General features: G+C 41.7%; 1 long non-coding RNA gene across 1 annotated transcript; it reads right to left on the reverse strand.

Moving 5' to 3' along the window:
* Positions 1-27,047: 27,047 nt before the first annotated feature.
* Positions 27,048-40,013, reverse strand: LOC130708260 (uncharacterized). Its single transcript, XR_009008405.1, has 4 exons — positions 39,732-40,013; positions 30,957-31,353; positions 30,727-30,841; positions 27,048-29,149 (listed from the first exon to the last, which is right to left on the reverse strand). It is a non-coding gene; the product is annotated as an uncharacterized LOC130708260 (long non-coding RNA).
* Between the last annotated feature and the right edge of the window lie 32,076 nt (positions 40,014-72,089).

The raw sequence follows: 72,089 nt of genomic DNA on the forward strand, positions 1-72,089 counted from the left end.
GAGTTGTCATTATTTTTTTCCCTTCAAATCCAACACACACACACACGCCTCCTTTTTCCATACATTTGAGAGGAAATGGTAGTGGAGGCAATTTAAACCCCCCAAAAGGAAGTAGGATAAGGAAGATCAGTCACAACAGGAAGTAACAAAAATGCCACCAGAAAAACTGGCTCAAGTAAAAGAAAAAAAAAAAAAAAAGTCGTAGGTTACGTTGTAAAGATCAAGCTAGATTTAGTTCATGATTTGGGGTGTTGCCAGTCTGGTTCGACCCCCTAAATTAGGGGGTTTTCAGAGATGATTAGGTAACTCTGTTGACCTTGATTTGACCTCACAAATGGGAATTGTCGCCGGGCATTTTTGGATCTCTGTAGTTGGTAGGCTCCTGCCTGTTTAAATGTAGGTCTCTCCTCCTTTTCCCCGGCGGCCCTGGGGGGCGGGGAGCGAGCGCCAGGAGCTGGGGCCCCGCCCTCGCCCGCGCCCGGGAGCCGCCCTGCCTGCTCTCGGATGACTCCTCCCTTCCTGGCCTCGCAAACTTGCCACATTGTAGGTTGGCTTCCGGAGGGAATGTAAGAAAAGCACTGCCCTGCCGGCCGCTCAAAGAAGTTTCACAGTGTTCGGGTTTAGGTCCAACTTTCCTTCCAAATTTTTGTTAAGAAGAGACAAAATCTTGGATATTTTTCTAGGAGGAAAAAAAAAAAGAAACCCTAAAGGGAAACATAATAACTTGTCAGGACACATTGCGCTGTTTATTTTCTTGTTTTTCCTGTCTTATTCTTGAAACCTCCCTTCAAAAATCTTACCACCTTTCTTGCCTCTTCATTAATTTTGAGTTTTTAGGGTAAAGAAGGGAGAGGATTCGAAGCCTAAGGATTTTAAGGCAGCACCAGGCATACCTAAAACTTGCCGTTTGTTTGCAGAACCAGAGTTTCTCTTCTGGCTGAGATGAAGAGACTACTTTCTGCCTCCTTTCCCCACTCTTTTTAAATTAAACGATCCCTCAGCAAAATGCTTGGTGCAAGTGAGATTCAGACAGCGAGGAGACCCATGTCCATCCTTTAAGTGACTCCAGCCTAAGGACAGTGCCATAATGACAAACAAGTATTCTAAAGATTGTACTGCGTCTGTCTCATGGTAAGCTTTGTATGGTTTGCAGTGACCTCCAACTGTACCTTGGCCTCCAGTTGTACGTGCACGTTTGGAAACTGTACTGTCGGCATGATGATAATGATGTTTTCAAAGGATTTTCACGTTTGGGCTTCATAACCACCCTGGGAGCACCCTGGGTGAAGTGATGGAATTAGCTGGTGTTACAGTGAAGTGGTGAGGCGCATAGAGGAAAAGTAATTTGTCCAAGGCCACTCAACTGGTACCCTGTGAAGCCCAGACTAAGAGATCAAGGTCTTCCAAATCCTACTCGCGTTTAATGCCCATTCTGGCATTACTACCAACGGGTTCTACAGGCTCTTGTTTATGCAAAAAACAAACTGTCACCATTTTTAAACATAGGGTAACATAAGCATTTAAAGTAAGGTAACTTTTTGGGCTTCCCTGGTGGCGCAGTGGTTGAGAATCTGCCTGCTAATGCAGGGGACATGGGTTCGAGCCGTGGTCTGGAAAGACCCCACATGCTGCCGGGCACCTGGGCCCGTGAGCCACAACTACTGAGCCTGCGCGTCTGGAGCCTGTGCTCCGCAACAAGAGAGGCCATGATAGTGAGAGGCCCGCGCACCGCGATGAAGAGTGGCCCCCCGCTCGCCGCAACTAGAGGAAGCCCTCGCACAGAAACGATGACCCAACACAGCCAAAGAAATAAATAAATAAACAATAATTAAAGGTGCTAATAATTTAAAGTAAGGTAACTTTTTATAAATTACATAGGGTGTGTATCATTTGCAAAGGGACTCAGAGGCCCTTTTCAATAGATAGTACATTTTCTAAAATTAAAATTTCACTTTTAATAAATGGGGGAATTCATTTACATGATTGAAAAGTCACAGTTCTAAAGCCTAGTGCACCTGAGAAATCTTGCTGCCACCTCCTTCCCCTTCATCTCTTTTCTCCACTTCTCTCCTTCACTGGTAAGCATTTTTATTTTTTTTAATCCTACGTCTGTTTCTTTAGGAAAATACAGATAAGTACAAAAACGTATTCTTATTTATTTGCAGTCCCACAAAGAAGAGAGCATCTAGTGCATTTTGAATTGGTTTTCTGGACATGGTGGTGGGCTTTGCTAAACCATCTCACTCTTGCCTGGGAACCCTAGGGATCTGCAAACTCTAGTGTAACTGAGAAACCAGAGGTTTCAACTGGGTTGGGGAAACCTAGGTCCCTCCCTTAACCAGAGTCAGATGCGGGCCTCTGCAAACCTGGGATTCTATGCCAGACCCTTATGGGACAGCTAGCTGTTTCACAAGGAGAACTCTGTCTAGATGCCCAAGTAAAACCCAAATGATATGGTAGGGGCAATGTTTTAAGCAGTAATTGTCTGTCTCTGTTGCTTGAAGGATGGTTAGTGACGAGTCCCAGGAAGTAGCATAGTGTCTGACAGACAGAGGGGCCTTCTTCTATGCAATCTCTAAGTAGGATTCTTCTACCAAAGGAGCTTTCACATCCTTCCCATCGTCAGTGGGCACTGAAAGAACGCAGAAGATCAAAGATCAAAGCCAGGCCACTGCAAGGAGGAAAGTCAGGGGCTCTCTGAGAACAGGAACACCAGGCCAAGAACTGAGAAATGGAAGGGCCAGTGTAAGTCAGACCACCTGGACCACCACTGGTCTAGACTCAAGAAAGGAAGGGCACAGACCAAACCAGCAAATGTAGAGACTATCTAGGGGTTTAGAGCAGTTCCTCACGAGGAGGGACTGGAGATGCAACGGGTACCCTCCAGATTCTCTATGCCATTGACAAGACAGGTCCTGAGGAGATGGCTGAGGGGTGTGTCACAGGATCACCTGCTGTCCCTTGTGTTAGTTTACTAGGGCTGCCACAACAGAGTACACGTAAACTGCGTGACTTATATGACAGAGGTGTATTGTCCCACGATAATGGAGGCTAGAGATCAAGGATCAGGGTGTCTGCAGGGCTGGTTTCTTCTGAGGGCTGTGAGGGAGGAAACTGTTCCGGGCCTCTCTCCTGAGGTTGTAGATAGTCGTCTCTCCCTGTGTCTTCTCACATCATCTTTCCTCTGTGTGTCTATGTCCAAATGTCCCCTTCTTATAAGGACACCAGTCACACTAGATTAGAGCCCACCCTAAGGACCACATTTCAATTTGGTTACCTTTGGAAAGACCCCGTCTGCAAATTAGGCCACATTCTGAGGTACTGGGGGTTAGGACCCCGACATATTTTTATTTTTTTAAATGTTTAAAGAATTTATTTAAATTAAAACTTGCAGCTTACCATGGACATTAATAATAACACACTGTTAATACTTTTTACCCTTTTAACTGAAAATACCAAAAACCAAGATTTTCCAGGGTCGTTGTTGTAATTATTATTATTATCATTATTATTATTATTTTGTATGGCTCTTAATAAAGCTTTCTGAGGTTGAATGTGAGAAATTTGAAAAATCACATTCTACATTTTCTATTCTCATGGTATTTACACTTATAAAATTTACCATCTTAACCATTTATAAGTGTACAGCTCAATGGTATTAAATACATTCATATTGTTGTACACAAGCAACACCTTCCATCTCCAGAACTCTTCATTTTGTAAAACTCAAACTCTAGACCCATTAAACAATAATTCCCCATTCGCCCCTTCCCCCAGCCCCTGGCAATCACCATACTACTTTCTGTCACTGTGATTTTGAGTACTCTAAGTTCCTCACATAAGTGAAATCATACGGTATATGTCTTTTTGTGACTGGCTTATTTCACCTAGTATATTGTCCTCAAGAGTCACCCATGTTGTAGCATATTGCAGAATTTCCTTCCTTTTCAAGGCTGAATAATATTCCATTGTGTGTGTATATATCACATTTTACTTATCCATATATCCATTGGTGGACACTTGGGTTGCTTCCATGTTTTAACTATTGTTAAACATGGGTGGACAAATCTCTCTTCAATACTCTGCTTTAATTCTTTTGAATATATACCCAGAAGTAGGTCACTTCATAATTCTATTTTTAATTTTTTGAAGAACCACCATACTGTTTTCACAGCAGCTGCATCATTTTACATTCCCACCAGCAGTGCACAAGGGTTCCAGTTTTTCCACCAGCAGTGCACAAGGGTTCCAGTTTTTCCACATCCTTGCTTATTATTTTCTGTGTTTTTGATAGTAGCCATCTTGATGGGTGTGAGGTGGTATCTCATTGAGTTTTGATTTGCATTGTCCTGATGATCAGTGATGAGCACTTTTCATTCCTTTTCAGATTCACAAGTGTCCTTCCCATTTCTAGGAGTGCTGGCCTCACAACCCTATTCCGATATTGAGAACAAAGCCTCGCAGAGTCTGTGGAAGTGTTGTATTAATTAGGCATATTTTGGGAAGTAGGAGGTGGTTTAAAACCTCCTACTTTATAATTGGTTGCATATATATTTAATGTATACTAAAACTAACATGGTCTCATTTTGGAGAGTGGGTCCTGTCATTTTCAACAAATCCTTTCTTTGTCTTTATAAAGTCCAATGCAGAAAAAAAAAAAAAAATCTCTCCAACTACTATGCTATAAACTAAGCTCCTTCACCACTGTCTCCCCGCAATACACACACCTGACCACTGAAGTTGAGATCCTGATGCCCAAATTGTGCAAAATCACATGCTCCTTTTACTCAGAAGTCAGATTTTTCTTTACCTACCATTTGGAAGATATACTAAGCTAAAAGGTACATCACTCTCTAGAGCTGGGCTTTTAGTGATGTGGTTATTAATCCCTTTATTTTTGTTTCTGTTAAATCTGGCCTGACATCTTGCTGAGACGCTGTGACAAACACTTTGGACCCATGACTTGGCGGGACCAGGTGTGGCTTGGCCCGCCCCTTGTCAGGCAGGCGAAAGCCGCCAAGCTCGGTTCAAACATGCTCGCGGGATTCGGCACCTGGAAATCCCCACAAAGCTAATTCCGTTCCAGATCTTTCTCAACACCCAGAGGAGGGAACACAAGGACTGATTGTCCTTACAAGTTTCCCTGCTTGCAACTCCATGGTCTAGGGGTTTGTGAGGGCTGAGGGTAAGTAGACGTGTCTGTTTATCAGCGTAGGGTCTCAAGTCAGGAAGCAGATCTGATGCCCTAGAGCTCAGTGACCCAATGTTGCACCCTGCGATTCTGAGGGGTGACATTTAGAACAGAGTGACTGCCAGCCCGTGGGTGCCAATGGCAAACCCCTTTCCCAGGCTCAGACCAATGGCCTATTTTCCTTAGGACTTTGTGATTCTTGTTGCTTCCTGTCATCCTTGTTTTCCGCGTTTCTTGGGCTCCATCCAATGCTGAGTAATGATTCAGAGCCAGAAGCCCCGAGGCGTGAAGCTGCCACTCCAAAGAGGGGAGTAACTAACAGCTCCGGGCACGAAACGGTGGGCGCGTCACCTGGCACGCAGGCTCGTGGCCTCTAGGCGCCTATGGGAGGACGCGGGTGCAGCCAGGGTGGGGTGATTAGTTTTCTGTGGCAGGGCTGGGGAGAAGCGGGGGTGTTCCCAGCTGAAACTCCATCTCTGGTCTTCCTGGGAGAGGTCCCTTACTTCACCCACAAAATGTGGCACCCTGGAGGCTCTTGTTCCCCTTCCTTTCTCCTCCCCTGTTCCATCCCACGCCAGGTCCTTCTTTGGAAGTATTTTACTGCAACATTGCCTTGCAGAGAAGGAAGGAAAGATCTGAAATGGGGAAGGGGTAACGCAGGACTTCCCTTGCATGACCCCAGTCTGTGACATCCACCGGACTCTGCACTGGCCCCAATTCCCGGTGGGTGGACCACAGGGCTGGCATGGGAATTCAGTGGGACCGACAGAAGGCCTGAGTGAGACGCCAGCCTCGAGAGTGAGCTCTCGACATGCACTGTACAAGATGATGGCAAAGGTGAGGGTAGTGCCAACAGCCAGCGTTCACTGAGTGCCGTCTATGTGCCAGGTGATGCTCAATTTCATCCTCCTAACAATCCTAGGAGGTCAGTACTATTACAGTTCCCATTTTACCAGTAAGGAAACTGAGTCACAGAGAGGTCCCGGATCACACAGTTAACACAAGGCGGAGCTGGGATTTTAGACCTGGCAGTACAGCTCTGGAGTCGGCCCTGTCAGTCATAGCTGTATATCAACAAAAACATGGTATTATTTTCCCCACGTTACAAATGAGAAGACTGAGGTGCGGAGAAGTCCGATCACTTGCCCCGTCCACACTGCGGGGTGACGCACCGCCACCAGGCACCGCCCGTTCTGGTGCTGGCCCACTCCCCTGCCGGTCAGGGGAGGCTGAGGATGGGTGGAGTCAGGATGTAACTGCTTCCTTCTCCCCCTTCTCCACTCTGAGTTTCCACCTTCCTCCTAAAGCTTTGAGCTCAGGTGACAGGAAGCTACCAGAAAAAGAGCCAGATAGTGAGTGAGCAGGTAAGGAAATCAGAAACCTGCACCTGCCAATCCAGGAATCAGTCCAACACGCCTTATGGAACTGACACCTGGCCACCCAGCTAAAGTGTCCAGATGCCCCAGGCAAAGAGAAGTGAACATTAGAGGAAGTTAGAGTTTCCAGAAAGGCGAACATGGAGTAGTAGAGAAAATAAAGAGGGCCAAGTTGTGATGGAAACAGGCTGGAATCAGATACCCTAGATTTCTATGGTGGGAAGAACAATAGAGATTAATGAGTCCAACCTCCTGTATATTATTAATAATGAGAGCTAACATTGATTGGGCACTTAATATGTGCCAGGCATTGTGCTAAGTGCTTTCCTTGTGCCTGCAGCAATCCTTTGATGCAGGTGCTGTATTTTTCTTCATTGGGAAACTGAATCAAAGGTTAATTGGCCCAATAAAAGGTAGATCAAGGCAGTCTCCCTCTCTCCAAAGCCCACATTCTTTTGTACTCTTTAACATTTTATGATGGACCATTCCAAACATAACACAAAGTTAGAGAGAATGTTATAATGAACCCCCATAAATCCATTGACCAGTTGCAATAATCATCAACACAAGACAGATCTTGTTTCATCATCTATCCCCCATCCACTCTTCCACTACTCGATTATTTTGAATCTCATACATATTATTTCTGTATCATATCAGCCTGTTAGTGTCTGACCATACCTTAATAGCTATCCCCAAGAAAAAAAGGGCTTTCTTAACATAGCCATAATACTAGTGTTATATCTAAAGAAAATAACAATAATTTCTTAATATCATCAAATATCCAAACATTGTTTGGATATCTCAGACTGTCCCATAAATGTATTTTTACAGTTAGTTTATTTGAATTGGAATAAAAAGTAGTCCCCACATTAAAAATAGAACTACCATATGATCCAGCAACTTCACTCCTGGGTATATATCCGAAGAAAATGAAAACACTAACTCGAAAAGATACATGCACCCCAATGTTCATAGCAGCATTATTTACAATTGCCAAGATACAGAAGCAACCTAAGTGTTCATCAACAGATGAATGGATAAAGAAGAGGTGGTATACATATACAGTGGAATACTACTCAGCTATAAAAAAAGAATGAAATTTTGCCATTTGCAACAACATGGATGGACTCGGAGAATATTATGTTTAGTGAAATAAGTCAGAGAGAGAAGGTCAAATACTGTATGATACACTTATATGTGGAATCTAAAAACCAAAACAAGCTAGTGAATATAACAAAAAAGAAACATACTCGCAGATATAAAGAACAACCTAGCAGTTACCAGTGGGAAGAGGGAAGTGGGAAGGGGCAAAATAGGGGTAGGGGATTAAGAGGTACAAACTACTATGTATGAAATAAATAAGGTACAAGGATATATTGTACAAAACAGAGAGTATAGCCAATATTTTATATTAACTATAAACAACCTTTAAACATTGTGAATCACTGTGTTGCACACCTGAAACTTACAATACTGTAAGTCAACTATACCTCGGTTTTTTTAAAAAAGTCCCCACATTGCATTTGGTTGATACATAAGGTTCCCTCCCCACTGCCATTCATTTGTTGAAGAGATGGAGTCATCAGCCCTGTAAAATTTCTGACATTTTGGATTTTGCTGATTATATCCCTGTGTTATCATTTAACATGTTCCTCCATTCTCTGTATTTCCTGTAAACTGATAGATCTAGAGGTTTGATTAGATTCACATTTCATTGTTTGGCAAAGCCACTTCATAGGCAGTACATAGTCACGGCCCCATGCTCACGCCTACTTTTCTCCAGAAGACAAAAGGTCTAGCCCAAGCTCACAAAGCTTAGGAAAGCCAGAACCAGGACTGGAACTCGGTCTTCCAACTCCAGGCCTCTGTCCTTCCACCCGTCACAGGTCTTGAATCTAGAATTTTCTCTTGGAAAGGGAGGACACTTTGGCTGACATTTAATCTTCTACCTTCTTCTCTAAGAGAAGCCAAGAGAGGAGTGGTGGGAAAGTTCAAACCTTTCTTTGGCTTATGGTAATATTTAAATTTTAAACAGATGATGGGAGGGAGGGGTCTCCCCAGGGCTGGGTGAGGCTGTGCACCTTCAGTTTTTGCCGGAGAACTGGAGGCACTTAAGCCAGAGCTCTGGCACAGAAAGGAGCCAGAGCTCTTTTCAAATACTGAGAACCAATTTACCTGAGTGAGTGCTGACAGGAACATTTCATCTTTTTGACTTTTTCATTTTTCTTGACTGGAAAGAGGTGGGTGCACACTAGTAGCCCTGGAGGCCTCAGGAGACACACAGAATTCCGCTTGGGGGAATAGGAAAGGAAGAGCTCATGAAGGTAGCAACCATTCTGTGCATTGCAACAGTGAGCACTTTTTTTTCTATTCCTGCTACACCGAGCATACAAACGCCAGAACCAAGACTGCATGACCCAGATAAGCAAAACTCTTCCCATTGCAAGGGGAAGAAATCACCTTATACCAAAAATTGGACCAGGGGAGGGATGGGGGAGGAAAGATGGTCCGAACACACAATAACAGTGGGAGTTCACATGTAGGGAACACTTAAAACAGGCCAGGCACATTATATGTAGTATCTCATTTAATCCTCACAAGAGCCCTGCAAGGTAGAACGTAAATGATTTAATCTGAATCTGCAGGTGAGGAGGGATGTGAAATCACACAGATACTATCAGTGAAGGCAGAATTCAAATCTCTGTCTTTCTCATTTAGTGTCTGTGGCTTAACCAATTGGCTACAAGGTCAGCTAAATGAAGATGGCTGTTTGAGAGCGGGTAGCAATTTAGAAGGGAGCTTTTGTAGGGTTCAGGAGTGGCTCGGATAAGGCACACAGGGGTCCCCAGCCTTGGGGGACCAGTCATCTGACATTTTAACACAGGTCTCCAAAATCCATGAAGCAGATTTTACAGGTGGAGGGAAGGGAAGCCTCCACAAGGAGCTGATGTGGAGAAGCAACCGTTAGGCACTCTCTTTCTCCCTCTCTGTCAAGTTTAAGGCTCCTAACTGGGAAGGATTATCAGGGTCACACCTGGCACATGCAAAGCCTTAGTGTGAATTCAAAAGTGACACCTCTTGTGGGTGGATAAATTGCAAAAGCTGCCCCTCTGGGAGGCCCCTTTGGCAAGGGTGATATCTGTGTAGGGCCCACAGCTTGAGCCAGTGGTGGGTCAGATTTCAGCCCCCTTTGTGCCCTCAGCCAAGCCAGAGAGTAGGCAGCAGGCCGTGTAAGAGCTAAGCTGGTTTCCCACCCAACACGCTGTATACTTGTTAAGCCCAAGTCACCCTTGCTGAGCTGTTTCCATCTTTTGGTGGTTGGTTCACATGACTGTGGTCTCAAGTCAGCTCAGAAGAGAGCAGAGCCCAATTACTAGATTACTCACAGTGCTGCTTTTCTTTCTTTTTTCTTTTTTTTTTTTTTCACCACATTCAAGGCTGTGGCAGCCAAATTCCCCCCATCTCACTGGTTTGACCCAAGAGGCCAGGCTGATGGTAGTCTAGCCGGGCAGCCCAGAGATTGCGACCATACCAATCTTTCTTTTTTAATAGAGCTGATTAACTTAAATGGCTTATTTTTGTCATTGGATTTTGTAAAAGAACATGAAAAATATTTGGCATTTTATAAACATTTTTTAAACTATGCTAAAAGCTCAAGGTAAATATGAATCAGTACAAACCATCAGGAAATAAATTTGGTCGTAACTTAGATATGGTCATTCCACTTTTGGGAATTTATAGTCAAGAAATGCTAAACAGAAAACAAAAACTTCTACTTACAAAGATATTCACAGCTGTATTATTTAAAATACAGAACAAGTGGAAATCAGCAGTTCTTTATGAGAGAGCATATAAGTTGGTAAATTATGGCATGTATCACATAATAGTTTTACATAGTTTTTATAACTTGTCTTTGTTAGATGATATAAATGCCTATGTTGTTATATTATGGGAGAATATCAGGAAACTTATAAAGTGTGACCACAACTATGTCAGGCTTGCTTAAAAGAATTCAGAAAGACAATATGCTAAAAGCAGTCTTATTAGACCTAATGATAAAATAACTAACATTTCTTGAATTTTTACTATGTTCTGGGTATTGTTCTAGTGATTTATGTATATTAACTCAGTTTATCCTTGTAACAACACCTTGAGGTAAGTACAACTATTATGATCCCGTTTTACAGATGAAGGAACTGCAGCAGAGCATTAAGCAACCTGCCCAAGTCACATAGCAAACAAGGTCAAAGCTGCAAGAGAAATCCAGGAATCCTCAACAACCATGCCTCCTAGCCGTCGATCAGTTCATGGAAAAATAGAAAAAGGCTAATATGGAGAGATATCGTTAAAAATGTTACATAGAACAGAGTGATCCTGGAACATTTTGTCATAATGGAAAGCAAGGAAGCTATCAAACCCTAGAGGGCTATTGTTACGAGCACTCAAGAGCTAAATGGAAGAGGTTCCCCTCGCCTAAGGAAAATATATCTGAGAATCAATAACTGTGGTGGATTGAAATACATCAATATTTTTAAACCTGTAGGTTTAAAATTACTCAGGGAAAAAACCTCATTGGTCCCTTCAGAGGAACTAGGAAATAACTCATTATTTTGAAAACTGGTAAATAGAGGAAAAGGAGTCAAGCATTCATACTGTATAGAACCTAGGGTAACTAAATTGTTGATGGCAGCACATTTTTCCATATGGAAATAGTCCAGATAGTAAGTGAGGCACGAATAATAGATTAGCACAATTTTTAACCCCTGATAAAATAATGGATTAGGCAATGGATGCTAACGTTACAGAAAAAGACATAACCAGGCAGTTGTGCTTACTGATGGAGTTATCACATCACCATCTATGAAGTAGTCAAGCCAAAAAAACAAAACCTGAATCAGAATCAGACTGCACCTCTAGATGTGACTCCCAATTTATAAGAAATGCAGGAGACAGAGAAGTGTTTTAAATGACACAATGGGGAATGAAATGAGCAAAATCTAATTTTATAAGACATAAGAGCTTGTTTCTTCAACACGTAAATTGCAAGGAAAAAAAGGGGAGCGGGACCTTAGAGATTAAAGAGACTAATTGCAATGATCTCATTTGCATCCTATTTGGAGGAAAAATCCCTCAAAACATCTTTGAGACAATCAGAGAAATTCAAATACTGCTTGGATATTTGACTGAATTAAGGGATTACTGTTCATTTTTTTTGTGATGATGATATTGTAGTTATACTTTTAAAAAGGAGTCTTGTCCACACCATCTCCAGCATTTATTGTTTGTAGATTTTTTGATGATGGCCAAGAGGCACATGAAAAGCTGCTCAACATCACTAATTATTAGAGAAATGCAAATCAAAAATACAATGAGGTATCACTTCACACCCGTTAGAATGGGCATCATCAGAAAATCTACAAACAACAAATGCTGGAGAGGGTGTGGAGAAAAGGGAACCCTCTTGCACTGTTGGTGGGAATGTAAATTGATACAGCCACTATGGAGAACAGTATGGAGGCTTCTTTTTTTTAAAAAAAAGAGCTCCTGACTTATTTATTTATTTATTTACTTTATTTTTTTGGCTGTGTTGGGTCTTCGTTTCTATGCGAGGGCTTTCTCTAGTTGCGGCAAGTGGGGGCCACTCTTCATCGCGGTGCTCAGGCCTTTCACTGTCGCGGTCCCTCCCACTGCGGGGCACAGGCTCCAGACGCGCAGGCTCAGTAGCTGTGGCTCACGGGCCTAGTTGCTCCACGGCATGTGGGATCTTCCCAGACCAGGGCTTGAACCTGTGTCCCCTGCATTGGCAGGCAGATTCTCAACCACTGCACCACCAGGGAAGCCCTGGAGGTTTCTTAAAAAACTAAAAATAGAACTACCATATGACCCAGCAATCCCACTACTGGGCATATACCCTGAGAAAACCATAATTCAAAAGGAGTCATGTACCAAAATGTTCATTGCAGCTCTATTTACAATGGCCAGGACATGGAAGCAACCTAAGTGTCCATCGACAGATGAATGGATAAAGAAGATGGGGCACATATATACAATGGAATATTACTCAGCCATAAAAAGAAATGAAACTGAGTTATTTGTAGTGAGGTGGGTGGACCTAGAGTCTGTCATACAGAGTGAAGTAAGTCAGAAAGAGAAAAACAAATACTGTATGCTAACACATATATATGGAATCTAAAAAAAAAAAATGGTTCTGAAGAACCTAGGGGCAGGACAGGAATAAAGACACAGACGTAGAGAATGGACTTGAGGACACACGGAGGGGGAAGGGTAAGCTGGGACAAAGTGAGAGAGTGGCATGGACATATATACACTACCAAATGTAAAATAGATAGCTACTGGGAAGCAGCCAGATAGCACAGGGAGATCAGCTCGGTGCTTTGTGACCACCTAGAGGGGTGGGATAGGGAGGGTAGGAGGGAGATACAAGAGGGAGGGGATATGGGGATATATGTATACATATAGCTGATTCACTTTGTTATAAAGCAGAAACTAGCACAACATTGTAAGCAATTATACTCCAATGAAGATGTTTAAAAAAAAAAAAGGAGCCTTGTCTTTTAAAGATGCATTCTGAAATATTTGTGGATGAAAATATATGATTTCTAGAATTCCCTTTAATATATTTCAAGAGCAAGGGGGAAGTGAATGGGGGACGAATGCAATAAAGATTGGCCATGAGGGCTTCCCTAGTGGCGTGGTGGTTAAGAATCCACCTGCCAATACAGGGGACACGGGTTTGAGCCCTGGTCCAGGAAGATCCCACATGCCGCGGAACAACTAGGCCCGTGAGCCACAACTACTGAGCCTGCGCTCTAGAGCCCGCAAATGCGCCACAGCTACTGAAGCCTCCATGCCTAGAGCCCGTGCTCTGCAACAAGAGAAGCCACCACAATGAGAAGGCACCGCAATGAGAAGCCCGCGCACCACAACAAAGAGTAGCCCCCACTTGCCACAGCTAGAGAAAGCCCACGCACAGCAACGAGGACCCAACACAGCCAAAAATAAATAAATAAATAAATAAAATTAAAAGAAAAAAAAAGATTGGCCATGAATTGATTATTGTTGAAGCTGTGTGATGGGTACATAAGGGCTCATCATACTCTTCTTTCTGCTTTTATACAGGCTTTAATATTTTCATAATAAAACATTTTTAATGGTACAAACATATCTTAATTTTGATCTTACTTAAAACATTTAAATCTTTTGCTGTAGAATTGAGGGTTAGTATAAGGCGATGGATGAAGTCGTGGACTAAGGACCAGACTGCCTGCATTTGAATGTCAGCTCTATTGCTTACCAGCTGGGTAATCTAGAGTAAGGAACTTCATGTCACTCTATCTCAGGTTCCTTATTTGTAAAATGGGGTTAACAATGCCACCTACTTAATACTTCATTGAGTTATTATGACAATAAAATGAGTAGAATTTCTCCAGTGTCTAGAACAGTCCACGGCACATATTAAGCACTCTATGGATATATGATATTTATTGAGTCTCTTTTTTTTGTCTTTGGACATAAGAGTCCTGAAAAATGTCTCCACTCCTTTTGCATTTTATGATTCTGATTCTGATCTCACTTCCAATCACCAACTCCGATTCTGATACCAACTAATGATTCTGGTACCAATTCCAACATGTAGGGTTTTTCACCACATATACAAGCAATTAATTCTCGGACTCCAGCTGCGTGTCCTACTATTCAACTCAGTTCTGACACTATCTACCTGGAGAGAGCAACAGATCCCACAGGTTAAGGGCTCAGTCCCACAAGACTGCCCACACACCCCCAACTTCAGATGCCAGTCAGAGGTTCAGGCACATTTCTGACTCACCAGCTATAGACTGAAGATTCCAACGACCCCCTCCTTGGATTCAATTAATTTGCTAGAGGGCTCACAGAACTCAAGAGAAACACTTTACTTATAGATCACCAGTTTATTATAAAAAGATATAACTCAGGAACAGCCAGATGGAAGAGATGCATAGGGCAAGGTATGGGTAAAGGGCATAGGACTTCCATACCCTCCCCAGCTGTGCCATTCTCTCCAAGTATCCATGTGCTCACCAACAGGAAGCTCTCCAAACCCCCTCCTTTTGGGTTCTATGGAAGCTGCATTGTGCATAGGCATCATTGATTAGATCATTGGCTATTGGTGATTGAACTCAACTTCCAGCCCCTCTTCTCTTCCAGGAGGTTTGGGTGTGGGACTGAAAGTTTCAACCCTCGAATCACTTGGTCGGTTCTCCCAACCAGCCCCCACCCTTAGGTTACACAGGTGCTTTCCAAAAGTCACCTCATTAACATAACAAAAGACACCTTTAACATTCTCCTCACTTAGGAAATTCCAAGTGTTTTAGGAGCTCTGTGCCCAAAATGGAAGACCAAATATATATTTCTCCTTATTAATCACAGTATAACAATATTTACCCATCCAATCGCTCACCCTTAATGCCTCAGCTACAATTTTCCACTTTCTTTAAAGTGGAACAAGAATTTAAAGACAATAAGGGCAAATCCTGCTAGATTTTTTTAAAAATAAATTTATTTATTTTATTTTATTTATTTTTGGCTGCGTTGGGTCTTTGTTGCGGCACGCGCGCTTTCTCTAGTTGTGGCGAGCGGGGGCTACTCTTCGTTGCAGTACGCGGACTTCCATTGCAGTGGTTTCTCTCGTTGCAGAGCTCGGGCTCTAGGTGTTCGGGCTTCTAGTTGTGGCACGTGGGCTCAGTAGTTGTGGCTCACGGGCTACAGAGTGCAGGCTCAGTAGTTGTGGCGCACGGGCTTAGTTGCTCCGCGTCATGTGGGATCTTCCCGGACCAGGGTTCGAACCCGTGTCCCCTGCACTGGCAGGCGGATTCTTAACCACTGCACCACCAGGGAAGCCCCCTTGCTAGATTTTAATGATGTACTTTCAGTTTTTTATAGTTGCTTGTCCACACCTAATCTAACAGTTTTTTGTTTTTTGTTTTTTTGCGTGCATCACCTTTATAAGTCTTTTCAAAGCAACTTGATTTTCTTAAGACTGTTCTTTCTGCATTATATTTTCATAATTTACATGATTCCTAACTATTACAAATTTTAATTGCAACCATTTTAAACACATCTGGGAACAAAGAAACTGGCTCTTGGTAAGCAGACAACACAACTGGTGGAAGAAGTGCTCAGATGCTTTCTGAGAATGCCACTGGCATGTGCTAAGCTGGCTGAGGGCATCAGACATGTGCTTTACAGATGGAATGGAGGCCGCATCAGTTAATCTGGTGGGTTTGTTAAGGGGAAATCAGTTAGGGGAACCTGGTATATGCAAGTCAACAGTGGCTGTGTTTGAGTAGTGTCGTCTTCCTTCTATTCCAATTTGTTTTAAAGATGATGTATGATAACTCCACCACAGAAGAAAATCAACACTTCAAATCTTTGAAAATAGTTTTTTAGCAAATCCATTCGCAGAGGACTAGAATGCAAACACAAGGAAAGGGCTTCCCTGGTGGTGCAGTGGTTGAGAATCTGCCTGCCAATGCAGGGGACACGGGTTCGAGCCCTGGTCTGGGAAGATCCCACATGCCACGGAGCAACTGGGCCCGTGAACCACAACTACTGAGCCTGCGCGTCTGGAGCCTGTGCTCCACAACAAGAGAGGCCGCGATAGTGAGAGGCCCGCGCACCGCGATGAAGAGTGGTCCCCGCTCGCCGCAACTAGAGAAAGCCCTCACACAGAAACGAAGACCCAATACAGCCATAAATAAATTAAAAATAAATAAAGTGAATGATTAAAAAAAAAAAATTTTTTTAAAAAAACACAAGGAAAATGTGCAAGAATATTGGTAATCCATACACCCTTGTATGCAAACAACGGGTGGCTGGATTCTGCAGAACACTAGGCTCTGAGCATCAGCAGTCCTCGTGGTCGCTTGTTGCAAAGACAATGTCTATATCGAGCACCGCTGTTACAGGGTGCGATTCCCTAAACGCCACATCGGTCCAGCTTCATACTCATAAGGTTCACACACTCTAATATTCACATTCTAGTTTCATTTTGACTCTAAAGTTACACAGAAACCAAATGATCAAATCTGTATTTCCTTCTAAATCTATATGCAAATCACGATGCAGGGATTCCCCTTGTCACTGGCATTCCTTAGCAGAAAGGATTCTAGACAACCTCAGGCTCTGAAGACGTGAGCTGCCTGAACACCAATCCAGTCCAGCTGAATTAAACACATCCCGTGTTTGGCCACATTTCACAGATCTCACTCGAGTCCGCTCTGTGTCAAGTCCTCTGTGACATGCCACTGTGACTTTGCTTTCTGATCAACTATTAATTCTCACAGTCCTTCTTGAGCAGGAGAAAGGAAGTGAGAGAGGTGTGTAGCTGCTGCTGTATTCATTCTCATCACTTGATAGAGGGGGAAGCCAAAGTTACAAGTCAGATCTGTTTTTATCACCCCGGGGCATTCCGCATCTCTCCTCTGACTCGGAGATTTGATCATAGGGGCACTTACTTCATGGGTGTACTCGCAAGAGAAGTATTTGAACTAAGCTCACCTCATTGCAGTGACAGTTTAAAAGGACGGGTGTAAGATATTGCATATAGTTCCCTGTGCTGTACAGTAGGCCCTTGTTGTTTATCTATCTTATATATAGTAGTGTATGTCTGTTAATCCCAAATTCCAAATTCTTATAATAACCTATGATGGAAAAGAATCTGAAAAAGTATACATACATATATATATATATGAATACATACAACTGCATTACTTTGTTGTACACCTGAAACACTGTAAATCAACTATACTTCAATTTAAAAAGAAGCTACAAATACGGTAGAACTAATATTTTTTTAACGAAAAGTACGAGTGCAAAGTTGTGGCTGGGAACCACCAGTTGCTGCTCCTCAGCACTTCACTACCTGCTTCTAGAAGTCTGAGTCTGGAGTCCTTTCGGATGGGTCCCACCACTTACGAATTGTGCAGACCAAACTGAACGAATCTTGTCCCTGGACTACTTAAATATAATGATAGGGCTTCCCTGGTGGCGCGGTGGTTGAGAATCTGCCTGCTAATGCAGGGGACACGGGTTCGAGCCCTGGTCTGGGAAGATCCCACATGCCACGGAGCAACTAGGCCCGTGAGCCACAACTACTGAGCCTGCGCGTCTGGAGCCTGTGCTCCGCAACAAGAGAGGCCGTGACAGTGAGAGGCCCGCGTACCGCGATGAAGAGTGGCCCCCGCTTGCCACAACTAGAGAAAGCCCTCACACAGAAACGAAGACCCAACGCAGCCAAAAAATAAAAATAAATAAAAATATATCTATATATAATGATGTCACTCACAGATAGTACATTCACAATTACATTTAATCAGGGGAATGTATTTTCTCGTTATCTCAACGTTCCACATGAAAGCAAGGTCAAACAGAAAATAAAATACACAGCAGCTCCCTCTGAAGAAACATCCTCAATCTAATATTTCCCGCAGCTCACTCCACCTTATTCTATTTTTCTTCTAAGTGCCAGCAAATCACTCTTTCATAGACTGAAATCTTGCTGGCATTATTCAAAATAACTCTGAACCACAAATATTTATTGGATTTATTCATTCACTTAACAATTGTTGAAGGATCACCAATAATTTATGCAAGATGCATGAGAACCAGGCTTGGAAAAGAAAGATTACTGTGGCAGTGCCATTTCTGAAGCCAAGGAAAAATGGTATCTGATTATGCAATCAGATACTTCTGAAATTATTGTTATTCTCATAGGAGTCTATGAATATAATCATAGTGAGAGTCTGTGAGTTTCTGCAGTACAGAAATCCAACTAAAGGCAGTCTAAAGTTATAAGAGCATGGAGTATCACTATGGTTTCTTTGGAGTCCAAAGGCAAGAAAGCATCCAACAGAAACCCAAAAATGTAAGTTGTTTTAAGCCAATATCTAGAAAAAGAGGTACATTTATCACAAATGTGTTCCTCAAATACTATCTAAATTAAGCCCAACTATTTGGTTTTCAATCTGCCATTTGTCTCAGTCTGAAAAATAAAAAGTAGAAGACGAGAATGAGGTCAGTGCTGCTTGTGCAAGACTGTTTTCAACAATTTCTGCAATAATTTCTCTTTGCGTGGCATCTGTGCAGGGTGACTTTGCTGCTCTTTTAATGAAGAGGTGATATATATTTTCCCCTCCTTTAATCTGGGCTGGCCTTGCAAATTGCTAAATAGCATGAGAGAGAAGCGATGCTGTGTGAGTTCCAGACCAGAGCGTCACGAAGCCTTGTAGCTTTCTTAGAGCTGCCCTGAGACTGCCATGTAAGAAAACCAGTCTAGACTATGGAAATTTGAGGCCACATGCAGAAACACTGCAAGGCATGTGAGTGAGGCTGGCTGGACCTTCCAATCTGAGCCTCCAGCTGGATGCAGACACACAGGTAAGCCCAGGTGAAATCAACAGAAGAAAAGCCCAGAAAGACTCATCAATTACTGTTGTTTCAAGCCATTTAAGTTTTTGTCATTGTTTTTATATAAAATAAAAGTTACCATTCTAACCATTTTAAAGTGTGCAATTCAGTGGTATTTAGTATAATCACAATGTTGTGCAACCATCACTACTATCTAGTTGGATGATACTTTCAACACCCATAGGAAACCTTGTACCCATTAAGCCATCACTCTCCATCATGCCTTCCCTCCAGCCCCTAAAAACAACTCATCGGTTTTTCTGTCTCTGTGGATTTTCCTATTCTAGATATTTCATATAAAGGGAATCATATGGTATATGTCTTTTTGTTCCTGACTTCTCTCCATTCAGCATGATGTTTTCAAGGTTCATCCATGTTGTAGCATATATCAGTAATTCACTCCTTTTTTTTGTTATAGTAATCTTTTATTTATTTATTTATTTTTATATTTATTTTTGGTTGTGTTGGGTCTTCGTTTCTGTGCGAGGGCTTCCTCTAGTTGCGGCAAGCAGGGGCCACTCTTCATCGCGGTGCGCGGGCCTCTTCACTATCGCGGCCTCTCTTGTTGCGGAGCACAGGCTCCAGACGCGCAGGCTCAGTAGTTGTGGCCCACAGGCCCAGCCGCTCCGCGGCATGTGGGATCCTCCCAGACCAGGGCTCGAACCCGCGTCCCCTGCATTAGCAGGCAGATTCTCAACCACTGCGCCACCAGGGAAGCCCTAATTCACTACTTTTTATGGTCAAATAATATTTCATTACATGGACATTCCACATTTTGTTTATCTTTTCATCAGTTAACGGACATTCAGATTATTTCTACCTTTTGGCTCATAAACTAATGCTGCTATGAATATTTGTGTGTAAGTTTTGTTTTTGTTAGAATAACTGTTTTGCAATTGTTTTCAATTTTGGGGGGTTTATAGCTAGGACTGGAATTGCTGGATCATATGGTAATTCTATATTTAATTTATTGAGGAATCACCAAATAGATTTCCACAGAAGCAGGTTTCCATTTTGCATTTCCACTGGTAATGCATGAGGGTTCCATCTTCTCCACATCCTCTCTCCCCATTCTCAGCAAAACTCGCTATTCTCTCTCTCTCTCTCTCTTCTCTCTCTGCCATCCAAGTGGATGTGAAGTAGTGTCTTATTATGGTTTTCATTTTCATTTCCCTGATGACTAGTGATGTTGTACATCTTTTCATTTGCTTGTTGGCCATATGTATATCTTTGGAGAAATAGCTGTGTCTGCTCAAGTGCTGTGCCTGTTTTTAAAACTGAGTTGTTTTTCATTCTATTGCTGTGTTGTAAGAGTCCTTTAGAAAGTCTGGATACTAGACCCTTATCAGATACATGATTTGCAAAAATTTTCTCCCATTTTGTGGGTTGTCTTTTCACTTTCTTGATAGTGTCTTTTTTTTTTTTTTTTTTGGCCACGCTGCACAGCCTGTGAGATCTTAGTTCCCCAACCAGGGATCGGACCCGGACTCTGGCAGTGAGAGCGCCGAGTCCTAACCACCGGACTGCCAGGGAATTCCCAATAGTGTCTTTTTTAAATTTAATTTTATTTATTTTATTTTTGGCTGCATTGGGTCTTTGTTGCTGTGCGTGGGCTTTTCTCTAGTTGTGACCAGTGGGGGCTACTCTTCATTGCAGTGTGTGGGCTTCTCATTGCGGTGGCTTCTCTTTTTGCAGAGCACAGCTTTAGGCGCATGGGCTCAGTAGTTGTGTCACATGGGCTTAGTTGTTCCACAGCATGTGGGATCTTTCCAGACCAGGGCTCAAACCCGTGTCCCCTGCATTGGCAGGCGGATTCTTAACGACTGTGCCACCAGGGAAGCCTGATAGTGTCTTTTTTGATGCACAAAAGTTCTTAACTGTGATGAAGTCCAATTTATCTGTTTTTTTTCTTGTGTTCCTTGTAATTTGGTGTTATACTGAAGAAAATGATGCCAAATCCAAGGTCATGAAGATTTACCCCTAGGTTTTCTGCTAAGACTTACTGTACTGTTTTAGCTCTTATATTTAGTTCTTTGATCTACTTTGCATTAATTTTGTATATGGTGTGAGGTAAGGGTCCAAATTTTCTCTTCACATGTAGATTTCTAGTTGTCCTAACACTATGTGTTGAAGACAGCTTCTTTCTACATTGAATTGTTTTAAAACCCTTGTCAAAAATTAATTTACTAAATCACTAATTTTTGAGGCCTTTGTCACGTAGCAATAATTAACTGATACTCTTCTTGATCTGGTGAACTTATATTCTGTGCTTATAATTATACTGTACCTCATCTTTCCTTGAAACTTTACAAACAAAATATGTTAAGAATAATGGAAACTAAAATAACCTTTCCTTGACCACACACACAATCATCAAATAAGCCATGAATGGAAAGTCAGCCTGCACCACATTTGTTAATATTCTAGGAATGACCAGTCATGTCTTGATATCTAAATTTCCAAAAATATGGCTGAACTTATAGGCTTTGTATTAGTTGTCTATTGCTGTATACAAAATTACCTCAAAACTTAGTCGCTTAAGACAATAATAAACAGTTATCTCATACAGTTTCTGTGGGTATGGAATTCAAGCATAAGTCTTCTTAAATATCCCTATGTTATGCTTTCTCCCAGGTAAGTGATCCAAGAGAGCAAGGCAGAACTTGCAAAGTCTTTTATAACCTGGTCACTAAAGTCATATAAAATTCTTTCAAAATATTGCTATTAGTTACACAGATCAGCCCCTGCTCATTATGGAAGGGGACTGACTACAGAAGACCACGAATTCCAAGAGAGAATCATTGAGGGTCATCTTAGAGATTGGCTACCACAGTCCATCTTCTGAATTATTTATGCCCTCTCACATGCAAAATATACTCACCCCCTTTCAAGGACCCCAAACTCTCATTTCACCATAGCATCAGCTTAAAGTCCAGACTCTCATTATCTAAATATTTATTTGTTTATTTATTTATTTGGCTGTGCCAGGTCTCAGTTGTGGCATGCGGGATCTTTTGTTGCAGCATGTGGGGTCTTTTCAGTTGCGGCATGTGGGATCCAATTCCCTGACCAGGGATCAAACACAGCACCCACCCCCCCCCCCCCCCACCCACACACCCCCAGCCGCATTGGGAGCATGGAGTCCTAGCCACTGGACCACCAGGGAAGTCCCAGACTCTCATTACCTAAGTTATCTAAATCAGGTCCATGTGCAGATGAGGCTCTTCAAGTCCAGTTCCTTGAGTAGAGTTTCTCTTGATTGGAAGTCCTGTGAAGTTATCTGCACCCCCATTCCCAACAAGCCCAGTACATAATGGTAACATAGGAGTAGGAAAACCACATCAGGGGAAGGGGAGGTACACCAGAGTCACTGGTCCACGGAAATTCTGAAATTCAGCAGGGCATTTGTAGGTAATTCCTTGATTGGGAGTCGAGTTTTGGTAATAATTCTCTATGGCTACTGACTTCAGCCTTTGGGCTCATGTTTTTGCCCTCTGAGGCATCCTTCCTTTCCCATAAAAGGTTTACAGCTCAATAGCTTTCTCAGACTTCTTCCTATAAAGTTTGGGGTCCAAAGTTCTCTTCATTTTGTATTATCTTTATCTCTTTCAGTTCAGGCTGGACATGGTTTTGCCAATACTATTTTCTTCAAACTTTGTGGATCACCTATAAATATTATTGATAGTCACTATATTAGTCAAAAATCATACCCACAAAACTCTTTGAGATAAGCTTTTCTATATTCTAAGCTTCTACTGAGACTGTCCAGGGACATCACCCTTAAGCTTATTAGGAACCCTGTTGTTTGACTCAACAGTTCTCTAAGGCACTGCCTTAGATCTTTCTAGACTTACCAAGGATTTTTCAGGCACACCTTTATATCATCTTTATATCATGCTTTCCTGAGAGGCCTTGGATTAGACCTTTGCCCAGAAGCCATTTGTAAATTTTAGTATCATTTGACATTTAGAGAGGCTAGAAATTTTCAAATCCAGAAATTCCTGGCTCTTTTTTGGTTAACAATTCTCCTTTTAGCTTAATTGTCTTCTCTCTCTCATATTTTATAGCAAGGCTAAATCATGGAGCACCTTTAATAATCTGCCTGGAAATCTCCTTAGCTAGATTCCCCAGTTCACTAGGTACACTTTCTTCTTGCCATGTTATCACAGGCAATAACACTGCTAAACTTTCTGCTACTGAAACAGGAAGGAAGGGGGCAGGGCACAACCTTTGAAAGAAAGACATAGCCCGAGGACATGACATAAACAGATTAGAACCAAATGGGTCCAAGATGGCAGACAAGTCATGACTTCCACTAGACCTTGAGCCTCAGTATAGGCTCACTGTAACACTTCAGCAAGCTAAATGACACACCCACAGGTGCCATGACTGTTCCAAGGCCGACCATAAGGATCAAAAAAGTGGGTGGTGGCCCAATTCCTGGAAATCCCTGAGCATTCCCAAAATAGCTGGAATATTCCTCCCACTCATAGGCCTATGAAATTACCTACCCCTATAAAAACTGACAACCCCATACCCTGGTGCATTTCTCACCTTCTGAGATGGCCCACACTCTGTCTGTGGAGTGTGTTTCCCTCTAAATAAATCCACTTCTTACCTATCACTTTGTCTCTCACTGAATTCTTTCTGCAGTGAGACATCAAGAACCCGAGCTTCATTAAGTCCTGAAATCAGGTGTGTGATCTCAGTTGGAAGACCTTGGGTTTTGGCTGGGTTCGAGTCCTGGCTGCATGGGTTCAAGTCCCAGTCTGAGTTTTGGCCGGGTTTGAGTCCCAGCACATGGGTTCAAGCCCCAATCTGAGGTGCATGGTTTCACTATTACATAGCAAGGGCTACCTTTTCTCTGGTGTCCATTAAAATTTTCCTCACTTTCCCTTCAGCTCTCACCAGGAGCCTCCTCAAAGACCACTTGGCTTCTGCTAACAGTCTGTTCAAAATCCTTTAGACCTTCACTTAACACTCTCCTCAAAATCCTTCTGGTTTCTGGACTTCCCTCGTGGCACAGTGGTTAAGAATCTGCCTGCCAATGCAGGGGACATGGGTTCGAGCCCTGGTCCGGGAAGATCCCACGTGCCACGGAGCAACTAAGCCCATGAGCCACACTACTGAGCTTGCGCTCTAGAGCCCGCGAGCCACAACTACTGAGCCCACGTGCCACAACTACTAAAGCCTGCGCACCTAGAGCCCGTGCTACGCAACAAGAGAAGCCACCGCAATGAGAAGCTGGTGCACCACAACGAAGAGTAGCCCCCTGCTCGCGGCAACTAGAGAAAGCCCACGTGCAAAAACGAAGACCTAATGCAGCCAAAAACAAAAAATCCATCTGGTTTCTACCCACCGTTCGAGTACAAATCTTCTCCCACATTTTAGAATTTTGTTACAGCAACATCCTACTTCCAGGTACAAAAATCTGTATTAGTTACTATTTCTGCATAACAAATTACCCTAAAATTAGTGGCTTAAAGCAACAGTAAATGTTCATTTAAAAAAAAAATCTCACATAATCTCTGTAGGAATTCGAGAATAGTTTAGCTGAGTAGTTCTGGCTTGGGATCTCCCATGAAGCTGTGGTCAAAATGTTGGCCAGGGCTGCAGCCATTTAAAGGCTTGATTGGGGCTGGAGAATCCACTTCCAAGATGACTCACTCATATGGCTGGAAAAATGGTGTTGGTCGTTGGATGGAGGTCTCAATTACTTGCCATGTGACCCTCTTCATAGGGCAGCTGAGTGTTCTCATGATATTGGCACAGGTTTACCCCAGGGTCAGTGATCCAAAACAGCAAGGTGGAAGCTGTACTATTTTCTATAATTAGTCTCAGAAGTTACACACCATCACATATTCTATTGGTCCCACAGACACACTCTGATACAGTGTGAGAGGGATACTACACAAAGGCAGGAGGTGAGAATCATTGGGGCACATCTTGGAGACTGGATGCCACAGTATATTTAATTTGTGTGCTTACGTATTTTCATTGTGATATACCATTACTTTTTCAACAGAGTTATTGAGTATCTACCACGCACATTGTTCTTGGTACTAAAAAAATACTAATTTCGAAAGCCTACAAAAAACCCTACTCTCATGATCTTAATTCTAAATGCGGAGATACAGACAACAATCAAATAAATAAACAAACTATGTTAGATGGTGATAAGTGCTGTGAAAGGCGAAGAAGGGCACGGGGGTTGAGATTGCAAGGGGTGGGGTGGAAGATTGCACTTTATTATTATGTTTTTAATAATTTTATTTATTTATTTATTTGGCTGCATTGGGTCTTTGTTGCTGCACCTGGGCTTTCTCTAGTTGTGGCAAGTGGGGGCTACTCTTCGTTGCAGCATGTGGGTTTCTCACTGCAATGGCTTCTCTTGTTGCAGAGAATGGACTCTAGGTGCATGGGCTTCAGTAGTTGCAGCACGTGGGCTCAGTAGTTGTGGCACTCGGGCCCTAGAGCTTGCGGTCTTCTGTAGTTGCAGCGTGTGGGCTCAGTAGTTGCAGCACAGGGGCTTCCATTGCAATGGCTTCTCTTGTTGCGGATCATGGGCTCTAGGCGCACAGGCTTCGGTAGTTGTGACACACAGGCTCAGTAGTTGTGGCTCGCAGGCTCTAGAGAGCAGGCTCAGTAGTTGTGGCACACAGGCTTAGTTGCTCTGCGGCACATGGGATCTTCCCGGACCAGGGATCGAACCCATGTCGCCTGCATTGGCAGGCGGATTCTTAACCACTGCACCACCAGGGAAGGCAGAGGATTGCACTTTAAATAGGGTGGTCAGGGAGAATTTCATTGAGAAGGTGACGTTTGAGCAAAGATCTGAAGCCAGAGAGGAGTACTATCTGGAAGAAGATCTTTCCAGGACAAAGAGCCAGAACTTGCAAAGACACTGGGGTGGCAGCATCTTTGGGTTGTTGGAGGAATGGCAGAGGAGCCTGTGGGTCTGGAGCAGAGTGAACAAACATGAGAGTATTTGTGATGAGGTTAAAGATGGTGGGGAATTATAGGGCTTTATAGACAATTGAAGGGACCTTGGGTTTTGTGCCGAGTGATTTGGGAAATGGTTGGAGGATTTTGAGCAAAAAAGTGACATGGTTGAGTTAAGTATCAATATTAACAGGATCACACTGGTTGCTGTGCTGAAAAGAGACTAAGGGGGAACAAGAGTCAGGGAGTCTTGTAATTAGGTCATGACAATAATAAAGTAGATTACAGAGGCCTGGACCAGGAAGGTGATGGATATTGTGAGGTTGACCAATTATACTTTGAAGGAAGAGCCAGTGGGATTTGCTGATGAACTCAAAGTGGAGTATGAAAGAAGAGCAGTTAGTAAGGAGTTTGAGGTTTTGGCCTGAGCAAGGAGAATAATGGAGTTGCCATTTACTAAGATAAGAAAAACAACAGTAGATTGAGAGGGGGGCTTGTAAATTAAGAGTTCTATCTTGGACAAATTTAGTTTGAGATGTCTGTTAGACAACTAAGTGGAAATGTTGACTAGGCAATTGTATATATATATTTCTGGAATTTGGGGGAGCGAGTATAGCTAGAGATGAGGTCCAAAGATCAAATCCTAATCACCCTGATGCTAAGCGTCGGGCGGAAGAGGAGGAATAAGCAAAGGTGACTAACAGATGGTGCAGCCAGGGAGCTGGGGAAAATGTGACATTCCAGAAGCAAAATGAAGGAAGGAGTCAGTTTTGTCAGATGCTCCACTGATACGTCAGGTAAGAGGAGGACTGAGAATTGATCACTCTTCTTGCTCCCTAAATTAGAGTTTAACAAACCAATTTTGTAAATGGCGTGGTGGCTTTTGCATTACCATGTGTGTAATTATTTTTATATTTAAATTCTACGTATGCTTAAAAACAAATGTAATTATGTAATATACACACATATACCCAGACATATAATTAAGGTCGTACATTGGTATCCGTCAGGGATTGGTTCCAGGACTTTCACAGGTACCAAAATCACAGATGCTCAAATCCCTTTATAAAATGGTGTAGTATTTGCATATAACCTATTCATATCCTCCAGTACGTGTATTTTAAATCATATCTAGATTACTTATAATCATATCTATATTACTTATAATTTTATTACCTAATAAAATGTAAATGCTATGTAAACAGTTGCAGGTGCATGGCAAATTCAAGTTCTGCTTTTTGGAACTTTGTGGAATTTTTTTCCAAATATTTTTGATACACAGTGGGTTGAATCTGAGGATGCAGAACCCACAGATACAGGGAGCTGACTGTATTTATAAATACTTCCTCAGCCTAGTCAGTGAACCTAAATCATACGTTTCTTATTATAAGCTAAAGTGATCTTTCTCAGCTGTAACCCCAGCCCACCCCCTCATCACTCAATCGTAAGCAAACTGTGCATTTTATAACATTCTTCGAAAGACTAAAACAATCAACTCGAGTGCCCCTTCAGGAAATGAATCAGCAGAGTACCATCTGTAGGAAACCAAGCTAAGGAAGTGGCCAAGGAAGTTAAAGGCATCCTTTGCCGGAGTATTTGGGGTCTAAATCATCGGCCTTATGCATGGTTTAGAAGACAATGCCTGTAACAGTAAGCACAATAGCATGGAGATTTTCATGCATTGAGTCTATAATGAATTAATGCCTGGAATAAATGTTATAGGACAAATAATAACCAGGCTTAGTGTGGCCCTTACTTAGAATGTGAGCCATATGACTTATATCAGGGGTCCCCAACCCCTGGGCCGCGGACGGGTACTGGTCCGAGGCCTGTTAGGAACTGGGCCGCACAGCAGGAGGTGAGCGGTGGGCGAGCGAGCGAAGCTTCATCTGCCGCTCCCCATCGCTCCCCATCGCTCACATTACCACCTGAACCATCTCCCCCACCAAGTCTGTGGAAAAATTGTCTTCCATGAAACCGGTCCCTGGTGCCAAAAATGTTGGGGACCGCTGACTTACATGACTTCCAAAGTATGACTACTAATTCCGAGACTGAAATTTTAAAAAACACTCAGAATTGAGATAGTTGAGAGAGTTTGTCTTTCAAGAGAAAAATTATATACTGATTCCAGTAGTGCAAGTATTTATCAACTGTTATAGTAAAGTACCAACCAATCAAAAGAGAGACTCCACAATAAAAATGGCTGCCCAACCAATTAAAACAGAAAGAAGTTGTAAGCAGCCTGTGTGTCCATTTTGGGGCAGCCTGGCTGTGATAGTCACCCTCATTGCAGAGAATGTTTCTGAAACTCTCCATCTGGTACCTTAGATGCATTTATAACTAAAGCCAAAATGTCAGTCATGATATGTATTACAGTTAGGCATAGCTTTTGATTCTGAATAGTAATTCTCGAACTTGATCGTAAACTCATTTCACCAGAACTGGCTCCAAATGGTCTGGACTGTTTTCCAAAACCATTCAAAGGAATGTTCACAGGCAATTCAAGTGAGTCTAGAAGAGAGGTTCCACCGGTGGACAGATTCTGACGGGGGTCTGCTCTTCCCCAGGTTCCCTCCATCCTCCCTGCCAGAGGCAAGGTGAGGGGAGGTGAATTCTGGGAGTCAGGTTGGGTGAGGAGGGGCATCAGTCACGATATTACATAAGTGAATCACCCAGATGGAGAGATAAAGCCCATAATTCGGAGAAACAGGGACATGTTTCACTCCAAGGGACCTAGTGAGAAAACGAGGACAGATTAGAGTTTTTCAAGCATGGTCCTAGAATGCCTGCAATAAAAATTCTTACAATGTTTCTTAAAAATGCAGATTCCTGGGACCCACCCCAGACCTAGTGAATCAGAATCTTTGGGAGCAAGGCTGGGTTCTGCATTTTACACCAGTCCTCCAGGTGATCTTTACGCAGGCTGAAGTCTGAGAACCACTGAGTCCATGCAGTAAAACTTGGAAGAGGAATAAGACAAGGAGACAAGTATTGGCTGAGTCAGGTGAGGCTGAACCCCTGGCACCACATGATACGGTCAGTGTAGGGAACTTAGGATTTCCTCAATAATAGGCTGCATCTTTCCTTTCAATTCTCACATGCTGCATAGGGCCTCCATAGAGCTTCAGCATAAATTTGACATAATCCAGCAATGCTTTCCAAACAGCTTCTGAAAGCAGAAGGCAAGGATGAAAAAACAACATTTTACAGCAACTTTCCAAAGGAGGATAAAAGTGTATTTAACAACATCCTTACTTTACTCCTACTTTGATTTTTTTTTTTTTTACTTGCAGTATAAAGTTAAAAGATGATTGTGTGAGGGAATAGGCTTGAAGGCATATTACAGAGCTGCCCCAGAAGATCGCAATGGTCAATATAGAGAATGAAACCGGTCTTTCCTGAGAGTCTATCAACAGTAGCATCCAGGTAGACTATACCGACCAGGAGATGGACAGCAATATTCTGGGTTCCAAATGATCACCCTACAGATGTACCACACAGAACGCCCTGTGCTATAGACTAAATGTTTGTGACCCCACCCCCACCTCAGAATTTGTATGTTAAATCCTAACACTCAATGTGATGGTATTTGGAATTGGGGCCTTCAGAAGGTGATTAGGTCATTCATTAGGAGCCCTCATGAATGGGATTAGTGCCCTTATAAAAAAGACCCCAGAGAGCTCAAGGACACAGGGAGGAGACAACTAACGATGAAACAGGAAGTGGGCCCTCACTAGACACTGAATCTGCCAGTGCCTTGATCTTGGACTTCCCTGCCTTTAGAACTGTGAGAAATAAATGTTTGTTGTTTATAAGTTACCAGGCTATGGTATTCTGTTATAGCAACCCAAATGGACTAAGACCCCCTGCATTTAAGAAAACTACAACCTGACTCTGTGGAAACTAAAATCACATATGAAAGTTATATTTCACAAAGAAAGAGCTTAGAGCAGTGAACAAGACCTTAAGAGGTTTTCAGAGGCCTGGGCCACTTTCCCTTTTTGGAGATTTCAGAACATTTAAAAAATAAAGAAACGATGTGGGGAGTGGGCAAAATGTGTGAAGGGGGGGAAAGCTACAAACTTCCAGTTATAAAATAAATAAGTCACGGGGCTGTACATAATGTACAGCATGGCGACTATGGTTAATAATACTGTATGGCATATTTGAAAGTGGCTAAGAGCATAGATCCTAAAAGTTCTTATCACAAGAAAAAAAGATTTTTGTAACTATGTATGTGATGGATGTTATCTAAACTTATTGTGGTGATCATTTTACAATATATACAAATATTGAATCATTATGTTGTACACCTGAAACTAATACAGTATTATGTGTCAATTACACCTCAATAAAAATAATAAAAATAAATTATATTTACAATAAAAAATTTTTTTTCATTTAAATGCCAAAACAAGGTTACAAAAACTATGATATATTTTAAATACATGCATCTAACAAATTAACTTTTAACAGCAGCAAAAAATAATACTAATAAGTAAATGACAAAATATAATTTTCACACAGAATTTATTTTTAAAGTGGTAATTTATAATGCATCAAAAATAGCACGGTCTGGTTATATAGTAACGGAACAGGTTTAAAGTGATATGAAGGACAATTCTAAACCTTTCAGTGTGTTGCTTTGACTATATCTGTTATAACCTCTTTTGAGGGTAAAGAAAGAACACTAAGATAGAAGCATATTGTGAATGGGAGGTCCAAGCCAAGAGCACCAACACTTACCTTTCCACAAGGTCTGGTAGTGATGAGTTCTCTGGACTGAACTGATTCTTGGGACACCAACTAGAAGTGTGACCTTGGGTAGTTCATTTATGTCCTATTACATGTGTTTCCCAAACTGTAAAATGAAGGAAGATGATTGCTGAGGTTCCTTCCAGCTCTATGCATCTATTATGTTTTCATCTATCATGGTCTATTTACTATGCATTTCTACAATACCTCTCATCTCTTACCAGAGGGGTACATTTCTAGAATTTCCTTGGTGCCAGCCAACTGTGTAAAAGCTTACTCGTTCCTTTTATTATGCTTCAATTCAGTCTCTTGCTCTGAGTTCTGTTCTTTGTCAGTGGTACAGCTCTTTGATAAACATTTCACGTGCTGTCTCAATAATTAACAACTAATTAACAAGAAGGCTTTGCTGCTAGAGGTTGGTGCTTTCAAAAAGAAGTGAGCAGGAAAGTTGCTTTGCTTTCTGTCTTCACAAGGTCCTGCCATTGTCATTGTAATATGCTGGAGGTGGTGGTTCCTTAATAATGTGAACAATTTCATTAAAGATCTCTGCTGGAACAATCCATTTGCTGTCAGAGGACCACATCGATCCTGAAGATCTGTCACTGAGTTCCAGGGTGCCTGTAAAAAATTGACAACCGGAAGTATGCTTCAGTTTGGGCTATTTATTTCTCTGAGAAACACATTATAATCAGATGGAATCTAAGTGGCTTCCGCCATTGCTCCTGCAGGCTGAAAACACTGACAAGGAATTTCTCCATTAAAATTTTAGGAAGATGCCTATTCCAGATACAGCAGTTACTCTGTCCTCTTCTGTTGTCCCCTTCTGTTCTGTTGTCCCCTTCTCTTGTTGAGATGGCCCTTCTGAGATGGCCCCCTCTTTGAAATTTCTCAATTTGCAAAGTTGATATAATGTGGCCATGTTTCCCTGGCCACAGCTGATAGGACCCAAAGGGGCTCATCTCTCCATTGACCAATAAGACAGCCAGGCACAGGAGCTTTGCCCAGTGGAAGTACTGAATACTCGCTCTGTTGGAGAGTGGTTTGCATGAGGGGGAGAGACTATGACAGAGCTGCCAGTGATAGAAGCAGTGGAAGCCGAGAGGGGAGCATGGGGTCGCCCCAGTGGTGAACCACTAGACTGTGCAGCAACAGACATGTTTTAAGAGAACTGGTCTGAACGACAGCCAGTGGTCCATTAAGACCACTGCCCAGTGAAGGGGAGGGAGGAGTTCAAGTCTTCATCACCATGCCGGTAACCTGAGCGTGCAGCTGGAGTTACCACCGCCACTGAGAGAGCCCAGTGCCAGGACTCTGCCAGGTCAAACCCCACCCTCCTGCAGTTATTAAGGTGAAGCACGGTGAGTCTCAACTTTATCCTCTGAAATAATAACACGAAAAATACGTCCATGCCTACACATGTTGATCAATACATTGCATTTGACTTATTCAACTGATAATGTAGTACTTTTTTGATAAGGGGAAAAAACAAGTAGAAGCCTGTGCCATTTCAGTGGAACTGGTTGAGTGGTAAAAATGAAGACTAATAACCCAAATTAAAGCAGAGGTTTAGCACCTGGAAATGCAGACTCCCATCGGTGGTGCTTTTCATGTTTATAGGTAGTCAAAGGGCAGGCACAGAATGTTATCACTTTCTGTATTAACTTCCTGTAAGGCATACATGGTTGCAGTGCTGTGCAGGAGATGCAAAGGAGGATGTTGTCTGGGGAACAAAGAGTTCTAAAATAACCTAAATGTACGCCATGAAAATGGTGGAATAAATAGTGGTTCATCCACACTGTGGATTTCCACCCATCAATTTTAAAAATGAGGTTGACCTATAGGTATGGATATGGAATGATTTACAAACTATATTGTTAAATAAAAGAATACTACACCACAATTTCACTTTCTTTTTTTTAAATTTTTTTTTAAAGATTTAATTCTATTTATTATTTTTGGCAGTGTTGGGTCTTTGTTGCTGCACGCAGGCTTTCTCTCATTGCAGCAAGCGGGGGCTACTCTTCATTGTGGTGTGTGGGCTTCTCCTTGTGGTGGCTTCTCTTGTTGCGGAGTATGGGCCCTAGGCATGCAGGCTTCAGTAGTTGTGGCTTGCAGGCTCAGTAGTTGTGGCTTGCGGGCTCTAGAGCGCAGGCTCAGTAGTTGTGGTGCACGGGCTTTCTTGCTCCGCGGCATGTGGGATCATCCCGGACCAGGCATCAAACCCGTGTCCCTTGCATTGGCAGGCAGATTCTTACCCACTGCACCACCAAGGAAGTCACAATGTCACTTTCAATAAAAGTAAAAGCAAAACTTATACATTATACCTTCACATATGTATGTACATAAATATATAGAAAATGGTTTGGAAGGGTGTACCCCAAACTGTTAATGATGGGTGTATCTGGAAAGGAAAGTGGGATGGTAGTATGGAGTCTTTCTTTTACTATATATTATGTATTGTTTATGTGTGGTTATTTGTTTATGTATATTTATAACAATAATGTATTCTTATATTTCTTATTTAACGTAACAGTTTTTTTATAATAGTTTTTATCGAAACTTCATTAATGTACCAAGCTCTCTCCCAGTTCTGCCACAGGCATCTATTTTTCTCAAGAAGGTTTAGGATTATTGTAGCATGAATTCAAGAAAGAACATTCAGCTTTTGACATTTAAAAGAAATGTAATGGCCCTAGCAATGCTCTTTAAAGCCAGTCTGAATTCCTTTAACTCCCAATACATATCAGGGTCAAGCTTAGAAGACTCTTACCTACAGCTTCTTCCCCAGTGCAAAGAAAATACTCCTTCCATTTATGAACCAAGATGGCGAGAAAAAAGGGGAGGTGGTGGAAGAAAAATTAGGTCAGAGCCAAAAGCTTAGGAAAGAAAACTCAAGACCATCTTGGGGATATTGCAGGAGAAGGTGGATGACAACTTCTCCAGGCCTAATGAAAGGAGGTAGTAGGCTTTTAGGCTGGGGACATGTTTAACATGATCCAGAGATAATGATGGGGAGGTGACGGAAGACAGTTCATCACCATGAGTCCAAGATCATTTATCTGGCTCCTCACAACCAGAAGAGCCCTTGTACCCCTGAGAGAGGGCACAGTTTCTGAGGAGACGAGGGGCCCGGCAAAGATCTGGGGTTGGCCAGAGAGGCCACAGAATGCAGGGACTAATGATCAGACTACGGGCAGGATGAGAACCCAGACAGACTCCACTCAGCAGTCCCCAGTCAGGGAACTGGTCTGTCCAGACGTACCATGAGGACAGAGAGTCCCCCAGTGTCCCCCACAGCATATAGACACCATCCTGGGGAAAAGAAAGGAAAGGACACACTCTAAAAGGTTATTTATCTCAAAGGACAGGTTTATCCTGAGGAGACTTTTTAGACCACACTAGGTGATACCCAACTGAACTTGGAATAGACTGTTTAAATAGAGAGGAGACTGGAATATTGCTTGTTGTCAAGTCTGAGTTTTCCTGGATACCCTGAGGGCTGAGACTTATAAGGAGCTAGGAGCAGTTTTGAAGAAAAAAGAAGTTACAGTTTCTTTGCAAATCTCAGTTGTGGTGAGAGAATTTTGTGACTCACCATATTTATATATATTCTTTGTCCTGGAGTTAGAACCAGTCCTTGAAGGCCATTCTAATAGGTAGCATTTTATTTATTTATTATTTAAATTTTTTATTTATTATTTTATGAATCTCTATCCCAACATTTTAAAATGAGCCTGCCTGCTTATAACTCTTCTCTTCTTAATTGTTCCCTCTTCCATTTCCATTGTTCTGGAAGAGGTTATTTATGTCTACTGGAAAACCGCTTCTCATCCAAGAAGTGGTATGAGTCCCAAATAGCATAGAAATTCAATTCCATCACAACAAACTCAAAAAAATTGTCCAAGTTTATTTGTGATTTTAAATTGAATATAATTTTTTTCTTTTCAACTGGGCTATTGCTTAGCTTCTGAAGAAAAAAAAATTCATACATAGGCCTAAATACACACACACACAGATTTCTGGTAACCTTGTTACCACAGAATTTGATCTGTAATAAAATCAATGACTATGACAGTGTTGAGGTTTAAAATATTTCTTTGAGAGAAGTAAATCTTCTTTAAGGAAGTGAAAAGGTAAGAGCAGAATTAAATATGTCAAATATTTAGAAATATACCAGACAACAATTATTTTATGCCCAGCAACATGAAGTGATAAAAAGACTCTCTGGATCTAGAGTGATGAGAGGTATTCAAATCTTTTTCCATCCACCAATAAGAAGTATGCATTTGGACAAGTCATTTGACCTCCCTCAGTTTCAATTTCCTCACCAGAAAATGGAGATAACAACATGTAATCCACCATCCCACAGAGGCATTATGACAGAATGAAGTGAGACAGTGCATATGTAGGAACATTGTAAGATGATGATGTGATGATGGTGATGACCATCGTCAGCATCTGAGACGTTGACTTACGTGCAAGGATGGTCTCGGGGGCAGAGGGGTGGAGCCAGCTCTTGCTACCTTTGTAGCAGTTTCCCCACCTTTTTGCCTTCAGAATTCTGTGACTACTCTGTAACACTCAAGCTGTTTCTAAACAATTTCAGAACACTGGTAAAATGGTGACAATATAGTCAGCGAATAAAGTACTTGGTGAAGTCAAGCCAGATCACCAAATTCTACTCTTATTTTTCACCAAATGGACTCATCACCTAGTTTTCACAGATGGACTAGGAAGAGTTAGGAGAAAGGAGCTAACTTTTGAGTGCTTGCGGGTGCCAGGCATATCACATACATCATTTCATTTAATATTCACAGTGAGAGGGGCATTATTTCCATTCTACAGATGAGAAAACCAAGGGTTAGAGAGGCTTGGTCAAGATCACAGAGGTAGTGCATAGAGGCGCCGGCATTCAAACCCAGAGCTGACAGTAACACCTGTGGTTTTCTCCTACTAGAGCATCGTCTGCCCAAAAGCCTAGGAGCTGACAGGCAGGCAAATCTTAATTTTCCACAGCAACAGAAGACTGGGACACCAGTCTGGATGATTAAAATCTCAAATTCATATTTGCCAGTAGTTCCACCCTCTTCTTTCAACCTTGATTCATAACAAGGAATAAATTTGGCTGATTGATTTTCTTTTTCTATCCTCTGCTGTTCAAAATCCCTCTTGAATTTTGGTGAAAGGAGCCAACAAGACATGAGTGGACTGATAAAGAAAGCAGGAGGGCCACAGACTTTCCTCCAATTGGACTGCAGTCCCCAAGTAATCAAGGGTTGATTATGTAATTGGGATAAAAAGCCAAATAGGGCAGAATTTGTAAATGCCCAAAACCCTCCATGGCTAAAACTTAGGCTGTTTCCTACCTGGGGTCCCAAGATACCTGGATTTTCACAAAGGAATAAGGCAAGGGACAGTTAGAAATTATTTTCAATATTTTAACAAGTCTATCATCACTCACATATCTTAAGGTAAACAGGCCAAAATAAATGTCCAAGGATCTTGGCTTCAGGCTGGAGTTCAAAACATACTCCTATGAAATATAACTATCATTACCTTCAACTTAATAATAAGAACAGCAAAATCAACAACAAATATTAATTGAGCACTTTCTCTGTGCTAGGCACTTTATACTCATTTCATCTGATGCTCAAAACAACCCGATAAGGTAGATAACGTTATTCCTCTTCTCGTAGATGAAGAACTGAGGCACAGAGAGGTTAAGTTCCTTGGCTAGGTTTGTTACCGAGTCCAAGTTCATATTGCTCACCACATGACAGGCCAATAAATTGAGAGACAGATTGTTGGGACAAGGAATAGCGACTTTATTTGGAAAGCCAGCAGACTGAGATGGTGGACTAGTGTCCCAAAGAACCATCTTCCCCGAGTTAGAATTTAGGCTTCTTTTATACTAAAAGGGGAGCAGATGTGCTTGGTTGTTGCACACTTCTTGGTGTCAGAATCCTTTGTTCTTACAGTGATCCATGTGCAGCAGTCAGGATGTTCCTGTAAACCTCCAGCAAGACAAATGTTATTCTCTGTTCTACAACTTTTTATCTCTATATGAATGGGAAAGTGTTATACCTTTAAAGGTCAGAGACTTGAGAATGGGCTATCCTGTATATTTCAGGCTATAGGCAACATTCTTAACATGTAGCAAAAGCCATAGCATACGAAGGTTAAAGTAAAAGAAACAGATCCAATATGGAGCTAGATTTTTTTCTTCCCTATTATAGGTTGGCACAGCTAATAAGTATAAAAACTGAGCTTCACTGGTTATTAGTTATCTCCTGGTCATCAGACGCCATGTTTGGCAGATATATATGCCTTTGAATAATACAATATGGGAGGAAAGGGGGACATATATTTTTCCTTAGTCAAGACAGAGGAATAAGGAAAAGCAGTCCTTCATGGTAAAAAGTTTCGGAAGAGCTGAGTTATGCCATTCTGGTAATGAGAGTCATACTCTGGGAACAGTAGAACCCAAAGTGGCTAGGGTGCTGGGAAATTTGGTCCCATCTGTATTGGAAGAGACCACCAAAGGTGATGCTAGTAAACTGATCCTTGAGATGAGTATGATGTCCAGCACGGAAACACACACACACACACACACACACACACACACAGCTAAATTAGTTCACTGCAAAGATGGAAGCAGGGTTGGGTTGCCTCAGTCTGAGGCTATAATAATGCTACTATAACATTCAAATTTATTATACATCTGTGAGAGGGACTTTACAGGTATCAGAACTTTTCAGCGCAGCTTCCAAATCCCATTACAGGTATCAGAACATTTCAGTGCAGCTTCCAGATCCCATTTAATGAGAAACAGTACAGTTGATAGGAGTGCAGTCTTGGGCGCCAGACTATCTGGGTTCAATTCCAGGCTCCTTACTAGCTGTGTGACCCTGGACCAGTTACTTAACCATCTGTGCCTCAGTTGCCTCATCTGTAAACCAGGGTGACAACCAAATAACCTATCTGATAAGGTTGTTGTAGGGGTGAAAAGAGTTGGTATTTTGTCGAGCACTCTAAATATCGCCTGGCACACAGGAATCACTGCATAGGTGCTAGCTATTATTATTGTTGAATGAAGAAGTCTATGGAATCAGTAAAGAGATCTGTGTCTGGCCTTTGAACAAAGTGAAACGATAAAATTCAGGGTCGTGTTTCCAGCAAGGGGGACGGAGGAGCTTACTGTTGGAAAGGGCACTTGGGAAGTTTCTGGAGCTGACACTCTTGTTTCTCGACCTGGGTGGTAATTACACAGGTATTCATTTTACAAAAATTGATCGAGCACTTCTCTGCATGTGTGTGTTTTTTTCCAACATCGCATTAGAAAAATATAAAGTAGAGGAAGGAAAAGGAAGGAAGAGGAGGGAGAGTGGAGAAAGGGGAGGAGGAGGAAGAAGAAGGAGAAACGGAAGCTCTGTCCAGTGTGACTCCCGGTGACCAAGCACTTTTGTAGCAAATGCCATTTTACAGAAAATCTAAGCCAAGGATTTTTTTTTAACTCCTGTTTTTCAGGTGAGAAAACCCTGGCATGGAGAGTGGTTATGTAGCATCTTGTTCAAAGTAAATGAATACCTAAGTTGAAATGCAATTCCTGAGGAATGAAATCTTAACCATCAATGTGCTGACAGGTCCACAGGGAGCTGGTGAGGCCCAGGGCGGGGACTAGGAGGGGCATGTCATGAGCCCAGCTCTAAAACTAGACGGCAAGTGTGCATGGCCCATGAATCACTGTACCTCCTCCAGAAGAGGTCCAGAAGAGTCAAGGTCTAGAAGAGATCTAGACACACAGCACCTGAGAGGAGGGTCTAGGGAGTCTGTTTGTAGAGCATCAAAGAGGGGTCATGAGCCTGAGGATATCTGAGCAGCCAACTTGTAGATGAGGAAGACCAACATCTCAGCAGGCCTGGAAAATTATCTTGACAACCTGCCTACTATCAGAATCGGCAAACATAAGGCTACTGCGGTTGGTGGCACTCCCCCCAACATCATTGTGGAGGGCAGGGTGGGCAATTCAGGTAAGTAGTGGCGACACTTTATGGCTACTTATCATCCCCAGCTCCAGAAGAGAAACTCCTGGAAAATTCCCACTGCCCATAACATCTCGTGCAGAGGCCCTGCAGAAGTGATAGGCCTAAGTGAATAAGGTTGGCATTTTAGAGCTGGAGGAATCATACAGACCAATCAACTGCTTCTTCAAGGAGAATGGTCAGAGACTAGTGAGGCAAGGGTACTCACTCAAGATTACTTAGTTAATTAGAGGCAGAGCCAGGGGCAGAATGCAAATGTCCTGCTCTGGGGGAAACTCCTGAAAAAGGCAGCCATTCCTTGTAATGAAACAGACTTCCTCCAAAACTAGAAAGAAAAGTGTGAAGAATATTGGTAAGTGTAACGTTAGGCAGTAAATCTCAAAAATAAAGCTCATCTGCCCTAAAATAAAAACATCAAATGCACAAGCATTGCAGATCTAAGAAAGATCCGAGGATTTATTCCCCCATCTCACCCCTGACCCCAGTTTTCAGAGTGCCACCCTGTAACAGGCACAAAATGAACTTCTAGAGATAAGCAGTGAGCAAGACAGAGGAAGCCCTGCCTTGATGAGCTCACAGATCAGGGAGGGAGAGAAAAAGGAAAAGGAAGAAGGAGAGAGGTTAAACTAATAATCCTGTATAAATGAAGTGATTTGACCAGAAAGCACAGGCTTCTAGGAAAGCAAGGTGGATTATGCTAGAGGATAAGGAGGTTGGCTCTTGGTTTCATTTCTCACCCCTAGATGAACCTCTCAAGTGTAGAACATTTTTTACAACCAAGTTTAACCCAACAGAGAATACCACCCTAGATGCTAGAGACCCACTGAATCCTAGAGGTGAGTATTATAGCCCCTAGGAGCCTAGGATGGACTCCTCCAGCCTTTAGGGAAAATTTAGACAATCTTTGAGAAACACAGGCCACACCTCCCAATCAACCCTAAACCCATAGCTCACCTTTGTAGAAAACATGTTTTCTCATATCTGGCAAAATGTTGCTCACCAGGAACAGGTCACTCTGCTCTGTTAACACAAATCAAAGACATTCATTGGAATGTGGCCTCCATGAGGCTGAGATTTTCTCTGTCTAGCTCCCCACTCTGTCCTCAACATCTGGGAGACATCTGGCCCGTAGAAGGTGCTGTCAGGCACTGCTCTGCAGAGTGAATCAGCGCGCTCTCATGAAGAATTCCCCTGTTCTGATCTCATAATGTCAGAAAATGTGAAGTCAGGAACAAAAGCACCAGCTCTGTGCCAGGGAACAACAAAAAAATAAAAAAGCAGGGGGAGTCCAATGTAAATCGGGCAGTGGAGACGAATTTATCAAAGAGCCACTTGGAAACTCCCCCAGCTCTTTCCTTATTTGGCAAGCAGGCTAGTGGCAAGCAAGCTCTGACAAGTCAAGGCACCCTGCTTGGGACTCCCCGCGCCCGCCCGGGAAAGGAACTGTGAGTAGGATCTGAAGTGTGCAAGCTGCGGGGTGCAGACACCTGAGCACAAAATGATGGGCTCGGGGGGAGTGCCCCTCCAGTGCTGCAGGCACTGGTGACACCAGAACGGTGCGGAAATGCACACGTGATCCCGACCCCTGTGGAACTCACAGTCTGTGGGTGAGACAGATAAGACACAAAGAATCAGTTAGTGACAACTACGACCAGTACCACAGGGGGAAAGCACAGGCTGTTACAGGGGTGGGTGTCTCAATGGGCTCCTGACCATGGGTGTTTGGAGGGGGGAAGATTTGGGGAGGATTAAATGTGGAAGTGATAGTTAAGCTGAGAACTGAAGGTTAGTAGAAATTAGCAGGTTAACGAGCAGGCAAAGTGGTGAGGGCAGTGTGGCTTTGGCCCCAAACCAGAGAGGCATTGGGCATGTTTGAGGGACTGAGAAAAGAGGGGTTGCCCAGAGCATAGTGAGACGGGGAGAAAGGGGGTCAGAAGCCCGACGCACAGGGACATTCGGGTCATGGTAAGGAGCAACGTGAAGCCACTGAAGGGTCAAGGAAAGAGCTCACCTATCAGATTGGTCCTTTAAAACGGTCATCCTGTCTGTGCCTCATCTGAGACTAAGGATTAGAGAAGCAAAGATGAATATGAGACCACATCGGCCCTCAGTAGCTCACTGGTGATGGTGGAATACAGATGAAAACGCTCGGAATATTACATCGTGCGTGAACGAATCCAATCTCTCTCAGACTTCAGCATGCATCAGAATCCCCCGGAGTGCTTTTTAAAACTTGGATCATTGGGCGCCACCCTCAGAGCCCTGATCTCATAGCTCTGGGGGTGAGGCCTGAGAATTTGCATTTATAACAAGTTTCCAGGTGACGCCAATGCTAGAACTAGAAGCCAATGCTTCTAGTCTGAGGCCCACACTTTGAGAGCCCTGGAATGAATCATATGCGTGGAATTAATTCTGACTGGTGGGGAGGAAGGAGTTTGGGAAAAATCAAAGTCTGAGTGGAGTTTTGAGGGATGAATAGGAGCTCATTAAACAGACAAGGCAAATGAAAGGCTGCTCTAGGTTTGGGAAAAATCATGAACAAAGAGGCAGAGGAGCTTGGTTGGGTGTGAGAAACCACAGGTGAGAAAGATGAAGCTGGCAAATTCCTAAGTGCAGCAAAGGGGGTGACAGGGGAGGAGGCCGCTGCCGTCCCCAAGGGACAGATCGCTGGCTCTTACCCGCCCTGCTAAAGAGGCGTCCATCCGTGGGGAGGGCAGGGCGCTTCCAGAACCCCAGTCCCAAGCAGAGAGAGAGGCTGGCTGTGGGCGGGGCTGGGTCTCTCCTGCTCATCTCTTTGGGACTCTGAGAAGAATCACCCGGGGCTAACTCAGCTGCACGCCATTTTTTTCCTTCTCAGAACAGGTCACAGGTCTTTTTTTCTCAGGTGGCTTAGCTGAGGCCCACAGGGTCAAGACCGGGGCTCTTGACTCTGCCAGCCGGGGAGAAATTAGGTCAAGTTAATCACCACTGATGTCCAAAAAGCCGCTTTCTTAATGGGAGCCCTGATGGAGGGTGGGGAGGGGAAGAGGCTGAGGTCACCGTGGAGGAGAATTCCACAGGCTGCTAAGAAGCGCGGGAGAAAGGTGGGTCCCTGGGCATGGTGCCCGCCCAAGGCCTTTGAAGTTTCACTTGCTGTGGTTTACGCCCGCCTGCTCTGAGTGAACCGCACCCGCGGGCCGCTGCTGCCCTTTGCCCTCCCTGGCAAGCGGCGGTGGAATTCACACTAATGGTATCTGTCAGGAAGTAAGTGCACGGGGACCAGAGGGCGAGAAGGAGGTGGGGTCGGCCTGTCCCTGACCTTGTAGCCGGTGCTGTGCAGCCCTCTGCTAAGCTCCTCAGGGCCCTCTGCTGTCTTTGCATATGTCCCACCGCCCCTAAGCCACCCTCTCAGGGCAGTTTGGGCAGGTCTTTGGAGCACCTGAGGTCTTAAGGATGAGGAGGAAAGCATTTGATGTTTCCAATCATGGCACTGAGTCCGTGCAAAATCAGAATTGAGGTGGAGGTGATTTGTTGAGGAGTTGTTTGTTTTTGTGGCTTCAAGCAATCTTTTCCAAACACCTGCGCACGGACCAGCTGCTTCAGATTTGAGACGCCTGATAAACATACAGGTTCCTGGCTCCGAAGGCCTGAGGTGGAGTCCACCCTTTGTTGAAAGGCACCCAAGTGAGCCTGGTGACCCAGCAGATTTTGAAAGCCTTTGCCTGGAGGACTAAATGCAGGAGAGACCTTGAATGAGGCGGTGGGCTCTGAGGAGTGGGTGTCCACAGCTTGCAGCTCAAGTGCCCCTGCCAACCAATAGCAACACCTGGTGGGAGCTCGTTAGAAATGCAGAATACCAGGGCTTCTGAAGCAGAATCTGCATCTCAATAAGCTTCCCAAGTGATGTATGTGTACATCACCACTTGAGAAGCGCTGGTCTGTACTCTACATCGTTCAAACAGCCTCTACCTTCTATTGGCTTACCTGCTGGAGAAGTCCAAGTTGGCCTCAATGGTGGTGGGTCTTTGAACTAGCTTCTGATTCAGCAGCTTAGAGGCCTGGCTGCTGGGAGCAAGGCTGCTCTGGGCATCAGCTTTTGCAGCTTGAAGTTAGCTATTTGCATAGATCAAAACATAGTAACAAATCTCCGGAAGAGGATTTTTCTAGCAGGGATCCTGACTCCTGGCAGCGCTTTAGTAACTTTGAACAAGTGTGTATGTTTCAAAAGGGGGGAAATTTCTGAAACAGGAAACATCATAGGATGAAGTGTGCTATGGTGCAGGATTCTTAAACTATTATGTGCCCATGAGTTAAGTGCAGATTCTGCTTCAGTGGGTCTAGGATGGAGATTTAGATGTCACTCCTCTAAAAAGTTCCAGGCAATGCTGCTGCTATGGTCCACATACCACACTTTGAATAGTAAGGCTCTAGTTGGCTTGGAGACACAGACCTGGGTTTAAATTCTCAGTTAGCTATGGGATCATGGGGTTGCTTAACTTCTCTGACCTTAAGTTTCCTCTCATCAAGAGAGATGCAATACAGATCTAGTAGGATTATTAGGGAGATCATTGTTTCAGTCTCCTGTTGTTGCTGTTACAAATTATCACAAACACAGTGGTCTAAAACAACACGTATTTTTTATCTTACGGTTATGGAGGTCAAAAGTCCAGAATGGGTCTCACTGGGATCAAAATCAAAGCTCAGCAGGACTGTGCTCCTTCTGAAGCCTGTAGGGGAGAACTTGTCTCCTTGCCTTTTTCAACTCCTATGGGCCACCTGCATTCGTTGGCTTGTGACCCCTTCCTCCATTTTCAAAGCCAGTACTTAAGGTTGAGGTATCTCCTTCACTGCCTCTGTTTCTGTTGTCGCATCTCCTACCCTGACCCTCCTGCCTCTCTCTTATAAGGACCCTTGTGATGACATTGAGCCCACTTTGACAATCCAAGATAATCTCCCCATCTCAAGATCCTTAACTTAATCACATCTGCAAATTCCTTTTCACCACATAAGGTAACATAGTCACAGTTTCCAGGGATTAAGACACGGACATCTTTGGGGGGCATTATTCTGCCTACCACAATTGTATAAAACAGTTTACGTGGAGGCCATCAGCCATGTGCCTGGCACGTTAAGTACTTAGTAAGTGTCAACCTGCCTGCTTTCTTGCTTGGCCCAGGGCAGAGATTTTAGAACTTTGGTAGTATCACAATCCCTCTCTACTACTGTAGCAGAGTTTCTGATTCAGTTGGTCTGGGGTGGGGCCTATGAGTCTGCATTTCAAACAAGTTACCAGGTAATACTGATGCTGCTGGTTCCAGGATAATAGTTTGTGAACTACTGGTGTAATGGGAAGGCCAAAATCAGGCTAACCAGGTTTCAGACCCACTCTACCAGGGGCTTCCCTGGTGGCGCGGTGGTTAAGAATCCGCCTGCCAATGCAGGGGCACAGGTTCGAGCCCTGGTCCAGGAAGATCCCACATGCCGCGGAGCAAATAAGCCCGTGCGCCACAACTACTGAAATCCGCGAGCCACAACTGCTGAAGCCTGTGCGCCTAGAACCCGTGCTCTGCAACAAGAGAAGCCCTTGCACTGCAATGAAGAGTAGCCCCTGCTCGCCGCAACTAGAGAAAGCCCACACACAGCAACGAAGACCCAACGCAGCCAAAAAATAAATTAATTAAAAAAAAAAAAAACCCACTCTACCATTTGAGATATTACGTAAGCAAATGGGACTCAGTTTTCTCATTTGCAAAGGATTCTTGTAAGGTTTAAATGATTCAGAGTTCACCATGGTGGTTTGTATGAAGATGTTTAATAAATTATTGAGCTATATATTATAGATTTTTTCTGTTCATTGCAGTTAATAGACTTTCCTGTTGTGGTGCAGCATAGGCCTGCAGTGGACAGGGAGAGCCCCTGTTATAAGTTGAATTGTACCACCCCCAAAATTCATATGTTGAAGTCCTAACTCCTAGTACCTCAGAATGTAACTTTCTTTGGAAATAGTGTCATTACATAAATCATTAAAGTGATATCATTAGGGTGGGCCCTAATCTAATATAATTATGTCCATATGAAAAAGGTAAATTTAGACACAGGGTACAGGGAAATGATGATGCAAAGATACAGGGAGAACAGCATCTGCAAGCCAAGAAAACTACCAGAAGCTTGGAGAAGGCCTGGAGCAGATCCTTTAGCGCCTTTTACAGGGAACGTGGCCCTGCCAACACCCTGATTTTGGGCCTCTAGCCTCCAGGACTAGAATTTGCTATTTGACAATACATTCGTTATTTAAGCCACTCAGGTTGTATTATTTTGTCGCAGAAGCCCTAGGAGATTGATAAAGCCCCATCAAAGTAATTGCTTTGTTTCTTCATTACTTACTGGAATACGCTAGAGGATTGACCCCTAGGAGGGTGGACAGCAGAGAGGAGCTCTCCTGTGAAATCTGAGAAGGCCCAGTGCCCACTATGAGAGCAAGGCTTCCTCCCCGTCTTTCTGGGCTGCTGTGGGCATTCTGGTGCCCTTGCTGTGCTACTGCTGCCTGAAGGGCTGCAGGCCCGGTCCTGGGTACCATCAGCTCTGAGGCTAGGCCCTCCCCTACACTCAAGATGCACGCTGGCTCAAGGGGGCCCAACTCAGAAAGACGAGGGTGTCCCACAGAGCTAGGCGGTGGGGAATGGGGTTGTGTGTCTGAAAAGATGTGTCTAACCCAGCAGCTGGCAACTGTGAAGAATCAGATAGTAAATATTTCAGGCCAGCCATACGGTCTCTGTCACAACCACTCAACTCTGTTGTTTTCGAACAAAAGTAGCCATAGATAATACATAAAAGAGTGAGTGTGTCTGTGTTCCAATAAAACTTTATTTACAAAAATAGGCAGCAATACCATAGGCAGGATCCATGGAAGAGATAGTTGATAAGTTGGATTTCATTAAATCAAAAACCTCTGCTCTGTGAAAGACAATATCAAGAGAATGAACAGGCCACAGACTGGGAGAAAGTATTTGCAAAAGACACATCTGATAAAGGACTATTATCCAAAATATACAAAGAACTCTTAAAACAATAAGAAAACAACCTGATTTTAAAATGGGCAAAAGACCTAAATGGACACCACACCAAAGAAGATATGCAGATGGCAAGTAAGCATATGAAAAGATAATCCACATCATATGGTATTAGGGAATTGCAAATTGAAATAATGAGATACCACTATACACCTATTAGAGTGGCCAAAATCCAAAACACTGACAAAAACAAATGCTGGCAAGGACATAGAGAAACAAGAACTCTCATTTATTGCTGGTGAATACAAAATAATACAGCCAGTTTGGAAGATGGTTTGGTGGTTTTCTTACAACATTAAACATATTCTTACCATACAATCCTGCTATCATATCCTTTGGTATTTACCCAAATGAATTGAAAACTTACAGAGACACAAAAACCTCCATGCAAGTGTTTATAGCAACTTTATTCATAATTGACAAAGCTTGGAAGCAACCATGATGTCCTTCAGTAGGTGAATGGATAAACTGTGATATATCCAGACAGTGGAATATTATTCGCTACTAAAAAGAAATGAGCTATTGGCCAAGAAAAGGCATGAAGGAAACTTAAAAGTATATTACTAAGTGCAAAAATTCAATCTGAAAAAAGCTACATTCTGTATGATTCCAACTATATGACATTCTGGAAAAAGCTAAGCTATGGAGACAGCAAAAGGATTAGCGGTTGCCAAGGGGTGAAGGGGGGAAGGAAGGATGAATAGGCAGAACTCAGAGGACTTTTAGGGCAGTGAAACTATTCTGTAATGATACTACAATGGCGGATACTGTCATTATACATTTGTCAAAAGCCATAGAATGAACACCACCAAGAGTGAACCCTAATGTGAACTATGAACTTTGGGTGTTAATTATGTGTCAATATAGGTTCATTGATTTAGAATCAACCACTCTGGTTCAGAATGTAGGTAGTGGGGGAAGCTGCATGTGTGAGGACAGGGATATACAGGATATCTCTGTACTTTCTGCTCAATTCTGCTGTGAACCTAAAACTACTATAAAAATAAAGCTTATTAATTAAAGAACAAAACCAAACAAAACCAAGCAACAGGCTGGATTTGGCCTGGGGGCCATAATGTGCCAACCCTTGCCCCATTGTTGGCGCCTCTGCATTTTTGCTTTCAAACTTTATTTGGCATTCTGTGTAGCCACCATACACCCCATGCGAATGGCTATCAATGTTGGGTCAAACTTAATTCCAGAAGAAACCCATTACCAGACAGTGACCAGACACAGGGATGTTGTATGGAATCCAGCAGCTTTTTCTACCTATAAGCAGGAATTCCTCATCTTCAGGGTAAATGATAGAAGTGGGCCTTCAGTCTGCAGAGGAAAATCAGGGTCCTTGGCTCCCAATAGGCAGCTCTTGGACCATCTCAGCCCTTACACAAATCCTCAGGGTGTCATCTTGTGTGAGTCAGTAATGGGTTAACAGCCAAACCCAAACTGAAGTTTTACCTCCGCTGCACCTTTAGAATAACAGCCCGGGTCTGGATTAACATTCAAGAAAATAACCCCTCAGGAAAGTGTTCTCTAATAAAAGGATCCTATTTCCACTCCACCCTCCACCTTTTTTTTTTTAAAGCCAAGTCTGAAACAAGCTCAGAAGGCTGTCAAGCCAGGAGTGAGTGATGAGTCGGATGTTGAAGCAAACAGGTTTGCTCTCCCTGTGCTATTTGACACCTGCATCAGGGGTGAGGGTGTGGGGCTTGTAAAGAGGTAGCAGCCCCACACATGGGGTCCCGTGCAGGCACAGGCAGAGCACGTCCAAATCAAGGAGGGAAGCACAGCCACCCACATCTTTGGCACTGGCCTGGGTACCATGTTCTTTAGAGTTTTGACCTGAACTGTGTCATTGCTGACCTTTCTTAAAGTAACTACTTAGACCTGTGAAATATTCAATGCCCAAGCCAGATGCTTAGACAAAGGGATGCCCTGGCAGCTGTGCCTTGAGAGGGCTGAGGTATTTGCGGGCTAGTGGAAGATTCACTCTACCTTCTCCCTCACCTCCTTTCAGCTAGGAGCAGTCCTCAACTGTTAAGTCTGGGAGTAAAGGAAAGACGTTACATTTACTATGTTAAAACATATTACATTGAATCCTCACTTTAACTCTCTGAGATAGGTTTTATTCCCCCCATTTCACAGATAGTGAAACTGAGGCTCAGAGAGATGATAACTGTCCAATGACCCAAAGCCAGGAAGTAGCAGACACAGGGATAGAACCCATCTCTCCTGTCTTCCAGGGCACTGCTTCCTCCACTGCACCAGCTGGGGAGTATCTCCATTCTTATCTGGAGCATCCCATGAGAATCCAGAAGTTTCTAGGGAAGTTGGAGGGGGCATGAATTTGGAGTAGCTCCAGAGTAACTGTGGGGATCTAAATCAAATCCAAGTACTGACACCACCCTCTTGTAAATCTAGTCTGCTGGGTTGGCCCCTAAGCAAAATGGAATTTTCAGACCCACATCGGGTAATCAGGTTGACTCTGTTGGGATATACACTGCATAAATTCATCTTGCAGACACTGCAGTCAATGAGACTTCAAATATATATTACCTAAAATTTTACTCATGATTACTCCTAGAGATTTAGGCCCAGATGGAAATGGAGGACAGCTTGTTTATACTGAATGAACTGCAGGCATGTGGGAAAAAATAGAATAAAGGATGAGGCCCTCCAGTACACACTAGGAGCTTTTAAAGGTCCATATCCTTTGACCCAAAGTTGTAGATGGTTTGTAAAAATGGCCACAGTTCTCTGCCCCTTCCTGTATCCATGTCCTTTGCAATGTGACGTTACAGCGTTCCCATCCAAGGGTAGAGTTTATTTCTCCACTCCTTGAATCTGGGCTGGCCTTGTGATTTGCTTTAGCCAATAGAATGTACCAGAAGTGATGGTATGGTAATTTCAAGTCTTGCACACACTGCTTGCTCTCTTAAAACCCTGTGCATCCATCATGTGACAAGCTGGGGCCAGCCTTCTAGAGAATGAGACCAGGTGAAGCACAGACAAGCTATCATCGCTGATGCCATCTTAGACAAGCTGGCCCCCACCTCATCTAGCAGATGATTATGGATGCATGATTCAGACCAGTCAAGAGGATAAGAACCACCTAGATAAAGCCAAGCCAAATTGCTGACCCCAGAATTGTGAACTAAACAAATGGTGCTAGTTTTAAGTCACAAAGTTTTGGGCTAGTTTGTTTTACAATAGCTGTATCATATACTTAATAACTTTTTTGATAGGAATCCATCCTAGCAATACAGTTAGAAACTCCAACAAAATATGGAAAAGCTTCTCAGTACTAATTATAATATAGCAAAGCAATTTTTGTAAAAACTTAAATAACCAGTAATAGGGGAAAGGTAAAATAAATCTTGATATATCCATATAATGCAATTGTATAGTGCAGCTATTTAGTGCACAGAGATTAAATAGCTTATGCTACAGCCACACTGCAGAGTACTCTGTAGGTATTAAAAAATTTTTTAAAAAGCTCAAGGAATATCTCAATACCCTATAGTGATCTCTTAGACATTGGATTAAAAAAAAATTGAAAATGTATGCATATCTGGGCTGAATAGGAATAGAAAATTTTTAGGGCAGTGAAACCACTCTGTATGATACTATAGTGGTGAATGCATGTCATCATACATTTATCCAAACCCATAGAATGTATATCACCAAGAGTGAACCTTAATGTAAACTATGGACTTTGGTGATAATGATGTGTCAATGTAGGTTCATCAGTTGAAACAAATGTACCACTCTTGTGGGCGATGTTGATAGTGGGGAGGCTGTACATGTGAGGGGGGTAGAGAGCATCTGGGAACTCTACTTTCCACTTGATTTTCCTGTGAACCTAAAACTACTCTTTAAAAATTGTCTTTTTTTAAAGTATGCATAGCTTATCTAGAAAAGGGGAAGATAGCAAATATATGTGTTTGCTTGGATTTTAAGATGCAAGGGAAGAACAAAACAGATTTTTAATGGTTATCATAGGACGGGGGAGGAAATAGGGTAGAAGGTACAGAAACAGAAGCTGAACTTCTCTAAATGTACCAAGGTTTGCAGATTTGACTTAGGGACATGTAAATATTTTGTGTAATTATGAAATAAAAGTGTATTAAATCCCTAAAGATAAAAATTAAAATGAAATATAAGAACCTAACAGTACATGGAATTGGTGGCATAACCACATAGAAGGCATTTTAAACGACTTTAAAACATAGTAAGTTGATTTGACACCCGAGAAGGATATAAACTAAGACCAAAAAAAGAGAGAGCTATAAAAAATCTTAAATTGTTTTCAATAATTATTGTTGATGATAGTGCTAGTATAATTATTTTGAGGATCTTGTGCACGTATTATGGGATTAAACCCTTGGGATAATTGTCAACATGTTGGTGTTGTTAAGAACCAGGGAGGAATGAGATACAGATGTTAGATCAATGAGGTTAAGAACCCATAGAGTCCTGGAATTGAATTGCAATATTGTTATACACTTTTGATGTATTTTATCCTTAATTAAAAAATCTTAACTCCCGACTATTGAAAAGGCCTAAAAATAGTGACTACCCCAATAGCACTGAATACCCTTGTCCCCAGATTGTGGTCTCTAAATACCTTTTTGTACCAAAAGGACTCTTGAAGGAATGACTGAGTCTAGGTCTACACAAGAAATGTCTGAGGTGTAAGTATGAATATCTTAGAAAAGTAAGGAAGCTATCAGATTACAAGTGTTAGACTGTCAACAGACACAGGAGCCAATCTGAAGAGGATCTCACTTGTTAAAGATGGGAAAATTTGAGCCTCAGTAAGGACTTTTACTGCAATTACCTACAATGAATGGGTTCATAATGATGATGATTTTTAAAAATTTATTGTTTCTATTAGCAGATGCTAGAAACCAACTCATTTAAAAATAATTGATAAATAAAGAATCAAGCACTTATCTTTCATTTTCCTTACAAAATGTCCTTCAGGGTACCAAATAGTTGATGAGAGGAAGTTTACAGAATTATTCCAGCTAATACATGGGGAAAAAAAGAATTAAAATATCATTATTTTGCAATTCCTAACAAATTAATGAATCTAGGCAAAAATTATGAGTGAGGCTGACATCGTAAAAAGAGTGACAACCAGACCTCATGTGTCTCCTTATGAAAGTTCACAGCACCATCTATGAAGTATTCTTCCCAAAAGAATTCAACCTGAATCTGATAGCGCCTCTAGTTCTAATTCCAATTTACAGAAAATACAGAGGAAACAGTAACGTGTCAAATGACATCACAGAGATGCAATCAGCAAAACCAGACCGAGGGACATTCTTCAGGACAGAGGACCCCGTTTCCTCAAAAAATAATCTGCAAAGGAAGTAAATACATAAATAAAAGATATGAAAGGAAAATCTGTAGATTAAAAGATTTATCGACCTATTTCAATAATAATAATAATTATGAAACAACTGCAGAAATTTGTACCTGGGTGACAAAGGATTATTATCAAATTACTACTACCATTTAAAGAAGGGGATAACATGCGTTATTCTTTATTAGGAATCCACTATGTGCTCAGCACCAGGCAAGGCACCAGACATTCCGTATCTCATTTAATTCTTACCGCACCCCCCTGCATAGCAGCTATTGGTCTTATTTTTCAGTGAGGCTCCAGAGGCTTGAAGTACTTTCCCCAAGTCCGTTCAGCTACTGAGCTACCAAAACTTGTGCTCACCTATGATCCACGCTCATTTAACTCATTTTCTATTAGAGCAAACGTTGGCATCAGCCAAAATGCTTAACAGCCATGGAAACATTTGGTAAGTTATGGCAGATTCTCCCAGGGGAGTACTGTGGAGTAATTTAAGATGATAATTTTGAAGACATGGTAGCAATTTAGAAGTATGCTTATGATTAAGCAATCACAACATTTTACATGTATTCTAATTTTAACCACATTTTAAAAATACATAGTGCCAAATATTGAAAGGAAACAGGATCTAATGACAGACTTATTGCCATAGGGTGATGGGACTGGGATAAATTTTATTTTGACTTTGCAGTTCTTTAACGTTAGGTTACTGTTACAATATAAAATATTTTCTGACCCATGTTTCATTTCTTTAGGATTCCGTTTTCTGTTGAGGTAGTATATTAGTTTCCTATTGCCACTGTGACAAATTGCCACAAATTTAGTGGCTTAAAACAACACATATTTATTATCTTACAGTTCTGGAGGTCAAAGTCCAAACTAAGTTTCCCTGGGCTAAAATCAAGGTATCAGCAGTCCTGAGTCCCTCCTGAAAGCTCTAGGGTTGCATTTGTTTCCTTGTCTTTTCCAGCTTCTAGTGGCTGCCCACATCCCTTGGCTCAGGGCCCCTCACTCCATCTTCAAAGCCACGAGTGTAATGTTGTCACATGTCCTTCTCTGTCTCTGCTTCCATCATCACATCTTCTCTGACTCTGATTCTCTTGCCTCCCTCTTATAAGGACCCTTGTGATGACATTGAGCCCATCTGGATAATCCATGACAATCTCCCCATCTCAAGATCCTTAACTTAATCACATCTGCAAAGTCCCTTTTACTACATAAGTTTACATAGTCACAGGTTCCAGGGATTAGGAAGGACATGGACATCTTTGGGGGGCCATTTTTCACCTACTGGGGGTAGATCATCTCACCATCTTCTCTGTGCTCACATGTTGCTGGGTACTACTGTGTGTTCCTGTGTGATGCCGACCAGATCTTAACCAAATGGGAGAAATGAATAGTGGAGAAAAGTAGGCACCAAAACAGGGCAGAGGACAGGTAAGTAGCCAGTGAGCATCTCCGGCACAGTGTGGAATCCTGGGGTCACACCCAGTGTGCAGAGTCAGTGCTTTCTGGGAATCACCAGGAAATGGGCTACTGATAGGTGTGGTATTCTTGTAAAGTAGGCCAACTCCCTTCGGTGTTTGGGAGCCCTGCCCAGGTCAGCTGAGGCTGAGCAGTTATAATAAACAAACAAACAGCTTCCTGTAACTGCAGGTATCACAACATAAAGGGCTTTTGGAGTCAGGAGTGTGAAGTAGAAACTGGGGGTTTCTTGCAGTTACCCAGTGGCTGACGAGAATATGAAGAGAGACCTTGAGTGCTCGAGGCCTGAAAAGTAGGCACCTGGGAGCCAGGAATTCCTCTGAGAAAAGCAAACCACTGTGTTGGGACAGCTGGGAGACATGTAGCAAGAACCCCAATGTCAGAGTATTTGGCTGTTTGGGGAGCCAACAAAATTGTTCAACTCCATCCCACACCTAGTGGTCACACTTGTACCTCCAAATCCTCTGGGGATTCTTGGGGTTATGGAAAGGTTCTCTGGGTCTTCTCTTCCCACCACCCCCCCCATCACTTCAATCTGTGAGCATCTTTTGCCTGAATTAGTCCAGTGAACAAGTTACCTTGCCATTGTCCATGGGCTACCCCATGTGAGGGCACACAGATTTCTCCCTTGATTTCTCCAAGAACACCATCCATGAAAGGCTTCAGTTTGAGGCTCAAAACAAGAATTATGGCACCAAAACTCTAAACATCTTCAAGTTGAACAATGGGCCTTCCTCTTCTTGTAAATCCTTCTGTGTCATTACTAGTAAATCCTCCACTGTGTGTCTTTGTCCCCTTAATCTTGCTCTAGACTTCCTTATTTTCTGTTCTCCCACTACCACTCTTTGTTTTCTTCTCTCCCTCAAACTCTGTTCTCCTCACTTTTTAAAGCAGATGAATTGATCTCTACTCTCCCTCCACTCCACTGCATAACTGAAGAGTCATTACTGTGCCCTGCCAAGCCCCGGGTAGTCCACTCTGGGTGCTACCCTCTTAGCAGCAACAAAGAGTAGAAATAAGTTTTGAAATGTGACCTTTCTTTTCTATCTCCCTCTAGTCTCTGTGAGAGAGAGGGGACACTACAGAGGTAGATTCTCTTGTCTGAATGTATGCAGTATCCCTTAGGTGCTTTGTGTTTTAAATAGCAGTTCTCCTCCTCACATTATATAGACAACAAGATAGGGAAAGCATCAATTTAGGGACCCAAAGACCCAGTTTCCATTTCCAACGTTGCCAAGTGACCTTGTGTAAATCACTTCGCTCTCCTGAGACTTGGTTTCCCTGCTGGTAAAGAGCCACAGTCATGCCCCAGAGCTGTTGTAATGCTTATAGAAGAAAATATGTGGGAATCTTTAAAAGTGGTAAAAAGCTATAGATGAATAGAGGATTGTTAGTAACGTTAGCAAGGAAACTACTATTTATGCAGTTGGTGATCAATCAGCAAGATAAGCCGTTGGTTGGTTGGTTGGTTGGTTGGTTGGTTTTACCATACTGTGTCTCAGAGAGCTGAATGATACAGAAAACCAAAATGAGTTAACTGGATGACTGGTTCAGCCCACGCTGGTTTGAGAATCAGGCAGTCCTATTGTCAAGTGCAGACAAGGTCACCCACAGTTGCCCTATCACGTGCAGAGGGTGATAGGGCAACGGTGGGTGGTCTTGAGAGGCAACTGGCATTTTCCATAGTTTTAGAAGAAAAGAAGAGAGTGACACCATCACCAGCTGGACCCACGTGGGGGCTGATGTCATGGGACTTGGTGGCCTCCTTTACATCAGACCTCTCACTCCTGCATGGCAAAGCCAAACACAGACTAGTTAAATACAAGGTGTGTTCCCCTTTGGTTTGGAGTCACTTTTCATTGACTGTTAAAAATTGGATTGTTGCCTGTAACTTAGCAACATCAACTTCCGTATTATCCTTTCAGTCTTTTTTTTTTTTTTTGCTTTTGCTTTTAATCAATAGGTTTCAAACTAAAGCAAGTTCTTGATGATGCAAGAGCTGTGAGATACTTTTAAAGTAAAGGATCCATGGTCATGGCCAACTAAGTCTTGTAAATCGTATGGCCCATTAAACTGATGGACCAACTAAGCATGGTCCATTAAAGAACCACAATGTACATTTCAGAGCTCCTAAGAAGTCCTAAGTAAAAAGATCTGTTTAACTTCATTTAACTCAGTATTCTCCAAACTTATCCTCTCGCTCAACCCTCTCTATTATTCCTAAAGAACACTTCTTAACATCCAGGAGAGAGAGTTTCCAAACAAGAAGATTTGAGGAATGCTGCTTCACTGGACATTTCCGTGTGCCCACAGGTCTGTTCCTGCCCCTCTTCTTGCTGCCCTGTGGTTGGAAAGGCTGACTTGTCTGAACTGCTTCAGGAGTCCCTTGCCTTCTAGGTTGGGTCCAGCAAATGGGAGAAATAAAAGGGAAGGAAAAGAGTGAGGTCAAAGTATTGATTTCCCCAGCTCGTTCCTTTCAAGGTTGCTGCCTGTTGCTACTTGAAGGTCACAGTGGCCCTCTGTACACAGTAATTTCCTCCAGGTTCTAGTGACCAATCTTTCTTCTTGCCCCTTCAGGCCAAGTGTGGTACCTGCTCCCCAAAGTTGCTAATCCATCCTGGTTCCTGCTCCATCCTGGTCAGTTTCCCTTAACTCTGCCTGCTCCTTGGTAAATTGTCCTTTTAATGCACTCTTCTTATTTACCCCATCTGCATATACTCCCTTTTTCCTGCTAGGACACTAACTAATGCACTTCTTTAAATCCATGACAGGCTAACAAAAAAATCTAACATGATAACATAAGAAAAATATTTTAAAATCTAGTTAATAGCCAATTGCATATCCTGTAAGATATGGAAAACAGAGCATAGGCTGCCAGTATAATATTCAAATCCAAGAAATGGCTCAGCCTGATGTCACTGGCATTAGTTCCCGTCCTGACTCATCCTGCATTACAATCTCATAGCTTTGAAAGGACTTTGACAAGGTCAGGTCACGGTACCCATCCATATCCCAACTGTTGACAAAGACTTCCAGTTCCTTTTAGGATATTCCTGTTTCTAAAATGGAACACCAGTTGGGAAACAATTTCTAAAAGAGCAGTTTTGATGCCAGACTAGGCATCTGTAGTGGGACAGATGCCTTTATAAATGGGACACTCTCTCATGTGCTTCCTTGCCAGGATTTTTGAACACTAATGAAAAAGCAAATTCAATAGATAGGTCCCTCATTCTCAGTTGGTTATCAAACATGTACTAACGTCTACTGAGTGTAAGCACTGTGTGTGCTAGAGCCAGGGGGCCTGCTGGGAGGGGGAATAGAAACGAATGAAAATATTGGTCTCTTCCCTTGAGGAATTTACAGTGTCATTAAATAAATAAATAAATATATATACATATATGTGTGTGTGTGTGTGTGTTTAGATAGATATATATACTCTCAACATTTGAGCCCAATCATAGAAAGCTTAAAAATGGTTGCTATAAATAGTACAGATATCTAATGTAGGTACAAATAAAAATATTTATATTTTATTCAACACTGAGTCTAGGTCTTGTGTGTCTGTCTGTCTGCATGTCTATGTGCATGCCATAAAAAGCGGGGGGCAAGTTTAGAAGCAGTGTGAAATAAGGAAAAGAGTATGAGTTTTAAAGTTAATTATATAAGTTTTAGCGTTAATTATTTGAGTTAATTTGCTTAGATGTAGGTAAATGCTTTAATCTTTCTAAACTTTTCACATCTGAAAAATAGATGAAATATACTGAATACATAGATAGACAGAGCTGTCGTGAAGATCTGATGACATAAACCAAGGAGCCTAGACTGAGCTGGCACTTTGGAAGCCCTCATGAAATGTCAGTTGCCCTCTCTTCCTTCAGAAAAACAATAAACTTTGAAATCTATTTCTAGTTCGTTTATAAAGGCTTTATGGAGAAGGTGAATCTTCTAGAGAATTTTGACTAGTGAAAAACAGGGGCCCAAAATCATGACCTTTTCAGATACTGCCAGAAAGGGAAATCAGAGAATTGAAAAAAAAAAAAAAAATTAAAGTATCCCCCTAAAGGTTATGCCACCCATTCTTTTGCCTCTAGAGAGAATTAAACTAGTCCAGAGAATACTCTCTTTTCTAAAGGAATTTCTAGAAATGTAGTTTCATAACCCACCTAGGTAGTATCTTTTAGAGCCACTCAAATTTACTCTTTAAACTTTTACCTTCAAGCACTTCTCTCTACTTTTCAATATAGATTTTTCACCTGAAAATTCAGCCCCACTGCCCCCTCCCCATCAATCCTGTGTCCCCTGAGGTGGTGTAAATTTACTCCCATTTCATACCATGGCTGTCTCCATTTCCTGTATACCATTATTTGTACCCTTTGTTTTCCAATCTTCAAGAAAAGTTTTATGTAGGAACCAGACTAATATGGGAAGGAGGCTTTGGAAATAAATTCACCTTAGATCCTGAGCTGCCTTAATCCCAGGGAAACTTTAAAAAGCAGCTGGAGAAGAACTGACCACTTTGCTTAGAAGAGCTAGAAAGCCTCCAAAGCCAATTCACACATCTTCCATGACCGTGTGTGTGTGTGTGTGTGTGTGTGTGTGTGTGTGAGAGAGAGTATGTGTGTAGGACATTTGCAAACTGCTTCCTCAGGGACTGTACCCCCTGCAACAACCCATAAATTAGCCATTGGCGAGGTGACCTCTGATGACTGCAAATACTGTTGTACCCAGAACTTCAAACATCATTGAAAGAGAGGCAACAATTCACTTCCAATCCACAACACAGTTTATTTAGCAGGAAGACACAGGACCACTCTGTAAATTGGCGAGAGACTAGGAAGAGCTGGCAGAGAAGGGCTTGTTTGTTTCCCGGGGCTGTGCCCTGTGGACTGTGGTAATTAGGAAAGGTGCTGTCCTAATTACTGCATTTTATTGAGATGATACTTGAGGTGTGGTTATTACCATCTGTTGAAGTTCATTAACTAGACCTCATAAATGGCAGGCTAGGGCTTTAAAGGGAAGTGACAATATCACAGATTGCCCTGGAGCCCTTAACTGGAGACCGTTCAAAGACCAGGTTCAAATGGTCATCTTAAATACAGAGATGGGCTCGGTGTTTTTGCAATGAAACCATTTTGGGGAAGAAGATAACTCTGGATGCATGGCCCTCTTTGGGGTATCCAGTGAGCATTTGAGCACCTGGGGACAGGCATATATGGTCCTGGCCCTCACTGAGTTTATCGTAATTGACTGTCTGCCCTGCTTGGCAATAAAATGTGACAATTTCTACGACTGGGAAAGTGTAGAGTGTTCTGAAATCACATAGCAAAGACAACTAATGGAATTAAGAAAGTCATGGGAAGCTTCCCTGGGGAGGTGACATCTCAACCACGACCCAAGGTGGGGCAGTCTAATCAAGCCAAAAGATAAGGATGGCAATACCACCTCCAGCATGGTTTACCAAACTGGTGTCTCTCAAAATTGACTGAGTATCCAAACCACCGGGAGATCTTATTTAAATGTGGATCTGATTCAGTAGGTCTTGGGGGCCCTGAGATTCTGCATTTCTAAAAAGTTCCCAGGTAAATGCTACTGGTCCAGGGATTACTCTCTGAGTAGCAAGGTGTTGGATGACCTTCTGAAGTACTCAGCTTCTCTATGCCTTAGTTTTCTAGTCTGTAAAATGGGCTTCCAAGGGCTAGAGAAACATGAATATGAATTCATCTGTAGCATATTCTGACATGATCACACTACTGACAAATACTTGCTGATTGAATAAGGACCCCTAGGAGAATTGCCAAACTGCTTTCCCTTATATCTTGTCAGTATTTTCTTCACCTAGTTAAATAGTTTTTTAAAAATCCTTTTCCTACTTCAGGTTTTGTACTATTATCAGCCAGATGACAGTTCCTAAAGTAGGATATATTACGCAAAAGAACAGAATTATTTAAAACATTAAAGTTCTTCAGCTGAAAATTCAAAAGCTGTTGGTATCTTGTAATTTTGGAGGTTACTTGTTTCATGGATACATGTCATAATCCCTGAGCAAAAGCAGGGCCTGTGTATGCTGATTTCCTAACTCAGTGACAAGCATTTGGTAGCGTACAGCCTTCTTGCTATAATTAGCTTTCAGGTTAAGCAGCACATCATTCATCTCAAAATTGCAAAATTTATACTTGCAGTCAAACAGATGTTAAATTCAGGGGCTTCATGACTAACCGTGAAATTCACCCTTTGTTCTCTGACATCTTGGTTTTCCACAGCATCTCGCCCAGAGCCTGAGTCAGGGTGTGAAGGGAATTTTTGAAAAAGCACGCACAGCTCAGGCAAACTGAGATGTGGGCGGGGTTCTTCTCAGATAAGAAAGTGATAGCAAAACAGGAGCAAATTCAGGCCAAGCAGACTTTTAGTCATTTTTTGAAGGGAAATTATATATTCCATTGATTAGTTCACCAGCACTACTCTCTTTGAGAACACTTTGTTAATATTATTCTTTTCTTGCCTTTAGGACATTTCAGATCTTTTTGTTTGTTTGTTTTTATCTTTTCAATTTTTTATCTATAATTTTTTAAATTTATATTTTATTGAAGTATAGTTGATATACCATATTATGTTACAGGTGTACAATATAGTGATTCACAATATTTAAATGTTATTCTCCATTTATAGTTACTATAAAATAGTGGCTATATTCCCTGTGTTGTGCAATACATCCTTGTATCTTATTTTATACATAATAGTTTGTACCTCTTAATCCCCCGTTTGGGATGTCTTTTAAAACTCCCATTTCTTAATTTCTGCCTGATCGCTCCTTCCATCTAATTCATGCTCAGAATTAATTCTTCACAATTGTGTCGTATGAGAGTGAGAACAAGTTTTATGTACTTTGGTGAGAAGACACCATCCTTCCTCATTTATTGAGTTCCTACTATGTGCTAGGGCCCCTGAGGGGCCCTGAGCAACCAGTGGTGAGTACAGCAGATATGTGTTCTGCCTTCTTGGACTTTTTAGTCTAGTTGGGAGAGGTAGAAACTATGCAAGTAAACAAACAAATAAGTGAATAACTTGAACAATGTGCTCTGAAGGAAATGGAAGGGGTTTCGTGCTAGAGAACAACAAGGCAGGGGCACAGGGTCTGGTTTATTAGCCAGGCAGGGAGGATCTCACTCAGGGAGTAGTACTGAAACCTGAACTGAAGAATGAGCAGAGGCCACCGTGCAAAGCACAGGGAACATGTTCTTGGCAAGGGAACAGCATGTGCAAAGACCTGGAGTGTTCAAGAAACTGAAATGGATGAGTTTGTGCTTCTTAATACCCCAAACCAGCTTCCTGAGAACCTTAATATTCCTCTGTAGGAAAACAGTAAAAATATTGTACATAGAGATATACTATAGAGGGAGTTATGTGATATGATGGTTAAGAGCATAAACCCTGAAGATATGCCAATTTCTGGCTCTAGCTGTGTATCCTTGTGCAAATCATTAAATCTCTCCCTGACTCAGTTTCCTCATCTGCAAAACAGAGAATAATAATAGCTCCCACCTTGTAGGGCTGTTGTGAGAACAAAGTGATGAACAGGTTAATACTTTTCTGGCACATAATAAGTGCTTTGTAAGTGCCAGATCCTCTTACAGGCAACTTGTTAGGATATAAGAGAAGTGGGAAGGGTGCTGAAGCTGTGAAGAGACAAAGTGCTATGAAAGCACAGAGACAGGAAAAAGAATTTCCCCTGGGAGATATCATGGTGGAGGTAGCTTTTGAACTGTATTTTGAAGGATGGAGAGAAGTTCACTCTCTAGAGGTAGTGAAAGCAAAATCAGCCACCTGGGGATCTTTCTCAGCCCCTCTTTTCCTTAGTCTTTTACATCGAATTGATCATCAAGTGCTTTCTCTGATCACCCACCACTGCCTTTATTCAAGCTCTTAGAGTGTCTTGTCTGGACCACTGCAGTGACAATTGCCTTGTCACCGGTCTCCCTTCAGACCCATGCCCACCCCTGTGCTGCACTTAGTACCACAGTATGGGGAAATTGTCCATGTTAAGTGCTTGTCTTCCCAGGAGGCTGGACCTGCTCCCTAAGTTTGTAATCGATGCCTGTTGAGCTGAACTGCTATCCACTGCTGTTCTCCTCTGTATCCATCAGAGTTCAGTCAGAATAAAAGAAGCCATTCTAGGTGTTTCCAAAAGTGGGAACTGAACACAGGGGATTGGTTTGCAAAAGAAGAGTCAAGAGGCCAACAGGAGAACTTAGGCAATTCAAAGATTAACATGTGCAGGAAGTTGCTGATGTGGGAAGGAGGTAGGGTGGCCAGAGCCCGAAGACTGGCACTGTGCGACCAGGGCTGAAACATGGCAGGAGGTGGAATGTTTGGAGGGGCTCTCCCACAGAGGAAATGGAGAAATGCAGCCTCTAAGTGAGATGCTGCCAGAGGCCGAAGGGGAGTGAAAACACCCTGGCTTCTCCCCCACTCCCTCCCGCCAGGCTTCTGCCAGTGCCTTCCAAGAGCCCCGTCCAAATGGAAGCCAAATGGCAAAGGGGCCTGGGAAACGTAATTGCCGGGACACCGTGCAGAGCCAGGAGGGTGGGGGGTGGGGCTGGGAGCAAATAGATAACCTATAGGCACCCCCTGATTCTTCTCCCGCTGCTGCAGCTGCAGATCTGAACTTGCTGTCCCCCCAGCTCCCCTAAATGTAATCAGAACAGCTCCTAGACATCTGCAGGACAAAGACCAAACTCTGAAAAATAATAATAGGAATGTATCTGAGAGGCTGGTCAGAGAGGACCTCTGGGAGAACACCCCCCCACAGCACCACAGGTGAGACCCGAGGCCCAGCGAGGGGAGGGAGGGCTCAGCTCATCTCTCCAGGGTGCGGGGTATTGAATAGGCTTGAGGGCCTGCAGCTGGTCCTGTCGGGACTGTTCAGCAGTGTTATCACAACGAAAAATAGGAAATAGTCACGTGCGTGTTCGAAACACTTCTGATAATATTTCGAGGGGCTTTCAGAAGCATCATCCAATTTTATCCTCACAACCAAAGGTAGGAGGGACATTATTATATCTCATTAAAGTAATGAGTGAGCACAGGAGGCCACAGGAAGGTGAGGTGATATGATCAGAGCTCAGCACAGGCCAGCAACAGGGTGGTCCCTGAACTCAGGGCCCCTTATTCCTGGTCAAAGGTTGTTTCCATCAGACCCAGGGACCCAGGCCTGGGGTCTCAAACCTCTCAAAGTCCTTGCAATCAGGATGGGGCCTCTACACAAGGTTCTCAATACACAAAATGCTGATCAGAAATAATCACACATTAGTTAAAATTAAATGTGAGGTTGATTTTCTTTTTCCATTGAACTTCAGACCCTTTAGTTTGGTAATTTAAGTTATCTGTGAGAAAAATGAATTATTAACTAATAAATTAACTTTATTTGGTGGAGAAAAAATAAGCTCCAACACATGGGAAATGAAGAGGGCAGGAGGAGGTGGGGGAGGACCGGAAGCAATGATATGATTCTTTTCCATCATCCCCTTTCTCTACGTGCAGCCCTTCATAAAGTCCTCTTATACTTTGTTTATTGGCTAGAATTTTTCTGTTAAAAGAGGGCAAGATGAGGAAGGTTGTGAAATGAGGATAAAATAAAGAGAGCTTAAAAATAAACTTGTGGAAATTGGTGCAAACTCTCTGCAGGGCAATTTGATGACACCTATATCAATATCCCTAAAAATATGGCTTTCCTTTGAACCAGCAGTGTCATGCCTAGGAATTTATCCTAAAGAAATAAATCATGCTTATCCACAAATATATATATGAGAATGCTTATTGCAGCTCTACTTATGAAAATAACAAATTATATATTACTTAAATGTCCAGTAATAGAGAATTCATTAAATAATCTGTAGTATGTTCATACAACAGAATGTCATGCAGCCATGGGAAGTGATAGTGTAGAGAAATGTGTAAATATGTTAAGAAATCAAAGTGAGCTACAAAAATGTATATCAAAAAATGTATGTACATCAAGTTGTTAACACTGACCATCTATAGGTACTGTAATTGCAGTTGATTAATTTTTTCTTGCTTATTAATGTATTTTCTAAACTTTCTATACTGAATTTGATCTGGTTATCTTTTTTTAATGTTAAATACATCTATTAATGTTAAGGTAAAGATGGATAATTATTTTAATCAGGTTTATTAAGGTATATTCTGTATATACAGAAAATACTACATTTTAGTATATAGTGTTATGAGTTTTGACAAATATATACAACACAATCAAGATACATATTTTCCATCACCCCAAATAAGTTCCCTTGAGTCTCTCTGTAATCAATCCCTTCTCCACTCTCAATCACTGATCTATTTTTCTCTCATATAAATAGAATCATATCATGTGTAACCTTTTGAATCTGACTTCTTTAACTTAGCATCAAATTTTAAAATTATATTCTTGCATGAATTAGCAGTTCATAGTACGAATATAGCATAAAAATTTGTATATCCATTCATGAGTTGATAAACATTTGGGTTGCTTTTAATTTTGAGCTATTATGAATAAATAGCTGGGTTTGGTGTAGACATATGTTTTCATTTAATATACATTTCATAAATACGTAGAAGTGGGATTGCTGGGTCACATGGTAAGTGTATGTTTAGCTTTATAAGAAATAACCAAACTGTTTTCCAAAGTGGCTGCACCATCCCAAGCCTCACCAGCACTTGGTATTTACAGGTTTTTTGTTTGTTCATTTTTTTTTTAAGCCATTCTGATAGGTATGTAGGGGTACCTTATGGTTTTAATTTGCATTTATTTAATGACTAATGATATTGGGCATCTTTTCATATACTTATTTGCATCTGTGTCTCTTCTTTGGTGAAAAGTTTGTTCAAATCTTTCACTTGTTTTTGGAGGGATTGTTTCTTTTCTTATTACTGAGTTACAAGACTCTTTCTTTGTTCTAGATACAAATCTCTTATTGATATGCAATTAGTAAATTTTTTCCCAGTTTGTGGCTCTTCTTTTAACAGTATTTTTAAACAGAAATTATTTATTTTGATGAAGTTCAACATTAATCCTTATGAATTGTGCTTTTGTGTAGTATCTATGAAATCTTTTAACCCAAGGTCACAAAGATTTTCTCCAATGTTTCCTTCAAGAGTTTTATAGCTTTAGGTTTTACATTCAGGTCTTTCTTTAGTCAGGTATGTGTTTGCAAATATTTTCTCCTAATTTGTGCCCTGTTTTTCCATATTTATAATATCTTTTGGTGGAAAAAGTTTGCAATTTTGATGAAGTAAAAACCAATTTTTATGGCTTGTGTGAATGTTCTTACACTTACATTAGAAAACACACTCACACACACACAACTTTTTCTCTTTCCCTCCCTCTCTACCTCCCTTCTTTCCGTTTTCCCTCCCCCTTCTTTCCTCTCTCCTTATCTTTCCTTTCTTTCCTCCTCCTTCCCTCCCTCCTTCCTTTCCTGGCAGAGAAAGGCCTAAGAGATTGGCAGAGGGCAATGTAACACAATGGTCTATGAAAACCCAGCTCCTCTTGAGGGTTTCTGCACACTGTGGCTTTCAGGACACAAGTCATAAGCATAAAAGAGGTAGATGAGCAAACTTGGTGAATAAAATCACAGAAAGATTATAAATAGCAGCCTTGTGGTTAAGGGGATTATTAAACCCACACACTTCATAACCACTCTTCAAAGGTGAGATGGGCACACATTTTCCCTCTTGTGTCTCAAAATTTAAAGGGGGGATTGCTCTGTGGAAATAAGTGAATACAAATGAATTCATTATTACTTGCCTTCAAAGGGCATATTTCAACACTTTCAATCCAAAAATTTGACTATGGAAGTTGAAACCTTGGTCAGTGAAGCCCATTTTCCAGGGTTAGGGAGTGTTTGGACAGGTATCTTATTTCATGGCTCAAAAAAGGCCAGGGCCACTTCACAAGTGTTTTATGACTTGCACGAATTTGAGGTCTTAAGCTGACCTCCATTTTATATAGCGTTGCATATGAGTTAAGGGCCAATTAATAAAAACAAAGAAATGTGAAAAGTATAATGTGTCTGAACAAAAATATTTAAAATCAATAATGAACTGGCTGAGAGAAAAATCAAAATGAAAAATAAAAATCCCTTATCCCTATGAGATCATTCAAGGAGGAAAAACTTGAGGTCAAACATAAATTTTCATAGTACTATGTTCCAGGAATCACAGTATCCCTCTCTCTCCCTACCTTTGTCTCAGACTTGGGATTGGCAAAAAAAAAAAAAAAAAGCAGGGCTTTGAAGGAAAATACCTTCCAAATTCTCTTTCAGTTCCCCATGTTTGGACAGGAACCGCCTCAGGACCCTTGAACAAATAAAGAAATCAAGACACTGACATATAAGGTGGCAAATGGTTTTGTAAGCATTGGTGTCAAGACTTGGAACAAACATCTACTTTTATTGGGCTGCACTCTTTTTTGATACCTAGAAATAAAGAGTGGAGGATAGAGCAAAGGAAGGAGCATTGACAGCCAACATGTTCTCCAGACCAGTGAAGTGTAACACAGTTTGCTCCCTGTTTCTCTAGGACACTTTTGGAGTCTTAGGAAGTGATTCAATACGTGACAATTCACATTTCTTTCTGAATGTCCGGAACAAAGAAACCTGTGGACAGGACATGAGCCAAATAAATAGGTGTGTGGAGGCACCCAGGGTTTTACAATGACTCCTCTTTATGGACCCTTTAATGACAGGACTCTAAGAATTTTTGTAGGAGGATGAAGGCATAGACCAGGCCTTCCTTAGAACTCTGTTGTTCCCACGGCTGCCATTTGGCACCTGGCACTTACTGGCTTGAGTTATGGTTAGCTGTCCTCATAGAAATGACTTTCTCCCCTGGCTAAATCTTAAGTTCCCCGAGGGCAGGAACACCCACAGTACAACATAGTAAAGTCTTGTATACAATAGGAATACAATAAATATTTACTGATTGATATTTATTGATGTAAACACAAGGGTATATACAGCTTCTAGAAGATTTTAAAACAATAACTGAAATAATCTTATACAACTCCTAGAATAACAATACAAAATATTTGGACTCTTTCCATGATGTATGTTTTTTTACATAGAATTTTAAAATTTTAGTGCCCATTGCAACGTTATCACAAGTGTAACTTTCAGCTTCCTTTACAACCCTATAAGTCTAAGCAAAAACCACTTTAAATTTCTACATTTGTGTCCATCCTTAAAGCCATCAAATAAAAGGCACTTTAACCTGATGTGTCCATATATGTAAAGTGATTAGAACAGTGCCTGCCATATGTGTGTGTTAGCAGTTATTACTGAAGGTACCTGTGGCAGATTGGATTATTGTTCACAGCTCTTTACTCTCTCCCTGTAATGGAATTATATGTCCACATTCTGTGATGTGGCTTTGCTGTGCCTTCCAGAGTAGCTGTGAGGACAATGTAAAAGAGTGTGTGTGTGTATGTGTGTGTGTGTGTGTCCCCGTATCTGAAACATAATAAGTGCTCATTAAGAATTTGTTGGATGAATAAAGGCCTAAACCTAAGGAAAAAAGGACCTTACCTCTATGTCTTATATATATCAATACTATAACCATATCCTTTTCTTTGAAGGATATGTATTAGTCAGCTATTGCTGTGATAATAGTGTATAACAAACACTATATATAACAATATATATATCTCCCTGTCTAACTTTGAGCTCTATGACTTGCTTTGGCTAATGAAATATTAGGAGATATTATGCAATCAGAGGTTTTAAATGTACTTTTCCAGCTTGGTTTGGCCTCTTAATTTTCTGAATCCACCATGACCTGGTAGCTGCTGATCTCACAAGAGACTTAGGGAGCAGACTTGAACTCAAACTAAAATAAAGCCACCCAGTCAACCCACAGACTCATGACTCAAAGATCTTGATGTTGTAAACCACCAAGGTTTTTAGAGTTGTTTGTTATGCACTATTATCACAGCAATAGCTGACTAATACATAACCGTGAAAGAAAAGGACACGGTCACAGTACTGAGATAAATATAGATATATATATATGACATATATATAAATAGAGATAAGATAGCCTTTTATTCTCAAGTTTAGACATTTATTCACTCAACAAATTCTTAATGAGATTTTATTAAGTTCCAGACATGGTGATAAAGATTTAAAATTAATAATATTAAAGAAAAAGGGCCCACATAATACATAAGGTTGTTTTAGCTTGTTCTTCCTCCCCCAGTGACTGGTGTTCAAATCCTTCTCCCCATCTCACTCTTCAAAAACCTAAACCCCCATACCCACCATATACACAGCCCTCTCAAATCCCTAAGGGCTGCCTGCCACTTTCCCTGGGCTGGGGGATTTCCAGCCAAGAGTGGAAATTCCACATTCTCCTGCATCTTCTCATCTGTCTGCGGCTGACTGTGATAAGCAGTTGAGGAACTGCAGGACACCTGGCTACTGGATGCCCAAATACTGCTTGTTGTCCTGCCTGCCTGGCAACACTCATCATCCACGTTGCCATCTCTCACTATAAGTATCCCACGGCTGGAGCCAGATCATTACTGAAATATCTCAGCATTTAGCTCGTAAGAGCCACAAAATCAACATTCAACCTGCTTCTTTTTAGTTCATCTTCCTCAGAGGGCTTGGGTGCCCAGGCAATGCTTGAGAAGGTCTCATCGTGGAAACAGGAACAGAGAGAAAGATTTTGAAGTATTGCTGTTGGTAACCCCTACAGCTGGGTCTTGATACCTTCTGGTTGCAAAAAAACTCTGTGAAACACAGACTTCAGAGCAAGGAATATTATCAGGGATAAACGAGGAACACTACAGAATCGTGAGGGGTATCAATTTACCAGGGAGACATAACAATCCTAAATGTGTGTGCATCTAACAACAGAGCTTCAAAATGTGTGGAACAAATATTAATAGAACAGGAAAGAGAAATAGACAGATCTTCAATTACAGTTGAAGCGTCCAACACTCCTCCCTAGTATCAATAGAATAAGCAGACAGAAAATCAGTAAGGCTAAAGAAGACCTGAATAATACTATCAACCAAGTTAACCTAATTGACATTTGTAGAAGACTCCAAAATGTCAGAATAGACATTCTTTTCAAGTACACATGGAACATTCACCAAGGTAAACAATGTACTTGGCCATAAAACACATTTCAACAAAATTTTTATTATTTTTTTATTTTATTTATTTTTTATGTAACATTTATTTCTAAAGGTTTACAAGATATGATTTTAAAATGGGTGTATTTTATGGTTTTTATATTAATTGATACAAACATAGCAAAATACCTATGTGTATAAATTATTTGGCCAGTATCTGCTCACTTCATACCTTTAAGAAAGAGAATATAAGGTCATTTGCAATAATAATAATTAACTAGTTAATAACATAAACCAAGCTAAAATAATTTTTAAAGAATCAACAAAATTTTTAATTGAAATCATGCAAAAGATTTCTAAGACCACAATGGAATTAAATTAGAAATCAATATCAGAAATACACGAGGAAAATCCCCAAATATTTGGAAATTAAACAGCATGCTTCTAAATAGAAGTAGATCAGAGAGGATTTCACAAGGAGCCTTAGAAAATATTTTGAGTTGAGTGGAAATAAAAATAAAGTGTATAAAAATTTGTAGGATGCAACCAAAGCAGAGATTAGAAACAAAGGTATAAGATTAAATGATTATATTAGTTATAAAAGGATGGAAATCAATTATCTAAGTGTTCATCTTAAGAAATTATAAAAAGAAGAGCAAATTAAACCCAAAGCAAGCAGAAGGAAGGAAATGATAAAGGTAAGATCAGAAATTAATGAAACCAACAACTGATTCTTCATAAAGATCGATGAAATTTATAAACATCTAGCTGCACTGATCAAGACAAAAAGAGACAACACAGCCAGCCCCACCTGTGCAGAGAGAATTCTGCTCATCCTGCTATTGAGAAACGTCAACTTAAGAAAGAGTGTGACTTTTCTAAGAGAAGTAAAATGACACCCCCCTAAAAATAGTGTTCAAGAGTGGAAAGGGAAAAACATCCAGAAAATTCAGCAAGAGGGTGTCTGAAAAATTTAGGAAGCATGTAAATACTCCTAGTAGGACGTGAGATGGAGCAACCTCAGCAAATGAGAAACACAAAGTCCACGGAGAGAAACAACAGATAAAATAGCATCAAAATGAAATAAAAAGTCTCCTAGGATGAGAATAACAGGTAGTAACTTAAAATAAAGAAGGACTGCAAGGAAACAAAAATTATTTTCTTGAAGTTAATAAAAAGTGTATAAAAAATAAATTAATTAACCATTTTGTACAGGTTTAAAAAAAGAAAGACGATGCAAATTACCAATATCAGGAATAAGAAAAGTGATATCTCTTCTCTTATAAATCCTACAGACATTAAAAGGAAAATAGAATATTATGAAAAACTATGTCAATAAATTTGATAGCTTGACTAAAATGGACCAATTCCTTTAAAAACACAAATTCCCCAAACTCACCAAATATAACCTCAATAGCCCTATCTCTATTAATGAAACTGAATTTTTAGTTTAAGAGTCTTCCCACAAAGGAAACTCCAAGTCCATATGGCTTCACTGGAATTCTACCAAATATTTAAGGAAGAAAAATGCCAATTTTTTTTTCTTTTGCAGAAAATTGAAGAGGAAATATTTCCAAACTTATTCTATAAGGTCAGCCTTACTCTGATACAAAAACAAGACAAATATATTTTAAGAAAACTACAGACCAAGATAGATACAAAAATTCTAGACAAATTTTAGCAAATCAATTCCAACAATATAAAAACATCATAACTTAGTAGAGTTTAGCCCAGGAAGGCAAGATTCGTCTAACATTTGAAATTCACCACATTAACAAAAACGAAAACCATATGAGCATCTCCATAGACTTAGGAAAAACATTTTATTAACTCCAACACTCATTCCTGACAAAAATTCTCAGAAACTAGAAACCTCCTCAACTTGATAAGAAGCAGCTATGAAAAACCTACAGCTAACATCATATATAATAATGAGATATCCAATGTTTTCTCCCTAAGATTAGGAAAAAGACAAGGATGTCCACTCTCACTACTTCTATTCAACATTCTACTGAAAGTTCTAGCCAGTGAAATTAGGCGAGAGAAAAAAAATAAAGGATTTATATCCAGACTATATAAATAATTCTCAAAAACCCATAATAAGAAAACAGAAGCCCAATTTTTAAAAGTGGACAAATGATTTGAACCAACACTGCTAAAAGGACGTACAAATGGAAAATAAGCACGTGAAAAGGTGCTCAACATCATTAGTAGTAAAGGAAATGAAAAACTATGGTGAGATACCACTTCACACATCTTAGAATGGAAAAAGTAATGGTCAATATCAAGTGCTAGTGAGGATGCAGAGCAAGTAGAACTCTCCTACATTACTGGCAGGAGTGCAAAATGTACAGCATTTAAAAAAAGAGTTTGGCAGTTCCTAATAAATTTACTTACAATATACTTGCCATATGACCCAGGAATTTCACTCTTAGGTATTTATCCTAGAGAAAAGAAAGCTAAGTATGTGAATACTCATAGTGGCTTTATTTTTAATACAGAAAAACTTAAAACAGCCCAATATCTACTACCTGGTATATGGTTAAACAAACTGTGATACATCCATACAATGGAGAACTATTCACAAATAAAAAGAGACCAACTCCTCTGATACATGCAACAACATGGATAAATATCACACCCATTATGCTAGATGACTAAAGTCAGATTCAAAAGACTACACAGTGTATTTTCCATTTATATGATGCCATAAGCTGAATGTTTTTGTCCCCAAAGTTCATGTTAAATCCAAACCCCCAATGTGATGGTATTTGGAGGTGGAGCCTTTGGGAGGTGATTAGGTCATGAGGGTGGAGCTCTCATGAATGGGATTAGTGCCCTTATAAAGGAGACCTCAGCTCCCTTGCCCTTTCTGCCAGATGAGGACACAGCAAAATGCCGGCCATCTATGAACCAGGAAGTAGGCTCTCACCAGACACTGAATCTGCTAGTGACTTGATCTTGGGCTTCTCAGTCTCTTGAACTGTGAGAAACAAATTTCTGTTCTTTTTAAGCTACCTAGTTCATGGTATATTTGTTATAACAGCCCTGAATGAACTAGGACATATGATGATCTGAAAAAGGCAAAATGTTATAGAGACAAAAAACAGACCAGTAGTTGCTGGGGTGAGCCAAAGAGAGGGGTTGATTACACACAGGCATGAAGGAATTTTTGTGGAGTGATGGAAATGTTCTGTCTCAATTATGGTGGTCACCTGACCGCATGCAGTTGTCAATACTAACAGAATGGTTAAAAAAAAAAAAAAAAAGTAGGTGGGCAGGGCTAGAATTCAAACCTGGCTTCCCATACCCAAAGAATCAGAATGGGTTCCCTGCGAGCTGCCCATGGGAAGTCTATCAGTGGGATTGCACTGGGATCTGTACTCCCTTTGTGCCCTTCAATGTGGCCTAGTGAAGGAGCACACCCTGAGACCCCATTGTCAGCTCTGTCACTAAACAGCTGTTACCGTGGGTATGTCACCTCCTGTTTCGGTCCTGTTTTCTCATCTGTGAATTACCCCAGGAGGACTATACATGTCAAGCTTAGTCCAGCTCTAAATTTCTATGATTTTCCCCGAGGTTCTTTCCTTCTGTTGGAGACTCAGCAGTTCAACTCCAATCCATCTACCTTTGGAGTTTTAAGTACTTTTTCAGACCTCAGCTCATTGGCCCTCACAAAATCCTGTAAGGGAGCTAATTATCCTTATTTCATTGTTTAAGAAACGGAAACCCAGAAAGATTCATTAATCTACCCAGTCACAAAATCGTCACAAAAAGCAGAACCAGTACTCTCATCTTTCCAGTGGCCCAGTCCCAACTGTAGGTAGGACCAGCTGTTGAGCTCCAGATCTGTTCAGGTGTCTCTCTGTCCTCCATTAGGTTTAGGGATCTTGTGAAAATCTTTTATGTGGTCCAACAGTTTTCTAGTCAGATAAGCAAAAAATGGGCCAAACAGAAAATGGTACTTATATACTGTCATAAAGCCTGGTCTTCAGAGGTCAACGTCGATCCAGAATGCAAAGCAGAACACACTGCTGCTGGCCCCATTGGCTCGTTAACAGAAGATCCTTCAGTAATGCTAACATTTTACAATATCGAGTCTTTATTGTGTGTTAGGCACTGTTCCAAGTGTTCAACATGTGTTCTCCCATTTAATCTTCCCAACCATCAGTGGGGTTACCATAGTTAACCCCATATTATACATGGGGATCTGAGTTCTGAGAGGTTTAAATTAAACCCATGTTTCATGGTCCATGCTTCTCCTATCCATCATA

Source organism: Balaenoptera acutorostrata, chromosome 5, assembly GCF_949987535.1.
Source record: "Balaenoptera acutorostrata chromosome 5, mBalAcu1.1, whole genome shotgun sequence".
Classification (NCBI taxonomy): domain Eukaryota; kingdom Metazoa; phylum Chordata; class Mammalia; order Artiodactyla; family Balaenopteridae; genus Balaenoptera; species Balaenoptera acutorostrata.